Consider the following 72,089-nt stretch of genomic DNA (forward strand, 5'->3'; position numbering starts at 1 on the left):
TGGAACAGAAAAATACATCGTCCGGTTATGCTCAAAAAATGTAATGATCTTTTAGAATTTAATTAATTTTTTAAATTTTTTTTTGTACAAGCAGGAAATTTAGGTTGCGTTCGACGAGCTCGACCGAGAGCGACCGGTTAGTTAATCACGTGACAGCTAATGACCACGTGCTCCAATCAACCAATCAACTGCTTAGAATGGTAACCGCCGTAGTAACCGGTTGATCATAGAACGATTTGGTTAGTAACCCGTTACTTACCGGTCGACCGGTGAGTTTCGTCGAACGCAACCTTATTAAAACAAAATGACGAGAGAGAGAGAGAGAGAGAGTTCGAAAAAAACAAAACTAAAATAAATGAAATTGTGCTTAGTGGTAGAGGAAACACAAACCGAAGGATGTCAAATTTCTTCATTTTGGAACGGATATAGGTCGTTGCATTTCAATTACGGAAGTTATAGAAATCAACGGAATTGTTTCAGTTCTCCAGATGAATTTATCAGATATATTAATAAATATGACTTTGATGATAAATGCTTCATAGAGATTCATTTAACTCTCTCAGCAGTTCCGAAACGTTAAACTGAAACAACCATGCAAAAGAATAAAAACATTATTGACTTGAGAATTAAGTATCAAAACCAGATTAATACTGCATGGGTACTCGTAGGGGAGGGGGGAGAGGGTGTCATCTCCCTTAGGGGAATGAACACCCCTAAATCTTGAACCGCAATGACTAGAATATTTTCAGTTTCACAACTCGTTTAAAGGAATTTTTTGGAAATAATAAATTCATCAGTTATTCTTTACTATAAGATTTTCCAGTTTTGCGAAAACTTTTGAAGTAGCTTTTTTCATTATACCATCTCTTTAAAACACGTATGGTGAACCTGAAGCCTTGAGTTTTGGCTTAATTTCCAGTTTTGGCATAAATGCCTTGGAGAGACTTAATCTGTTCTTGATGCCTTGTGGTAGCAGTTCCCCTGTAAATGCGCTTTTCTAATAATAATAGAGTTGTTGCAGAAAAACAGCATTTCCGTTTCATTACCGGACCGTTTATTCAAATGGTTAATCACTTAGTTATGGTTAATCGAAAAACCTCGTCTAGTAAATCAAAAACTAATAAAATTGCATATTTTGTTAAACGTTTTATGTACAAGATATAAATAAAACACATTCACTAGTTTTTAAGTTTAAAGTTAATGTAATCTACCGTATGAAAGTTTATGATAGTGTAATTTGCAACTTTTAATATAAAGTACGTATGCAGTGGAACATATAAAAACCGATCTCACCCCCATGTAATTTTAATAAACCTTTTCTTTTAGGGTTTAGTAAACAATGAGAGTTAATTTTTGTTAGAAAAGGTAGTTTCAATAGACCTTTAAAAGTTTTAATAACCCTTTTCCCTTAGTGTCCAGTGAAGGTTAATTTTATTAAGTAATGTAATTTTAATAAACCGTTTAAAAGTTTTAATAAACGTTTTTCTTAGCCTTCAGTAAACAATGAGAGTTAATTTTTGTTAAATAAACCTTTGAAAGTTTTAATAAACCTTTGCCCTTAGTTTTAGGGATCAGTAAACAATGAGAATTTACTTTTATTAAAATATGTAGTTTTAATAAATCTTTTTCCTTAGTGTTCAGTACATAATGAGAGTCAATTTTTGTTGAAAAATGTAGTTTTAATAAACCTTTAAAATTTTTAATAAACCTTTTCCCTTGGAATTCAATAAACAATGAGAGTTAACTTTAGTTAAAAAATGTAGTTCTAATAAACATTTGAAATGTTTAATAAACCTTTCCTTTTTGTGTTTAGTAAACATTGAGAGTTAATTTTTGTTGGAAAATGCAATTTCATGTCGCAGCATTACGCACTGTATTGTATGTTATGTACATAAGTAATGTACAACTTCATTTTATTGAATTATACTATTTTCATGGTAATTTTCGGAAATTCGAAGTACTTATGGTTCCAATTAGTTGGGACTTCTTACACTTAACTGTACTTGGATTTATGAAACGTTTTTCAATATTTTATTAAACCTAAAAGGAACGCAAATAAAAGAGGAGAGTACTCAACTCTACTCTCATACTTTTCAAAACTTTATCAATTCAAACTACACATGCATAAAAGGGTGCCCACCTGGGGGGGGGGGGGGTCATGGCAGAGACTGTGCCATTGAAATTTTTAAGGATGACTTGTTTTGAGGGGTAATTTTATCATTTTTTTGGGGGAGGGGGAGCATCTCTGCATGCATAATAACCTGTTTTTTTTTTTTCAAAAACAGAGGTTGAACTTTTTTTAAACTCTATATATTTACCCATTATCTCTATATATTAAAAAAATAACGACAAAGAAACTGCAAAATTCTGTCTGTAGCAGGCTTGTGTTCAGGAGACCCCATAGTACCTAAATGTTTGAAATTTTGAAAAAAAAAAATTACTTAGGGCCCCGGGAGTTTTTTTTTTAATTGAAATTTCAAATTAGTTTTTTTTTTTTTTTTTTTTTTTTGCTAAAATTTCCCATAAATTGCCTATTTGAAGGGGTGAAAATTTTTCCACAACCCTTGACATTCTATGTCATTTGAAAGAACTCTTCTGCAGCATATTAAGCTCGTTTCCATTTTGTCAATTAATTAGAACAGCATATATTAGGGTTTCTGTTTAAGACAAAGTCCTAGGCTAAACGCAATATAAGTCCCAGAAATATACAGCAAAATGTTACTGGAAACTATGAATTTGAATACAACAATTTTTCAAACGTAGAAAGCGGCCGTTTTCCTATGCTCAGAAATCCCTTAGCATCTGTAGCTGTGAAATTTGGTATAAGTTAGTTTGTAACCCTGGAAAGAGGCGCTTCCCCATATTTTTTTCCAATATAGATTTTGGAAACGTTTGACGACCAAAAAAGCGCTGTAGTTTGATTAATTAGGCGAAAAACGTTGAAAATGAGTCGAATGTTTCTCGTTATGATTATTCTCTCAAATGTGCGACATACTCGGATTTGGAAGCAGAAAGTGTACTTCGTGTTTGGATGACAGGAGTCGAAGGATTCCATGGATGCCATATAAAAGACAATATGATTAGCAAAAATAATAAATTTAAGCAAAGATTGCCGAGTTTTATCTCTAGACAAAAGTTAGTAATTTTCACCCTAATATGGACGAACCAAAAATAAGGTTGCACAGCAACCTTTGGGGATTTTAGTGCAGAGAGCAGAGCCCCCTAGTGAATTAAATTATAAAGTTCGATTCTCTGAGCATTCAAGAACAATATGACCCGCAACTGAATTATTGATTAGCACTTTTGTGCATGAGTCCTTTATTTTAAGACTATTTTTTAAGTTTCTTTCTCTGTCTGTTATAATGCCTGCCGATCCCGTTTTTTAATTGTTGTAAAAAACAATGAAAAAGTTAAATTTGTCAATAACATTCACCAATGACTTTCAAGGTTGAACTTTAGCGAGTATAGTGTCGGATTTGTAGCAGTTGGGACTTGACAAGCCATCAGTTTAAAAGTGTTTTTAGAAGCTTCATTTTCCATAGATACTTGTTCATAATTGTTTTTACATTAGAGTACATAAACTTGCAATATTTAGGGCAGATTAGTGTAAAATATAAGTTATTCTCTATATGCAAATGCATTTACATTACGAGTGAATGCCATTTCTTCAAGTTGTTTAAAAATACTATAATAAGAATAGGTAACAAGTAAATCTGTTTTAAATTTAAAAACGTTTCACCTCAAATTTCTAAATGAACCTTTTATTTTAAGGGGGGGGGGGGAGGCTTAAAATAAAATATAAAAAAGGTGTTCAAAATCTAAAAACTGCTTCTATAAGCTTGCAGCCCCCCTTCACCTCAATGAAGTTAAAACTTTATTGAAACTGGTATGAAATAAAATAGCTTTTTTAAAAAAGATATATATGTGTCTTACACAAAAAATCAGCCTTAGCGACCAACCAAATACAAATCCTTTGTGATGCTGGTTTTCCAAAAGATCACCCAAGTCCATGCTCTTCCTCCTTCTCTAGGGACAGTGAAACCGGATTTTCCCCTAGACTAACCAGATGGTTTCTTTTCAAATGTTCTTAAGAGTTTATTTGAAGTCAGCGGGGGGGGGGGGGGGGGGGGGAGGACAATGGTCACCCAGTTTAAAATGATTTTCAAGGTGGTGTCAGATTAGCTTCAACAATGATGCCTCTAGACATTGCCTTAAGAGATTACGCCCTTGGTGCCACATCCATATGTGACCCCTGAAGCTGACCTATGTGGCTCATTGCTATGTTCAGTGTTACGAATCAAAAAATATGCTTAGGGACCATCCAAAACAATCGATCATCTTCACTCAGTTTTAAGAATAAGTTGCAAATTTAGAACTAAATAGTTTGAAAGATGTTACTAAGAAACAAAGGCAAGTTTTGTTTCTTTTTCCTGTTACTTGTGTAAACAATAAAAAATGCTAAATACGAAACCATAATCGTAAAAAGCTTTATTTTGGAAATACTGAAAGGAATAAAATGATTTTATAATTTATGTGAAAAGATACAAGTATGTTGTACAGTTGATGATTTCTGAATCAATAAATTAAGTATTTATACTGTTATAGTAGATTTAACATCTTTGTTCACAACATAAAAGCGATGTTTTTTGCCAAAACATCCCCAGATCACTGCAACATTTTCAATCACAATATTGATAGGGACGGTGCACAGGGCTCCAATCAAGCACATGCAAAACTTCAGCAGTCCAAGGCGGTAGAAGCTGAAGGACTTGATCACTCCAAATATGTACATGTAGATGTTCATGGCTCCAACAAAAGCACAAAGGAAATTTATGATCTGCCAACATGGTATTGGACACAGCCCTGCCAAAATGATATTGGATGTGCTGAGTGGTATAGTTGCCCAAGAATATAAAGCGCATGCGAGGAACACTTTATTCCGGAAAGGTATAGCAGCACTGTGGACCACCAAGAAAATTCCTTGCAGCCATCTCTTTCTCTGTTGAAGGAAATCCCACAATGTGAAAGGGCTCTTTTCCCACATCTCTCCTTCAATGAAATTGAAGGTGTATCCTTCTTTGTAAGCTACCATGCTGAAATAGCAATCTTCCGCAACGGAACCATCGAGACCGTGATCGAACGAGACTTTCCTCTCAGCCCCAGCCTGAGTGACGACGTAAGAGCCTTTCCAACTGAACAGTGGCCTATGGAAGATTTGAAACTGAAATCTCAACTTCCCCATGTCATCAGCCACACGAAAGCTGTCTGCAAGGGTTGTCATCCAATTCACGACCTTCTCGTTAGCATAAGTAATCATTCCTTGACCAAACTGATACTTCCCATCCAGAACGAAGTTGATAATGCCTTTTAAAGAATTTTCGGTGATGATGGTCTCCTCATCAAGATGGACAATCCAATCATAATCACTCAAAACATTCACATCATCCTCTAAACAATACTGTAGAGCTCTGGCCTTGAAAAGGGCTCCAGTTTTTGTTCTGAAAAAAGCCAATGTCATTACATATAAATTATGTTCATAAAATTATAAGACATTAGTAACCATGATTTCATAAAAATAATATGCAAGTAGATATACTTCAGACATTAAATAGGAAATAATGAACAGAAACATATCAAACAATATTAGAGCCAAGAGATCTCTTCAGAATTTTTGTTTTAAACTGTTCACAGTGGGGGAAAAATCATGTATAAAAAAAGAGGCAAATTGATAAAATGCGCTTTTTTAGAAATTGGTTCAAAAAAAAAAAAAAAAAAAAAAAAAAAAAAAAAAAATGTTATATAACTTCCCAAATAGTTTAACAAATTTTACTGAATTTTTTCCACTATAACTTTTAAAGCACAGTATTTAATTTATGAAATAACAATGTTATTTCGTGAAACTATTGCAACTTTTATTTGTGTAAAGTATTTCCTTTCTTTTAAATTTAATATCATTTTTATTTTATGGATTCAAAATCTGCCAAATCCTAAAACCAGCACAACATCCGGTTTCATGCGGATGTCTGGCATTCAAATATACTGCCGTGGGCAAGTAAACAGCAGTATCTGCAGAAATGAGTTTGAGAAAGTTGAAGAAACACGTTTTGGATTAAATACTCACATGCGGGAAATGTTGGAATTCTTTTTCATGCTTTCTTTTCAGCAGAAACCAAATAAGCAAGCTTGTAAAATGAAGATAAAGTACAACAGATAACAAAAATGCAAGAAAATGAAAAACGTGCAGTTACTGCACTTTACCTGCCCACGGCAGTATACATGCGAAGCGGATGCTGAAAATGAAATAAAATGCAGAAACAACAAAAGTTACGATGAGTCACCAAAGCAGAATAGTTGACAATGTTCGCAATGTGAAATCCATTGACCAAAATTGTTCTGCAAATACTTAAAGCATTGTATACACAAGCAATCAATGTGACCTTTTCCACAAACCAAGAGCCCTAAACCAAAATCGTTCCACACAGGAGTTGTTTTTTTTTCAGTTGTCAACTTCACTGTTGCTATGCATTTCTGTGGAACCTAAACAGATTGAGATTCTCCAAAAATATTTTATATGCTTTCTCAAATGCATGCATAAAAAGAGCAAAGATACAAAATTTTATAAAAATCTGAACCTAGGAATCAAACCATGTATTTTTCGTTAATTTTACATGGCATGAAGGAGCCATCAAAATAAAGTTAATAAATAAACAAATTACTAAAATAATAAATAAACTGAGTCCAGTTAGGGTAGCATATAATAAAACACATTAAAACTTTCAAAATAATGGAAATATTTTCAGGATACAATTTTTGGCGATGGATTTGTTTCAATGTTGGCATGTTTCCAAAACATACATTTATGATGGAAATTGCAGCGGCAAAGATTGACTGGGAAAAATAAGGAAAACGGGAACCAAAAAGCACTAGAAAAATTAGAATCATTTTAGATATCGAATATTAAATTTTTGCACAAAATCTGCAGCACTGCTGATTTTCTACAAATATCATTCAACTCAAGATAGAATTTTGCACAAATTCTGCAGATTTCTTTAATCTTAAAGTAAATCTAAAGTTCCTGCAGATGATTTATCAAGTTCAACATTTTTCGAGCTTTCCGCCGAATTATTGTAATGTCCGAGAATTTTAGATTTTCTTCTAATTTAACGAAATCTGAAGAATTTGTGCAAAATTCTATCTTGAGTTGGAAATTATTAGCAAAAATTCAGCAGAAATTTGTAGAATTAATGCAGAAATTTTATCTGAGTTTTCCTCTGACATTTGAACAGAATTGTTCCGCAGCTCAGGCATCTGTTCTGCAACGTACGTCGCAAATTATGTAGTATTCTGCTTTGGGGTGGTGAGTAGATGCATGAAAGATGCCTCTCAGTTAAAACTACATTGAGACTAATTAAAATACGAACACTGACAATGCTTTATGCAACAGTGAACTCGTTGCAGTCTTCAGCACATTATTAATTAACAATAATAAAAAGATATGTCCAAGCTGAAAAGAAAACAAGGTTTAGCTGTAGAATTCACGACACCCCTCAGTTAAATTTTATATGAGTTCTGTTCTGATCAACTCCATTATAGTTAAAGTAGTACAGCAACAAATATCAAAGGAACCTTTCAAAAGGTATCAATCAAATATGAAAGGGACCTTTGTTAAATGCCCTGTAAATATTTGGATTTTTTATTCTCATTGATAAACAGTAGATGCTGCTTAATGTGATAACCTTGAGCTAAGTATAGTTTGGTACCAATAACCGATTGATAACAAACACCAAAAAGAAGCCAGGACACCCAAAATGATTAATTTTTTTCAATTAAAAAGCATTTATTCAGGGTTCATACACTTTTGGTTAAAAAAAGTTCCCTGACTTTTCCAGGTTTTCCAGGTTGTTTTTCAGAAAATTCCAGGTTACTCGCTTCATTAAAAATTTAAGTTTAAATAGTAATATTTTCAAAATAATTAAAATTGTTTAAAGTAGCAATGCAGAAGAACTGAAACTTCTCCCCTTAGATTAAAAAAAAAAAAAAAAAAAAACTTGGATTTTTTTTTTCCTTTGTTTTCTCTGTCAAAATTTTAAGTTGTTTTTTAAACATTTTGTTCAAAACTCTTTTAATTTGTTTACTATTTGTTGAAAACAGAGTACTTTCAACTTATTTTAGCGTTTTTTTTTTTTTTTTTTGATGTCACGCGTAATATTATAGCGTTTTGCTGTAGTCCTGCAGCAACCTTTTAGCATCCACTTATTGTTTACAATACTTTTTATTTTCTTATAAGTAGGTTACACAAAACATATTGAGCAAAATGCAAAGCTAAATTTTAATATAAATATGGTTAACTTGTTGCATCAATTGGCATACCATGTAATGCATAGTAACAAAAATCAAAATCCGCCGATCATAGGCCAATGCCAATAATCTTTTTTTTTTTTTCACATATTAAAGGACGCTTACATTAAAATTTCAAATTTTCTTTTCCAGAAAGTATTAGTTAATTTTCAAAAATTCACAACTTTTTGCACATTTTAATGTTATTTTCAATGTTACTCATTGATATAAACATCCAATTCTGTTTCTGGAAGTTTAAGTCTACTTCCATTGTGCAAACGATCAAATATGGCGACAAAGTGAAAAATTTAAAATAATAAGTAGATTTTTGGATTTGTAGTATAAAAGTAGTAATAAATAATTAATAATCCTTAAAAGGATACAATAAAAGCAAAATAGTCAGTATTTAGCACATAAGAGTATAAATCAATTAAAACAAAAAAATGTCATGAAGATTAAATTTTGCATTTTTCCAGAAAATAATTACAAATTATCCGAAAAAAAGGCACAATTTGTGTTGTTTTCAATAGTTTGCATTGCAATTAACATCCAATGCCGTTTTCGGGAACTTAGGAACTTAAAAAGTCTTGTGTACTTCCATCTTGGGAATGACCAAATATGGCGGCTATGCCCAAAAATAAGAAATAACTTTTTTAATTTGTCGCATGAAGGCAATTAAAAAATAATTAATCTTCATGAAACTACAATTCATTGAAAAGTTTTTATCACATTTGCGTCCGAGGCAGTGAGGATAAGATTAAGTTTTAAGAACAAAATTTTTCATTTCTCAAGAAAATTATTTTAAATAACAATAGAAAATCAATTTGTAGACCATTTTTTGTTATTTTCATCAGTTTTCAATTAAAGAAAACATCCAATTCTGCTTTGTTTTTAGAAACTTAGGCATTTTAGGATCGTATCTACATCTATCTTGTGAATGACCAAAGATGGCGACTACATTTCACACGTAGCTGAAATGATTTTCCGATCAAAAAAAAAAACTATTTTCCCCGATCGACTTTCCCATCTACAGGTTGTGCTTCCGAAGCAGTAAATTGTCTTCTCTCCTTTTGAGTTTGTGCATAATTGCTGTTCACCTGATTTTTTTCCCTTGGGAACTACTGAGAGCCAAAAATGGCGGCTGCTGAAGATTTTTTGGGTCGCCACTTTTTTCATTGCTTTAAAATTGTTACAATTTTTTTTAAATACATCGATAAAAATGAAGATTAGATCTCATAAAACCAAATTCCCTGAGAAAAAATTGGGAAAAGAAAAATTTTGGGGACACATTTGGAAAATTTCCTGACATTTTTGACTATGTCATTTTCCATGATAATTCCAAGTTTTCCCGGAGCGTACGAACCCTGAACCGAATAGAATGTTGTGGCAACCCATCTAAAACTTAAGGCAGTAGAAAGAAATGCGTTCCCCTCACTGACTCCATGGAAGAAAATTTTCGCTCTTTTAGCGCATTTTTCGTTGTGAAAAAAAAAAAAAAAAAACGTTCATTTCTCGATCGCAGTTTTTAAGTGCCAGCGTCGGTTTAGATAAAAATTTACAATTTTTTTCGTGAAATCACAATAAAAACGAAGACTAGATCTCATGTTACTTAATTCCTTGGGGAAAAAAATGGAAAAAAAAAATTTTGGAGGACAAAATTTGAAAACTCCCTGACTTTTCCCTGACATTTTTGACAGTGTTATTTTCCCTGACAATTCCCGGTTTTCCCGGAATTCCCGGAGCGTACGAACCCTGTTATTTTTACAACTGCACTTAAAAATTACAATGACTCAACTAAACTCAGTTTTAAATTATAAATTAGCGGAATGGAACAGCTCTTTTTCTCCATTGATTAAACCATTTGTGCGATGCTACTGAGTTCTTTAGGCTTATTTTAAGAGAAAGATCTTCTGCTTTTTGCCGCATTAACGAACCCTTTAATCGCGCACCCTTTCCCCCGACATTCGTAAACTAGTTTCAAAGCAGATTCAACTCCACCATCTGTACCAACATGGTTACGCTTGTGGTAAAAATTTTCATTTAACTTTGCTTTTAATCTCGTCACGATTTTTTAGTAACTTACAAAGTAATGGCTGAGCTATCTTTAGTTGTTCTACAGCATTTCTTTGACTCATCATGATTAAATTGTCAAAGCATTCTAAAATGTCAGTTTTCCCCTTGGCAGTTATATAATTGTGCTCTTTCCCAGGGCCTGAAATTTTTAGTGTAACTGAAAGAACATGCACACTTGTAAGATAAATAAATACCTTTGTGCTGAACAATAAAGTAAAACAAAACAACGCTCGAAGAAGCACAAATTAGGAAATTACACCAAATTTGCGAATTTGTGCTTCTTCGAACGTTGTTTTGTCTTACTTTAATGCACACTTGTGTAGAAAAACCTGGAGCCGATTCAGACCCAAATCAGGTCCGCTTTGCAGTCCCTTCTAAAAATTCTATGTTGTAAAAGTAGCCATTCTACAAAATTTCATGCCTTAAAATGACCTTTCACAACATTTCACTTGTAAAAACATTTCTTTCTCAATTAATTCAAAAAAAAAAAAAAAAAAAAAAAGAAAAAAAGTTCAGCTTCTAAGTCATTCTCAGTCCCTTAGGCCATAGAGATTTCAGAATAGATTTGTGAGCTAAACATGCTGTATGCAATATGACGGGATTTTTTTCACAAAAAATATATTTCAGAAAAATGCCTAAAAAATATTCTTTTTTTCTTCACAAAAAGAAAAAAAAGTTTCTTTCACAAAATATGCACCTAAAAATAAAAACCCAGCAAGTTATATGAGTACATTCACCAGATACCTGTTGAATACTTAATAAAAATTAATTTTTTAATTCCAGTCTTTTCCATGTGTATTTTTTGAGACTTAAAAAAGCATTTTATAACACTTATAAATTACCTGTAAGTAGATGGTACAACAATCTCCCGAATCCTAGGATGCCTAGGAAGACACAAAGGTTTATCGGTGACAACTTCAAACAAAAAATTCTCCAGGCCAACATCTAGACAGGTGTTCATGTTGCGGTTCACATTATTCTTCACCAGTTCCGGGAAATCGCCTCTCGTGACGACTCTGATGCAGATAAACGGGGCTAAAAGTGGGGACCCTTTCAACTGTACCTTATCAGGAAAAGCATTAAAACAAAGCAAGCCTAAACAATTACAGATGCACTGTGGGAGGGCAAGGAAAGTCAAAAATCTCAATAAATATAACAGAATAGCAGGAATATAACCATATTTCTCAAATGGGTCGATGTATTCAGTATCACAGGACCAGAGACATATGCCACCAGCAAAAATCTCAAACACAAACAGAAGAGTTAAGAATAACATGCAATGCAGGATGTGCTTTGCATTGCTACTAAGTATAATTGTAGTGCTGATGGCATCACCTGGAAAGAAAGAAGGGCCAAGTTAATATAATTTTGACAAGTTAAGCATAATATTTAGGTTCAACTATCAATTTGGGAATCTTAGCAGGAGCTTTTTTGGGGCTGCAAAGCGATGTAAGCAGGGTTTGCCAATATATATATCCGATATTTAATTTTGAAAATATCATGATATTTTCAATATTTATTTTTTCAACTACGGTATGTTCAATTCAACAATTACAGTCGAGCCTCCATATATCGAACTTCCACATATCGAAATTTTCTATATATCGAAATCTCAGCAAATTTCTATGTTCATTACATAGAAAAATTGTTTCTATATATCGAATTTTTTTTCAAGACATTCGTAGATTTTTTTTGCCTCTTTAGACTGTTTGTCTCATGAAAAATAAAGGTTAGGGGAGAAAATTATGTTCACTAAAGGTTGCTACGAAACTCATAAGGAATATGGGGTTGAAGGGTGTGTAGATAGGTCGTTCTAGAATTCTTAAATTCCCTCAAGTTTATTTCAAATATCTTAGTTGTAACCAGTAACATTGTAAAATCAGTTTCAAGTCATCCCTTTTGTCTGTTGATTATTGTTCCTAGTCGTTTTAGCTGCAGTAAAAATCATTCAAGTTGAGTAGATTAATTTTTTACTTTTCTCTCAATTTGTCAAAACAAGAATCCCTTAATGTTGTGGATCAAGTTGAATTGACAAAGAATGAAGATGTATGAAGGAGCAAAAAAGTAATTTCTGTTATTTTTAAATTAATTTTCAATTAATCCGATGCTCGTATAAATTAGAAATTAGGTTTCATACACGAAAATTAGCTTTAATTTTAATGTTTTAGGAGAATTTTAAGATAAAATAAGATTGTTTCTATATATCGAATTTTTTTCCGGCAATTTTCTACTTCGATATATGGAGGTCCGAATGTATATTATCATAGTAACATTGTTCATTTATTAATGAAAATAACCAAAAGTTACTTGCTATATTTTTATGATGCATTAATAGATGTATTAAGACATCATTAATACAGCAAAGTAACATAATATTTCTTTTCATTTTATATTCCTATTTCAAGGCTACAATTGAGTCGTGTCATCAGTGCAAAAAGCTCACTATTTGTACCTGAGGATTATGTTTAGAGACGTTAAAAGTATTTACAACAGTTTAAACCAGGGTCATCCTGTTTTTTCCATCCTGGGGAAAAAAAAAACACTCCATACAAAATATTATTTCATCTACTTGTTTCAACAGCTAAAAAATTCTTGAATAAAAATGTCAAAGCTATTTATAAAACAGCTGAATATTAACATTCAGATTTTAACGCATTTAATATAATAATAATAAAAATGTACATTTGTTTCGGAAGGCAGTTACAAAAATTCATAACTTACAGTAAAATAAGTAAGAAAGTAATCTAAAATTTCCTTTCAACTGCAATAACAGAGCCTCTAATGAGATGCTATCCAAAAGATGCAATAAAGCAAATATTTTTTTGCACATTAAAGGTACATTTCATCTACGTTGTACGCGAAGTAGAGTACAGATTATTTGCCGCACAGAGATTATCATTGTTTTGAAAGCATGAAAATCTCAATGTTTATGACAACAGGAAAGAATTCATTCACTAATCAGAAATGAGTCACAAAAATACGCAAATGAAACTACTCACTCTTACACAAACGTAACAGCATGGCTTAAGTAAGATGAAATAAGAAGTTAGAGATTAGAGGATTTGATTTTTAATTTACTTAAATTCCCAAACATTTTTTGGCAAACTATTGTTTTTCAAAAACATTTCTAGTTTGTTTACCGGAGTGCGACCAGCGCACGCCCCTTATCGAAAAAAATATAGTAAAAGCAAAAGATAAAAATGATTGGAGGAAGAAGAAGTGTAAGTTTGCAATCTTGATCGAGTCTAGTTGAGTTGCTCCCAATAAAATATTGATGTAGAATTTTAAATAACAACAATAATAAAGCCTTTATAAAGTTTTAAATTCATTAACAATCCTCCATTAATTAATTAATTAATTTATTATCAATTATGGAGATTGTTTTTTGTAATCTGTGTTAACTGTCAGAAATGGAACTTATTTGTCCATATTAGTACTACAACTTCTTCTTGTTTTAAATTCGTCAACAACAAAAAAGGTAAAATGGATTATAATCTTTGACTGCTTCTACGAAGCGCTAAACTTTTTCTCAATATAATTCAGTCATGGTAAATGAATCAAAGGCTTAAGGCTTTTATTGTTTCTTTATTAAAATACCCAATGGAATTGTGAGCAAAGATTCTTCATCAAGATGTTTGTAAATTCGAAATCTGATGCTGAGAGCAATAAACTATTAAATCATGCTGCTCTTGAAGCAATAAATTCTGCTGTCTATATGGAAGACTATATGGACTTTGTTGAAAATATCCCAGATGACATCCAGAGGAATATTACCCAGCTGAGACAAATTGATTTAGAGTACCAAGGTAATATTTGCCATACATTGTTTTAAATTAATAAATTATTATTTAGATCTAAATTCATATGAAGTTTTTCGTATTATTTTCTTTTATGAAATCCTTTGTTCGAAGGATGCAATGCAATTTTGTTGAATAGTTTAATTTGTTCAAATTGAAGGTAATGGATTAAATTATCGATTTTGTTTTTAATTCACAGGGAATTATATTCTGTATTAAATTAAATTTTATTTTCATGTTCTGTTTAGGTATTATACGTTAAAACTTTGTAAAGGAGATTTGATATGTACAAGTAATTTATGCTGTATTTGTTTGAACGCTAATTATACACCTTTATATTGCATTATGAAAATCAGTTATATAGAAGTGAGTAGCTTATTTACTGAGTTATATGATGATTTATTTATATAATTTTTCAAAAACTTTTCATTAGACTAGGTTTAACAAAGTTATAAACATCTTGCTATAGGACACTTTTGTGGCAAATACGGTCAGTCAAAATGTGCCCCTAATCTTTTTAAACTATTAAGCTATTATGCAAAATTGAATAAACATTTAACTAGGGCCTTTAACATAGAAAATATTAATGCATTTTCAAAAAATTGCTTCGATTATTATGGCATGATACTAGTTCATTCCAAACAGACTTCTAATTTTGATGGGTCTCTTACCCAGTCCAAAAGTAATTTCTGAAAGATGCAAATAAACAGTTTGATTAAGCAGTTGTTGAAGAATGAAAAAAGTTTCCTATTTATGTGAATTCAAATCATTTGTCTTCTATTGTTTTTTTTCTGATGTCAAAATGTTCTCCATGTAGGGGTACACATGTGGACAATTTTTGCATATTTTAAAATTACATGTTTTTTTAATGTTGTTGCGTCTCCTAATGCTTGAGCATGTACTTTTGAAGAGATTAGGCTTAAAATTATGGTTGGGGTATGGTTGGGGGGGGGGTAAAGAAATTGCAAGTAGAAAGATGGGATTTCAGATTTGGACTTATTGTATTTTTGGGTAAAACAATAAAATGTTGACATCTACTCCAACTTCTGTGGTAAAATGGAGACTCAAATTGCTTGCTTACAATAAGTCCAAATCTGAAATCCCATCTTTCTTCTTGCTGCAATAAAATCAAATTAACACTCAGCAGAATGCTTAAAAAGAGTTTTGGTTTCAATTAATTCTTGGATTCAGTAAGATCTAAGCTTACATCCAGCTTGACGAGCCTTTAGAGGGAATTCTTGCCTTGGAAATAAAACAAAGGCAACCGATAACTTAGCCAGTCAATTTGAGTTCCTTGTAATGGTTAGATTAACGGTTATGATTATTCACAAACATAAGCTGTAAAAGGGTAGTAGTAGACCAACAGTTACCTGTATTCAATGTGGCTAATTTAGGCCCAATAATTAAGTTCAATATGATAATTACATGTACATCCTTGCTGCACTTATTGTAAAAACTTGAGTTACCTGCGTCTTTGAGCTTTTTAAAAAAATAAAATTAAAGCTATAGTTTAGACTTTTAAAAATTGTAAGATATCCTGTCATAATGAAGCTATATTGTGATTGCTGTTAGTATTAAACTCAAAATTGTTTTTCAGTGAAAAAGGTATTTCTTGAAAGAACAAAACATGTGTATGAAATATTTCTTGCAATTTTTGAATCTTATCATTGTTCTCTCACCGTCAAAATGCACCGATTGAATTGTGTTTGGACATATAGGGAAATGACAGTTAAAAATCTATTTTACATTCCTGTGCGGCACAATTGAAATGTTTATCTTTGTGTTAAAAACATAAAATATAAAATGAAGTGCTCAAATGCTTATCTATTTTTCCAAAAATGCAGATGATGAAGAAAAAAAATTTGAAGATTTAACACGACATAATTTTGCAAATAATAAATTCGAACCATTTCTTTTTATCTAATAAAATTAACTGAAAGATTACTATTTATACCAACTACCGCATTATGATTGAAAAGTAATTTTGAAAGCCAATGGGTCTTTTTTAATCATAATAAACACAGGATTACGGAAGATTTTACCTTATGTGCAGAATGGCAAATCAAGATAGGATGGGGCAAGCTTTTGCAAGATGCAGACAAATTTGCAAATATAGGAAAATTCTATTACAACAGAATTCAAGGGACCTGAAATATTGATCGTTGTAACAGGAATTTCATTGTAATGGAATTCAAGTAATGTGCTGGCAATGAAATCAAGACTGAAAATGTATTTCGTTGAAACAGGTATTTGGTTGTATTAGTTTTCGTAGTAAGGAGATTTCACTTGTAGCAATAAAATTTCAGACAGGTAGTTTGGAGTTACAAGGAACCTCATTTTTGATGCAAAGAATGAACTTTAAATATTTTTAACCCGACTGACAGTTAATATTAAAAGTAATGATTTATTGATTTGTCAACCTACTAATGAGTAATATTTCAAGTGTAAAGCAATGTATGCAGTGGACAAGTTCAAAAAGAGTGGGAATAATAATAAAAAATAAAATTTAGTGTAACATTTATTACCATTTAGTGCCAATATTTATTGCATGTTTCTGTTCAGAAAAACCGTTAAGCAATAAAATTCTCCAAAAAATCCTGTAATATACATTTTTCTGTCAAAATGAAGCCACTAATTAATAAATTAGCAATACATTTTATGTTAGAAAAAAATTGCAAAGAATCAGTTGTCACATTTAGTGAAAGAAAAAATAAACCTAATGCAAGAAAATAGAAAAACGTTGGAAAAACAACAAAAAAGCAAAACATGGTCAAAATAAAACAAGAAATGGAAACGTAAAGACAGATAAAAAGTAATTTAGAAAAACATAGCAATAAACACAAAGACAAAAAGCCATAGGAATTCAAAGAAGAGGGTGAAAAAAGACACCAATTAAATGAATGGATGCCAAACTGCAGAAAAATTCAAAATGGCTTTAAGATCGTTAACTAGATTAGAACAATTCTTCAGATTGCTTTTACTGGATATCTTTACATCCAAATGCTTGCAACTTTGAATTGAAAAAGGGATTCCTGGGAACCTTGAAACACGTGTAGTCAGTAAAGTGTTTATTTTTGCTAAACAATGTTGGATATTTCCTGTTATTTCTCAGCACAAAGGTATTGATTTATTTCTCAAAACTTAGTGCATTGAATTCTGTTGAATTTTTTGTGTAAAATTTTGTTGAATGTTTAGTTCAAACTGAAGAAATTTCATTCTAAATTTATTGTTTGCATTTTGTTGACATTTTAGAAATTTTACAAGATTTGGACAACTATAAGAACACTTTAAAAAAAGACCTGGATGATGCTACTCGCAGGAGAACCCTATTTCAGATTCAAAGAGCACTGATAAAGACTCAAGATCTGGGTGATAAAAAGTTGCAAATCGCCCAAGCTATACAAGATATTGTTGACAGCAAGTCTCGCCAACTGGAATCAGACAGGATGAAATTAGGTTAGTGTTTTGTATTTGAGCCATTCCACCGTTAGTTTAAATTTCACCAACATTTTATCATATCTCTTAATATTCTAATTGAACAAGAGTATGCACCTTTTTTAATCTTTGCATTTGATACCAAGATATTCCAGACACAGTTATATTTTGGTTCAATAATTTTGTTATTTAAATTTTAATTTATTTGCATGTGTCACACGTGGGATGTCCAGGGGTGTTTGCAATCTGAAATTTCCTAAAATTCCAGTTTTGAGTTCCGTTTCCGAAAATTTTGGGCTGACAACACCTTCTAAAACTGAAAAATTATTAAAAAAAAAACTTTTAGAATAGTTTTTTCCAATAATTTAAGTGATTTTTGTATGCATATTTGTAGAGTTTTTACGAAAAGGGGGAAGGATCGAACTTTCTCTGTTTCTGAAAATTTCACTCAGAAAATTTTACTTGAGTCCACTATTATCCCTGGAGACATCCAAAGTCAACCTCTTGTAACTTGATGTATGAGTTAGTTAATAATTTTTGCTCTATTAAAATAGCATTGGTAAAATAAGTTGTAGATTGTGAAAGCAAAGGTTCCAATGTAAAGGAAACATATCTCATTTGTTGAAAAATAATAGCTTTAAACCTTTGAAATAAATTATGTATTTTGCCATTCCACGAAAAAGTAGTCACTTTGTCCCACATGTGATGCCTCATATATTTCATTAAAAAGTAATAATTTTTGAAGGAAATGATGCAATCTTTTGCTTAAAGAATCACACATAGGTTTGTAATTTGTTGAGCAAAAAAATTTTGTTCATTACCCCTTACAATTAGTTTATCTTGAAATGTTTTACGTCAAGAAATGGAATGTACAGAATAATTTGGAGTTGAAGATACATGGATGGATAGTTAAATTCAAAAGGTACATGACAAGTATTCCCATTTAGTTTTGAACATACTTCTATTTGCATTTGTGCAAACATCAATTTTAAAAAGTTTTATATATCATTGTTCACTATACATACATAGGAGCTTTGATTATCCAAGGTTTCTGATAACTAGTCAGGAAAAATGGGGCTTATAAGTAAGGGGGCAAAAAGAAAAAAAAAAAGACATTTAAAAGACATAGGACTTTTAGTGGCAGCAAAAAAAGAAAAAAAAGTACAAAATTTTGTTAGGGCTTGTTTTGAGCATATAGAAGCAAATAAATGGAAATTAATGCAAATCTAATAACTTTACTCACGTTTTTCTTAAGATTTTGATGAATTTTGTACACAATAATTTTCTCCATAGAAACACTTAGACATGAATTAGCTTTTCATAATTTACCCCGAAGCACAGTCAAACCTCGTTATTATGAATTTGATGGGGACGCCAAAATATTTCGCGTTAACAAAATTTCGCCTTATTCCCATTTCGCGTTAACCAATTTCGACGTTTCCTGGATTTTGTGTAAGCTGACAAGTTGTTTTGCTCTTGTGTCTCAGAAAATATAGAAACCAAAGTACCTTTGTACACAAATGTGCATCCAAGCATTAAAATTTATAGTTTAAGTTTCAAAAGTATATTTGTAAACAAAACAAATATACTTTTCAATCTGAAGATTGATTCATTACTGAATGTTTTTTTCAAAAAAGATCTGGTTTGGAAACATAAAGAACTAAACTATGTGGCTTTACTTCAAAGAACCAAAATACTGTCAAGTTATGTAGATGATTAAAGGCACTGTTGGCACTAAAAGGTAACTTTTGAAGCAAATTTATTGAAACTTAGTGATGACTCATTCAACCTTTGTCCCATTCAATATCATTCTGCCTGTTTTTAAAAAAATATATCAGACATTTAAGCATCATCATATTCGTTTCACTGCATTTTTACTTTACTTAAATTTATATAATGAAGACAAATAAGAAAAGTTTAGTTTTTTAAGTGTGCACTTATATTTTTTCCTATTACAAGTAAGTGCTTCCATGAGGCTGTGGCATTCATGTAGACGTTTTGCTAATGCTCATTTCCAAATATTACCAAGTTTGAGATTAAATAGTGCTATTCTCTTCGTGTGACGAGGTCATGAAAATTTTCATTGAAGTCATGAAAAAGTCTTGGAAAAGTCATGGAATTTTTTCATCAAAATATGAACCCTGATTATAGGTTACATGTACTGAAACAAAATTTACCAAGTAAATTCAAAAGTAGGGTTGATTGGGGAAGTACACTGGGGTAAGTGGGTCAACCCCCAAAACTGAAATATGCATTTGGTTTTTATACTTTTTTACAATGAACATATCAAGGTTTATCACAATGATTAGTTTTGCATATATTAGGGTTATGTGGAATTTTTTTTTCTAGGTCAGAGAACTTAGTCAAAAAAAAAAAAAAAAAAAAATCTTAAAAAATATTTTTTGGCGAGCTTAAGCAGCATATTTCAAAGAAGTGTTTCCCGGTTAGCATTTATTTTTTTATAATCATTAAACATTCATGTACAGTTTAACTTAAAGTGCGTACTGCAATCAGAATTTTTGAGTAAAATATTATTAAAAACTTTTAGAGGAGAGGCCCCACTTACCCGGTAAAATTTCGCTATAAGAGGTCCCCATACTATGGGGTAAGTGGTTCCCCCCATAACAGTAATTATTTGAAAATCAAAAGCAATTCTGATGAAACATTTGTATTAGTGAAATACAAGACAACTATGATGATTTAGTAGAATAGTTCAGCTACAAAAGCTGGTGATTAGTTATTTGTGAAACTTACCTGAAAGAAAACCATCAAGATTTATATAGGTTGAATGTTGATAATGATTCTTCCTTAGCCAACTTTACACAGACGCAGTCATTTAGTGTTTCCAATTTTTTTTCCACTTATACTTTTGCCAAATTTTCCAAAATTGATCTTAATCAACTGTATTACGTTCATTCAACACACTTTTTCTCAAAAGGGGTCCTACTTACCCCTATCGGCCCTAAATGTATATACAGTAAATTCACTAAGTTGTTTTTTATGCATTTTTCACTTTAACTTTGAAATCAAAGGCCAAAAAAGAAAAAACACAGTTGAAAACATGTTGTTTAAAGGAATGTAACAGTGTCGGACGCAAAAAATTTTTTACGTGAAATTTTTTTTAGGTGCGACACCTAGATTTCAGTAAAAAATATTCACTTGTTACAAAATGAAAATAGGTTACATCAAAGAGATTGAAATTCTTACTTTGTACCCAAAAATACATGCATGTATCTTTAAAATTATTGGCTTAGCATAATTTATTGCACATTTTCGTGTCGGACGTAAAACACTTAATGTACTCCAGAGGAATTCTTTTATAAATCAAAATGAATTACATTTTAAAACATTTTTGCTACATCACCAGCAACACATTGTATCTTTAAATGGTTATTCATCTCAATTCATAATATTAGTATGTATTTTTTGGAAAAAACAGAATTTCTTCGAGAGTCACCAAATATGGTGTGAAAATACTCAAGATGTTGACCTTAGCTTAACCTCCTGTAACTTATTTATAACTGAAGTGATTAAATTTTAGACAGGCATTCCAAAATATACAACTCTTTACCTTTAAAATGACACCTCATTTGTTTAGAAATTTTAATTTTGAAAATTTGATCATCTGGTTGACCTCATCATGGAATTGCCTGTAATTCAAAACAGTCAATGTCTATTCAGACCATTTCTCTACAACTGTGCATTTTCAAACATCTGATTTTTCCGTGATCGCAAGGCTGGATTTTTACTGCAGTGTTGGCAGGCAAAAAAACAATTCATCGCTTTTAGACCTTAAACCTCTACATGGTTCAAACAGGTGTCCAGAATTACATTTTTTTTCACAATAAAATTTTAAGTCTGGTTTAGTCAGCCACTTGGTGAAGACTTCACTGTTCATTCAAGCTTTTTTACTGTAAGCAGTCTACAGCTACAATTTGTGTTTTCTTGACACAACGTGGTTTTTCCAATTTTCCTCCGCAAGGAGAGGAATTTTCTTGCTGTCATCCATGTTGCTTGCATTAGAGTGCAGATCTTTCGTCTTTCGAAAGTAATTTCATGTAAAAGTATGGGGATTTTCTTTTTTTCTTTTCCCTTTTTTCTTCAAGACCATAAAATTTTCTTCGTCTTATGCAGGCTTTCATCTAAATTCTTTTGGTGTTAAGCGATTGATTTAACACTAATTTGTAGCTTTATCTGATGGGAAATGGCATTTATTTTGGGCTAAGCGAGTCTGTGTTGACTGTATTTTGAGGTGTCACAAACACTTGGTAATAATTTTAAAACAAAAATGGCTTGTTTAAGTAAATCAATTTATTTTCCTATATCTAAACAATGAATACATAAAGTAAAAGTTATTGCTTGTGCTAAATGCTTCATAAACAGATATACGATGTAAAACAAATAATTATGTTCTGAAAATTTTGACTTTTCTGCTTTTTTTAAATTTAATTTCTAGTTTTGGTTCTTAAATTAGAAAATAAAATAAATAAATTAACCATGAAAAGTGGTCCCAAATCGCCGCGACTGCTGATACCTGAGCCAATAACGGAGTCTAATTTTTTGTGTGTATGAGCCTTTAAAATGAACCCCTCCCCTTTTTTTTTTTCAAAAAAACTTGGATAAAAGTTTCTAAAAACGTTCCTCAAATTCCATGACGTCTAGATTGATAAAATTGATTGAGAAGAAGAGGGAAATCAATGATATTAGTGTGTTTTAGGGGGAAATATCCATTGCACTTGTAGTTTTGTCCAGTTTTTACAATGAGATTTAAAAAATTAATTGTAGCTAAACCTTGAAACTTTCTATTTTTAAATGTTCTGCATTCCACAATGATTTCTTGCAATTAAAAAAAAAAACACAAAATCTTACATGCACTTAGCAGAATTACTTTTAAAAAATAAATGTTTCCTGTGAAATTTTCTGTTTTCCTTACAATTCTGACTTTTTGACCATCAATATATTAAATGATGAACAGCTGATGGGGTTGATTCTGTTATCTGGGGTTGTTTTTGTTTCATGAAGCTTCTTTTCTCTTGTTGTTATCACTGTTTTCTATATAAACATGGAATCATGTCTTTTCAATAATAAGTTTTCGTTTTTTTTCCAATAAAATATTTGATTTTTTTCTGTTTTGCAGACCTAGGTCGCGAAAATGAAACTCAGAATGAAAACAGCAAAAGCGAACAGCCAGAACGCCCCAGTAAAAGGTCTCGTCGCCACAGACATGTGGAGACTTCTCTGCGAGATGACTCCGTCCACGAACGTCACGAAAAAGAAATAGTTGTTCCCAGCACAAGTAAGACAAAGAAAAAGAAGAAGAGAAAAGCAAAAGTTGAGAAAGAACAAGATGCTCCTCCCATCGAGCCCCCCATTGATCCCGACGAGCCTACTTATTGTTTGTGCGATCAGGTGTCTTATGGTGAAATGATTGGCTGTGACAATGAAGACTGCGAGAGAGAATGGTTTCATTTTTCATGTGTCGGGTTGACAACCAAACCCAAGGGGAAATGGTACTGTCCGACCTGTCGTGGAGACAGAAGTAATCAAATGAGACCGAAAGCGGTGTAATAAATAGTACATGACTGTTTGGAAAACAGCTTCAAAATACACATCATGACTTATAGCCGGTAAAAATGACTTTTTGTACAGACAGTTGGATGCCGATTATCCAGACTGGTAAAGCAGTACTGAGAGTCAGATTTGGTTAGTGGAAAATCCTGAAAATTGGAAGACTTGAAAAAATGGCCATGACAATGCTTTTTAAGTTACTATCCTTCGCTCATTTTTTAGGCTTCAGGTTGACCATTATAATTGTGCATATTAAGAATTTCGTGTAAAGAGTTATTTTGTGAATGTGACACTTTTTTTAAATGAAGGATGCATAGTAATTATTACTTGTAAGAAATGCACTGTGCTGTCCATATTTGAAGAGAATGGTCAAAGTGGTTAAAAATGTGGTCCTTGGTCAATCCAGTTGATTGGACATCCCATCCAGATAATGGCATTCTACTATGTTTGTAATATAATGCTGCTGCGACCTATAGCCCAAGTATTTTATTTTGATTTTCTTCTAATTGTAGGTTTACACATTTCTAAGAAGTAGTTTTTTGAGGAAATATTTTTAGTTTTTAACAACCCTTAATTTTTTCCAAATTATTCAAAAACTGCAAATTTTCATTTAGCAAAAAAAAAAAAAAAAAAAAAAAAAAAAAAATTAATATGTAAATGATTTTTTTTGCTAAACACTTGCAAAACCCTCAAATAACTGAAGATCAGTGCATGTTTAGTTCACAGTTAAGAAGAAAATGATGGTTAGCAATATGATGGTTAGCAATATTTGGAAAATATGCTATAGTGAAATCTGGAATTTTTAAACTATTACAACATTTTTGATAAAATCAGGGTTATTAAGATAAAATTGCAACAAAGGCTTGCAAATGTTTTGGGCGAGGAAACCTTTTGTATTGCAGAAAATTTTTTTAACTTTTGTTGCTAAGCAGAGGCCTGCAAATAATTGCTGTTTGTTAGCCATTGCTTACCATCAAAACTGAAAAATTTTATTTATTGGTATCCTTGTAATTTCAAATCATGTGTATAATGTTTTTTTTTTTCAAATTTATGCTTGAATTGCATTGATTTTATCATTTATGTTTTCTTTACAATGGTAAATAATTCACTTCATGCTAACTGTGTGCATGCATGTGTTTTCTGTTAAAGAGTGGGAAGTTTTTTAATGATATTTTTTTTGGAAAAATTATTGAATCACAATAATGTTACTTCATTATTATTTATTATATTTTACCATTCATTTATTTATTTTTACTCTTTTTTTTTCATATCAAGAAATGAGAGACTCTATTGTAACAATTGTTTTTAGTTTATGAAGTACACTTATAGATGATAAATTTCTTTGTATGTGTAATCTTTCCCTAAAAGCTAATTTCTTAATTTAAGAGTTAAGTGTTTTTAAAATTTTAAATAATTTACACGTAAACCATTGTTATTTAGAATTAGTTCATACATTCTTCAGAAAAAAACTTTAGCAAAGTTCTAAAATGTCAAAGGCTAGTAAATACATTTGCATATCTTTCTAACTGCTTTTATGAGTTTCATCTCCAGTTGAAAACTAAATTCAAAATTCAGGCGTTAATCTTTAAACAAAAAAATACACTGAAGCTATTTTTTTTTTTTTTTTTTTTTTTTTGAGGTAAAAAATAAAACAAAAATGGAATTCTTCTTTGCATTGAGAGCACACTAGTTTAATTTTTCAAATGGTACAAGCCCCCATTTCGCAATAATACATTTATTAGGATGACATAATGCTCATTAAGACAATTAAAACTCCTAGCAGCAGGACCACGCCCACTCAATGTTAAACTCCAAAGATTTTCGGGCTTGTGGCCGCGGCCAGGAATGTTCAAATATTGATTTAAACATGATAACTAAGATTTATTGTAAGATTAAGTTAAACATCGCCATACTTCCTACCTCTCTTGTATTGTTCATCTTTTTTTTTCTTTTCCTTATTTGAGTGAAAGAGAAAAATCTTTGCTATAGTTTTGTAATTTAAATAGTATTTTCACATTTTACAAAAAATTGTAGCCAAAACCCTGCTCTGCTTGCATTTTCCTTTCAACAAATATTCCGTCTTTGCCCCTTGTTTCAAAAATTGGTACTCTTTTGTTCACTGAAGGAATAAATAAAACAAATATTTTTAAACCTTAATATTGTGTTTTGCTCAAAGCGAACACACATCCATATTACTGGTGGGGAAAGGGATTGATAAAAATAATTAGAAAACAGTATTGAAACTTTCTTTTTTTCAATACTCCCATTATTAGCTTTAGAATTATTGGTAGCATAAAAATCTTCAAGGAACAACAAGGAAAATCTTTGTTTTGAGGGATGAATAATTATTTCAGTAATCTATGTTGCCAACAAGCAGTATGTAAATAGTGAAAGTATCAAAATCTGGAAAGGGGCGCCATGTGAGTAATGGTTGGGTTACAATGGTGAACATCATCATGTGTTGGGGATGAGTATATTCACAATGGTGGTTATTTGATTACTATTCTGCAAGAGTTTCACATTTGGTTCCAACTTACCGATGTGATCCTGTTAGGTTAATAAAACTTTTCACATTGTTAAGACCATTATTCAGAGTTTTGCTTACATTCCTATTGCATAATCTCTAAGCAGGTGCATGTTTAATTTCTAAACACTTTGGGGATTCCTGGATGGGTGCTGTCATGTGTGTCGTATTTTTCAGTATTGTAACGATACAAGATTGACCTGGTGTTTTATTTTTCAATGCCGTACCTTTGGCTCTAAAGCCTGATACCCAAACACAATTTTTTTCTATCTGGAACAGGACCATGTTGGCCAAATTGGAACCGAAGGCAAAATTCTTGTTTAGTAGTAATTGAATCGTTTGGAAAACATCTGTATCACCGTATTAAATTATTCAATGATGATTACAACATTTTTTATTGAAAGAAATATACCTAAATATATATCCCTTTTATTTTAAAACATTGTAATCCTAATTTTAAAAAAATAATATGAAGGTAAAAGTGCTTTTTAGAATGTGTCCTTTGACTGGTTTTTGAAATAAACAGTTCAATTTAAGCACCACCACTGTGAATGTTCTCCTTCACAACACTGCACTATGTCAATGCTACTACTGTAAATGGCATGTATACTGCTATCCATCAACACCTATTCCACCACCGTATCCCTGCCACAACTCACACATCCCACTGTCCAAATATGGGAAGTTGATATGCCGCACCCTGTAAAAAAGAGTAATGATGAATATAAATACTCTTAGATTGTTACATTTTTCAATCTGCTCTATCATAAGGATAAATTTGTGTGTGATGGAAAGTTGGAGCAATTATCCATTGTACTACAGAATTTTAAATTTTTTTTTACTAGGGCTGATCAAATGAAAAGGTATGAAACAACACGGTGGGTACAAATGTAGACTTTATTCAAAATATACACCATAGGCCTGAGCACAACAATCATACTGATGAACAAGCCACAGGATTCCTTGTTCCCAGAATTATTGTGGCTGTGACGAGACCCAGTCCTTCACAGTGTCTTTGAGTACGTCGTCCGAGATGAAGTGCTTCCCTTTCAGCCGTTTTTTCAGTAAACCAAACACATGATGGAAATCCCAGGGAGACATATCTGGGCTATAGGGCGGATGGTTATGAAGCTCCCACTTGAACTTGGTCAGTGCCGCCTGGGTTTCCCTGTAGACGTGTGAGCGCGGGTCATTGAGCAGCAGAACGACTCTTCGTGAGCTGTCCTGATCCTTTGTTTCTGGTGAACTTGCGTAGGCTCTGGAGTAACTCACAGATTTAATGTCCCTCCTGTCTCAAGGAATTCACCAAGTAGCTCACCTCGTACGTCAAAAGACGATCAACTGGACGGCACTCTTTGTAAGAGCCTCTGACCTCACCTGCTCCAATCCAGTCAGAGCCTCCAATGGCATCCCGAGATGTCTCGCTACATTCTCCCATGGCGGAATATGCAAATATTTAACTGTTTCATTTTTACATCGTTCAGTACCTTTTCATTTGATCACCCCTTGTATTTCATTACAATTTCTGTATTTCTAAGAAACCTCATAAATTAGTAATTGTTTCTGACAATGTGTTTAAGATCCTGCTTTTCTGGTGCAATGCTAATCTTGTGACAACATTAAAGAGATTCTCATGTCTTTTTTAGTTTTAGGGGTATCTCTGATTTTGATCTGAAAATTAGAACTCTTAGCAGATGAAAGAAAACACCCAGTGAGTCAGTTTCATTTTCACATAATGGTTGAAGTTTATTTTGTATTTCATGAATTTAACAAGAACTCTCATAGTTCATTCTTATTTCATCAATTAAATGGGATAAATTATGTTTTAGAAAAATTGTCTACTAGCCACTGATTGCTTAGTCAGGGGTGCCCACATAGAGGGGAGGGGTATGGCACAGACTGCACCATTGAAATTTATAGAGAGGTTGTTTTAAGGGGGTATTTTTTCTATTTGGGGGGGGGGTGAGCCCTTGCTCTTAGCGGGAGTGGGCACCCCTGGCTTAGTGAAACTTTTAATGTTCGCATCTCTTTTGGTTTTAAGCTGTGCTATTGTTGGGTGCAGGTGAATGCGATTCTCCAAAATATTTGGCTTTTATTGTAAACGTAATACAAATGTAATTATTGGTTTCAGACATCTTTTCTTTTGGTGAGTCTCCTCTAATCCCAAGTAGAATTCCCCCAAACATTTTTTATTTTCAACTCTTGCACTTGTTGCTTTTTGTGTTCAGTGACACAAATCAAAATGTTTTCTTCAAACTACATGTTTCTTATAAAACAAATTTGAATGAAAACTTAGTTACTATTTTAATTTAATATTTTATCTGAAGCTGCACATACATTCATGTAAACAAGTCTGTACCTGGCAGTGAGGGATCTTTGATTTTTCTGGGTTGGGGCAAATCTTGAAACTAGCCTCTTAATTTTTTATATTGAGTTTCGATGAAAGAAATAGCGGGAATTCCCCCCCCCCTGTAATTTACCAACTGAGGCAGGAGCTCCCGGCTAGCTCCCTCCTAGATCCGGCACTGCTACCTAGTGGATGAGGACTGAGAGCATTTTCTGTATTAAAAGAATCATTAGGGTGCATTTATTATATTGTATTTCATTTATTTTTTTCCCTTGATGTTTTCATTTGTTGTTGTTGAATAGTTTGAAACATTTGCCTTGTGTATTTTTCATTTCATTCATTTTGTGGGGATGATCAATGAAGTCCCTTTTGTTTTAAAAATAATTTTGAAAGGAGTATGTCAGTGAGATGGAAAAGGTAATCCGAACTTGGTGTATAATGCTTTTTGGGAAACAAAAGAAAAAAATTATAATATTCAGAAAAGATGCAATAAATAACAGCTATCACAAATTATACATGAGAATTTTTGTAGATATCATCACCTCAGAGCAACCCTTAAGGCATCTAGTCCCTGAAACAACAGTAAGATATCCTACTGTTTTTCTGAAATGACGTATGTAATGAAAAACACAATATATCATAGTGCAGTTTGTATCAATTTTCTCAGTCTTACCTAATTTGATTTCTTTAATATATACAATTACCTTCTTTTAAGCTTAAATTTTTATGTTTTCCTTTTAGTTGTAAAATATGATGTCTTTGAAACTTTTTGTATTTGTATTTAACAATAATAAAAATAAATAAAATTTTAATTTTGCTATTTAAAAATCAGATTGCCTAAGATATAGTTTCCTACTTCATTTTGTTACTATTGTTTACCTTGATCACCACATATGGTCAATATTAGCAGTTTACTTATTAAGCAGTTAGCAGGGGTAGGAGTTGTCCTGAAAATCCTAAAATTTCAAATTTTGTCTTAAAATTCCTAAGGGGCCGTGGTAGCCTGATCGGTAGAGTGTTGGATTCGAGGCCGGAGGGTCCTGAGTTCGAACCTTGATGGTCGAAGACCCACCATCGTCATTAAAGGGGACTGGGCGACGTTAAATATGCTCGTGGTCTCAATGTCCTCCAAGTGAAACGAAACCTCTGGTGGTGTTAGCACCAGATAGCTATTAGCTCCTGGTCTAGTTCTAAATTCTCATTAACTGTTCGATCCGGTGATGGTGCTGCCATCTATTGGTATAAAAAATACTGGAGGCAAAGCACTTAGTATGCAGTCCTCGACATAAATACAGTTGTAGTCAGTTATGACTCGGAATCGAAATCAAAAATTCCTAAAATTTTGAGTTTTTGTCCTACAATTCCTAGAATTGTCACTATTTTATTCTATACTTGCGCAGAAAAAGAAAATTCAACCTAAAAATGAATCTTTTCATTTCTATATTTTAAATATGTCTATATTTTATCATAAAATAACCTTGCTAGACCCTAAGAAATTTTCTCTGAAAAGAGAAAAACCTATACTGCTGTTGCCTTTTTTTTTGGGGGGGGGGGGAGAGAAATATACACATACATACAAAAATATACTTTTGTATTATAAAAGTATAGTTCTGTAATAAAATGTTTATTTGTGTACTTATTATAAAGTCAAATTCATTAAAATATTTTCCTTTAAATTGCCTGTTTACATTAACCCAGATTCAAATCATAAAATAAAATATTTCTACTTCATTATGTTATGTGTGACGAATGAAAAAATGAATGCATTCTGTTGTAGTTTTCAAGATTGAATTGAAAATGTTTGATCACCCACAACAAAAATCAAGCTTGTAAGTTACATTTAAGTTATCAAAACTTGATTTAGGACAACAATTTATTTTTTAGGACAACAATTGACCTTTGTTGTCCTAAAATTTTACCAAAATTGTGTCCTAAAATTTTTGAAATCACCTTTCCACCCCTGAGTTAGTTTCTTAAAGAATTCATATATTCTGGAGCTATTGTGGTTAAATCAAAGAGGCCTATAGGTGGTATTGATTCTGATACCCTATTTTTTTTTTTTTTTTTTTTAAATCAGTGTTATAAGTTTGTATTTTATTGATGCTAACATAAATTGAGGCAATGAGAAGCAAAGGGACATTTTCAAGTTTTGAGCAAAACGCATTTAAAATTCTGGTCCTAGATGGTGCTTTCATTATGAGTTTTTCTTAATCATACTGCATAGCAACACCTACCGCTACCAGTGCTACTAGCAGGGTAAAGTGGTGTAAAACCGGGACCCTGAGGTTAGCAAGCTTCCAGAAATTGCAGTTTTTAGCATAAAGGAACAAAATTTTGCTAAAGTTTGCGCTACTTATTTATTAATGCAACCACAGTTTCAAAACCATAAGTCTAGTTTTTTTTTTTTAATTAATTCTCCATATTCGGATTTAGGTCGAAAGTTTTGGGGGTGCAACAATAACGGGGATCTGGAGGGGGGTATTCCCGGAATAACAAGGCATTGGCGAAATCAGAAAGTAATTTTAGGGCGGGGCGCATTTTTTAAGTCCAAAAAACGCGATGTAAAACATATTTAGTAATTAGGACTCGACCGATGGATCGGCCTGGCCGATGCATCGACGCCGATTGTTCAACAATTCAGCCATCGGCATCGGCGGCCGATGCTAACTTGCAGGAAACATCGGCCCATCGGCCTTAAAAACATCGAAAAGCCGATGGAATTGGCCGATGTTTTCGAAAAAAAAAAAAAAAAAAAAAAAGACCTTTGCCGTTTTACTTTTTGATGCAAAGTAAAGAGAGTTATTGTTTTCATATAAAATTGTTTACTTAAACTTCAGTATGAATTTCTATTTTAATCACACCTGAAAGAGTTTTTAATACTGCATTCAGGTATCAAACAAGTTAACTATTGCGTTGTTTCTTGCGGCTAGATGTACGTATGTATCTCTCATAAGTCATAACTCAAAAATGGTAAGCTGTAGAAGGTTAAAATTTCGCATGTGGGGTGTGCGTACGTTCCAGTTGTGCACTTCCCTTTTTGTTTTCGATCGGGTGTTCTAAAAAGCCTATTTATTCATTTTTGTGACTATTAATTACTTATTTCAATACAAAACTAATATAGCGTCTCAGACTGACGATCATTTGGCGATACACTGTATAACAAAAAAATCGACGCACCAAGAAGGAGTGATCCGACTGAGACGAAAATTGGTGGATAGGAAGACAATGCACAGAATAGTAAATGATTAAATTCTTAGAACAATTGAATAATTTATGTCAGAGTTATAGTAACAAGTTCAATAAGGTATTCTCTAGCCTTCCCGCCTCTAGCCTAGATACAAGCTGAAGCACGACGTGAGAAACACCGATAAAGCTCCCGGAGGTTGTCCTGCGGTATTTCCGGCCCAAATTCGCTCCAATTGTCGGACAAGGTTATCAACATTCCTTGCCAGATCCAATCGCCCTCCGATCATATCCCAGATATGCTCGATGGAAGAGAGAGATCTGACGATCTGGCAGGCTATGGAAGAGTTTGTGAAGCTTGCAGATAGTTCATATAAACACATGCCGTATGTTATCCGGCATTGTCCTGCTGATAAGGTCTTAGGATGTCGCCCACGTACCACTATGCAGTAAGTGTACCTCTAATTACGACCAAAGAGGTCCAGTTATCAACGGAAATGGCACCCCAGAGCATAATGCCTTGTTGAGGGCCAGTGTGGCGTGTAAAAGTGAAACCAGGATCTCTCCTCTGCCCTGAGTGTCTCCAAACACGTCTTCGATGATCGTCATGACACAGTTGGAAGCAGGATTTGTCGCTAAAGACTATACATCCCCAGTCGGCACCATTCTAACCTGATCGAGCCATGCACAACTGTAATCTGGCCCGGCAGTGTGTAGGCGTCGGTGGCAGGTGGCGTAACGATCGGCGCGAGTGTAGATTTCGTTGTCCCAACCGTCTGTAAATGATCATGATGGACACTAGTTTTTAGGTTGAACGTCTGATAGTTCTTCGAATCGCCGCGCCGCATTGCTTCGACTCAAATGACGAGCGATTCTCCGATTTGACCAACCGGCCTCTTTCAATCCAATGGTATGACCTCGTTTAAACTCTGACAGTTGCTCGTAATGAGCACGAGCCATGCGGCGAGGCATTTTTAAGTTGTTGAAAGGTAGTCTGAATCGCAATCAAACCGAAAGTTTTAACAACTGTTGGAAAACTGATCTTTATATACATCTGCTGGATGCGCAGTTTCGATGCGCTGGAGATCAAACTATTCATTCATTGGACACCAAATTTTAATCATTTGCACATCTGGTCAAAACAATCATGCATACAAAATTTCAAAGCAATCGGATGATTGCTTCTTGATGCGTCGATTTTTTTGTTATAGAGTGTATATTGCCGAACTGGAGACCATGGAGACACATATGAGATGATGAAATCGGTTTTTGTGTCATTTTGTTAGATTCACGTTGAACCGACGGTAATTTTTAGAACTCTTGCATGCTCCCCCCCCCCCCTTTCCCTCCCTGTATTTCTGAAATTAAATTCTAGTTGCACATCCGAGTTGTTTCAAACTAACACCATTCATGAAATTAGAGATTTCTTTTGTCAAACTTAATCTATTGTTTAGGAAGAATTTAGAGCATTAATATAAAAAAGTTATTAAAGACGTTTTGAATGGTGACATAATTCGGAAATCAAAGAGACTTTTGAATTTCTTTTTCGGAAGTGCTGAAGTCGACTCAGAAACTCTTCCGAGACGTTGGTGGTAGCGGTACTGTACTAAACAAATGAGGCCGAAGTTGGGAACGAAGTTTAATGTTGTAAGTTACTCCAAAATCAGCAGGTCACCCCCCCCCCCCCCCCCCGCTTCTTCCTCGTCGTTTCAAGCATTGCTTAAATATTTAACGATTATTTATTTTGCTCAAGAAATGTCATTTTGCGTATTTCTCATTCTTGTTTCATCTTTATTTCGTAATGCGCCATCTTTTTTGCATTATTTATAGCAATCGATTTTTTTTCTATTATAAGTAATTATTATCATGCATTTTTATAAAAGCAATGAACGAGTTATTTTCGTTTTCATCATATTTTTAATAATATGTTATAGAAAAGTTTCAAGGATTTTCTATTAAGCAATTTTTTTTAAATTTCAGCGAATTATTGTTAAAGTGAAAAAATTAATTTGAACTTGGCTGTAGTGCTTCATAAAAGATTTTAAACAATCAATTAGTTCAATATTATGTGTGCAAGCATCAGATCAAGTAGTATATGTATTCAGTTATTATTAACTTGGAGTAAATATCAAGTTTTTTTTTTACTGTAGCTGCGTTTTAAGAACCTCACTTTTTTCATGGCTATTTCTTTTTTCAGAAAAAATTAAGTCAGTGTTATAGCTTTTATGAAAAATGCAAATTTTTCTATTCATAAATTTTAAATAAGTATAAAAATATTCCTATTATGATTAAATATTGTAATTTATCTGTTACCTTTTTTGTTTAATTTCATGACTAAAAAATGTCTACGTGCAATCTTTCCACTTTAATTGCGTAATTTGTTGTCGGTTTCATTTTTATTCTTAAATTTTCTTTCAATAACTAAACAGCATAATTTAAAGTTTTTTAACTATGTATAGTGTACATAATCCATAAATTATTACAATATTGCTTAAATCTTAGTTATATGTTCAATTAAAAAAAAGAGTCAGTAGGTTATTTTAAATAGTGTCTTTGTTTTTCTTCCTTTTTTTTGGCTGTCGTTCTTTCTCTATCTATCATCATACAAGAATCAAAAAAGAGAAGCATAACTACATCCTATATAGATTGTACGTAGTTCAATCCAAAATTTCGGGGGCAAGCTGTATAAAACCCAGAATAGTTCACATTACCGAAGCACATCCACCTTCAAAGAATCACCTTGAGGAACTATGTACTTCTGCCAGTGTTCATATAACTTTTGGAAACACTCCTGGAAGCGGTGGCCATGCAAATGTTTTTTTTTTTTTTGCTGGGAACAGGTAAGAGTCACACGGAGCTAAGTCCGACGAAACGTTACGTTCTTTGTTTGTCATATCAGAGCATTGATCAATCAAACCGTGCATCCTCAACATTAAAGTCGTCTTCTTCCTGACGATGAAGTTAAAGCAGCAGCGCAAGTGGCCTTACAGGAGGTTGCAAAAAATGACTGCCAGGAGTGCTTTTAAAATCCATACGACCGTTGGCATAGTCGTTCAAGGTGATTATTTTGTAGATAGATGTGCTTCGGTACTGTGAACTATTCAGGGTAAGATTTTATACTGCTTGTCCCCGAACTTTTAGATCACACTACGTACGTATGAGTTTTCAACTTACTATTTCATAACGTTTCTGAATGACGTAAGTTTACGCGTATGAAGACATCACAAGAGAACTTGCGATAATTAACTGAGGAGGTGTTCAAAATGGATATTTTGGTCATCTATATGTTCTTTGGTACATATGCGCTTACAGATGTGCCGAAAAAACTTGTTAAGTTTAAATTGGGTGATTGTAAAATAGAAATTAGGTCGAAATTTGATTTTTTATTTTTTGATTACAAGTCCTTATTCGTAGAAAGTAAAGTGAAATGAATAAATGATCCTTTAAATCCCTGACAATCTTATCAATTTATTTCCGTCAGATTTTTTTTTTTTTTTGCCATCGGCCATCGGCAATCGGCTATTTGGAGGAAAACAATCGGCAATCGGCCATCGGCCAAAAAATGCCATCGGTCGAGCCTTATTAGTAATATTAGGGGATTGTCAATTCTTAACATTTCAAACTGCAGAAAGTCTTCAACGAAAGTCGATGTTGTTAGAAACAATGGGTGAATCCAGCTTCTAGTTTGGAACGGCATTCACGCCCCAGAAAAAATTGCAATAGTAGTTTTGAAAACGCAGTTTTACAGTTCTTGCTGATATTTTAGGGGCAAGAAAGGTACGTGGGGCTCCAAGGCTATTTTTAGAAATTTAAGTCTTATAAATGTGATTATAGTCCATATTTATAGTTTGGGTTAGGAATGATACTTATGGACTGTCTCCAATCGATTTTTTGAAAAACAGATAGAATACGTCCCCCCCCCCCAAACTACCTCTTTAATTTTTCCTAATTGGAGTTCCAAAATGGAGGCAAGGCACTTAGTATGCAGTCCTTGAGATAAATACAGTTGTAGTCAGTTGTGACTCAGAATCGGAATCGGAAGTTCCAAAAACGCTATGGTGGACAAGTTTTGATGCTGTTACCGGACGGGGTGTTCTGGAGCTCTCCCCTGGAAAATTTTCGAAATTGAAGTTCTAAAAATGAAGTTCTTATGTAATACTCCATGGTATTAAAAAAAGGATTCTCCCACTAAATATTACGAAATAGTAATTTTCAAAACCAAAATATTAACAATCTTGATAATATTAGAGAAAAGGGGTCGGAGGCCGTTGTTTGAATATTTTCCAAAATTACAGTCTTAAACACTTGAGTGTAAGACCATATTTGGTAACGTTAGGGACACTGCAGTTTTTCAAAACTGAAGCTCCAAAAAGGCAATTTTAAATGATTTTCAATGTTTTTATGTGATTAGAGGATCTTTCTTGGAAATTTTGCGAAAGTGAAGCCCAATAAACGAAATTTGAGATGCTCTGTAATAACTTTGGCTGGAGAGAGGCTTCGGAGAAGAAAATTTTTGAGGACTATTAAGAAAAATGAAAACGAAATAGAAAAAATGAAAACGAAATTAAAAAAAAAGAAAAAAAAGGGAGGAGATATGAAAGAAATTGGATTGTGCGAGGAGGGGAGGGGGGGGGCACGGCACACAATTTGTGTAAAGATTTTTTTCCAACATTCTTTTTTTTCCAACATTCTTTTTTTTTCTTCTTAAAGTAACTGCGCTTTCCCAAAATGAGATCTTTTCTTCCATTCAATAATAAAGAATATTTTAAAAAAAACATCAACTCAGCATTTTGTGGGGAGGGTCACCAGTCTCGTGCCCCCTCCCCCTGGATGCAGCATGGCAGGCAGGGCCTGATTACTGAATAAACCAACTAGGCTGTGACCTAGGCTATAATTACTTCAATATAATACTAATTCAAATGGCTATAAATACTTCAGTCTATGGCTAAAATTGTTTCAGCAAATAGCTAAAGTTATGAAGCTTAAATACAGGGGAGCCCCAAAATGTATTTGGCCTAGGGCCCCTCGATGTCTTACTCGGGCCCTGACTGCAGCAAAATGTCCGGGAGTCCTCCTTCAAAAATTTTTGAAAATTTACCTTAAAAATGTTGGTTTTTAGTTGATTTCGGAGTAGATTTCATTGATAAAGTTTGTTGCAACAGTCATGGGTTTTTTTTGGACTTTATTAGCCATAGTTGTTTCAAAATAGAAGAATTGGTATTGATGTACAAATTAATACCCAATTACAGAACAGGCAATTATTCTATACAATAACACAGCACTAAAGAATAAATGGTTTGAGAAATTTCTTTATTTGCATGAAATTATTTATTAGGGTTTTTTTTTTTTTTTTTCAAATGGATAAAATTACTTTAATTCTTAATATGAAAGCACAGTTATGTTTTCCTTGCACTAGCGAAGTGTGGTGATACACTGGGTTCAAGTAAATTTGTTTGTATAGCAGCTATGAATTTCTTTTCCCCAACTGCGTTTCTGGGTGAAATATACTAAATTATTATTATTTTTTTTTTTTGAAAACCCAACCGAAAATTTTGGGGGTGCGGTGCACCCCCTCGCACCCCCGTAAATCCGCCTATGTAATTCTCTTGTAAAAAAAGTCATTTTACCAGGTTTTGCCAAACTGGTGGGGTAAAACCGGGTAGACATGTTATTGCTATAGAAAAATAATTTTTTTTTTAAATTTCCACAAAATTCAAGTTTTATTTAGTGACATATGTTAACTATTGTCATAACATACTAGAATACGTATAAAAGGACACATATTGATGAGTTGTCAGTAAATTTAATTGTTTTTACCTTTAATTTTTTACTGTGATATAAGGCCTATTAGCACCAGTCGCAAGTAAAATAGTTATCTTCCTCTACAGCTCCAGAGCAGCTTTCATGGGCCCAACGACGATATTGGATGCATTGGATCTATCCCTCTCCACCCTTGGAGTCCGAGTAAACCTCATTGCAGTAAATGCAGGCAGTATTGTCATCCTCTTCACTGGACTCATCCCTCATTTGCTCCTTTGTTTTTTTTTTTTTTTTTGGACGCTTTATTTTCTGTCTGTTTCTTTTTGGCATCTTTATAATGTTGTCTTTTCTTTGATTCATTTATCTTTACTTCAGGTTTTTTTTTCTTCCGTCCATCTTTGGTCTTCTTTCCATCATTTTTCTTTTTCTTTTCTTCTAATGTTGCCTAAAGATGAAGCTTGTATGGGGATCCCGTCAAAAGGACAGTTTTTCCTTTTATCTTCTCCTCCTTTGGCTGCGTCTTTCTTTCAGTGTATGGGGATAGTACCTGGTTTTGCCCCCGGTTCAGGGGCGCCGACTTGCAAAAATTATTGGGGGGGGCCGGACATCACCGGGGGTTTAGGGGGTTATGCAATCCCTTGGAGATCCCCCCACCCGAAATAAAGGTCAGATTTTTTTACCTTGAAAATGCCATATTTTCTTGTGTGTATAATTTTAACAAACAAACAGCATGTGACATGGCGTTTTCGAAGTAAAACAATCTAAAAATTGTTTTACAAATTTTCTGGTTCAACTAAATCATGTCACTTGTCTTAGTAAGAGTTTTTGTGTTCTATTTTATGGGGGCCGTGCAGTGCGGCGCTAGGCATTGATATAAGGTAGGACATTTGACTTGAATGGAAGGGCACTCCCAGAGACGCCGACTTAAAAAAAATGGAGGGAGGGAGAAACCGGGGGAGGGGGTCATACTGCGGGAAAATTTCTAAATTTGAAATGAAAAATAGTGAGTTTTAAAGTTTTTTTAAGTATTTTAAAGTCCTATAATCAACATTAGAACCCCGAAAACTCGACGAGCCTGACACATATTTTTTGGCTTTGAATAAAAGAAATAAATATATACAAACACTCACAGTATTTTCGTAAAAAGGTAATTTAATTTACGCATGTCTTTTAAGACCAGTTGTTTCTTCATTAGTGATATCGGCTAACGTATTCGAGTATAAACACAATCTCTCAATGTCTAGTCCCTTTTTGAAAAACTCAGTTGATTTTTCAAAATTTGTTTCACCTCTGTTTAAAAAAAGCAAGCACTGTTGTTCAATACAATGACCTGTCTGAGTCCAGTTTATGTAAACCGCACAATAATGCAAGATTGTACCATTTAACAAACCTCAATATAAAGTGCATTGTAGTACTCCTTTGGGATTTTGGGATGAGTTTAGAAAGCATAATATAATTAATAATTTTCTTGATTTATTGGGGGGCTCTGCCCCCTCAGAAATATTTTTGAGGGGGCTCGGGCCCCCTCAGGCCCCATGGAGTCGGCGCCACTGCCCCGGTTAGTACGTGGTTTTGCCCCGCACGTACAGCTTTCATAAAAAATGCCGTCATATGAATATACAGACCGCTACAGACAATTACTTAGAATGATAATGAAGGTAATTAAATGCTGTACAAAGAGAGCTACATTCCTTTACTGTTGCAGAAACAGGAACGTAGTATAATTGGTCTAGTTTTGTTCAAAAGTTTTAAGCAAAAACCACTCAAACATAATTTTCTTCATAGGAACAAAAGAAGCGAGTCTTTTGCATTCTAATTTAAGGGCCACTGCTTCTTCATCAAGGTGGAAGGTAGTTCCTCTCTTGTCCACGCGATTGCAGCGCTTACAGGGGCTAGAAGGGGGTACCCAGTTTGCTCCCGACTTCCCGGTTTTACCCCACTTTCCCCTACTGTCTCTTGCCTCAAAACAGAGGAAAGGTTCACCTACCATTTGTACTGGTTATCGTCAAAGTTTTGATACCTACATCCCTTTGATTCTTGCTGCCTCATTTAGGTGCACATTTTCAAAGGAAATGACTTACATGTTTTTCAAGGAATTAGGAACCTGCAAGCAATACCAAACTGCTGAGTTGCAGCATCCAGAAACCAGTTTTGTTCCTATTTTGACTCATCAGTCTGGAATAGCCATCATCTTTCTGCCAGCGAATAAATACCTCATATTGGACCTGAGTATATCTTCACAATGGTATTTAAAAATATTTTAACACCCTAAGGAGCTGCCCGCTACCTAGAAAAGTGAAAAAAAAAATAGCTAGGGTATAAAGACTGAAAATGTGGTCACTGTATGCTGTAACTGAGCTCTACTGTATTGGCATGCCATTCTGCCTTGACTCTGGATTTGAAGCAGTTATTTGTAGCTGAAAATGAAAAATCTCTTTGCCAGTGCAGTAAAAATATGGACAGCTAGTTGTTTTCCTTGCTAACCATGTTTTTGCATTGTAGAAGAAGGAAACGAGTGCGTGTAATTTTCTCATATGGTTGCCTTATTTACATTGGAATAATAATGTTTACACTGAATGCAAAAATAGGTATTTACCATTCATAACAAGCTGCCCAAATGTCAACATCAAGCAAGGCGGAGTTTCATTAACGTTTGTTTGATGAAATCAGAAACTACACTTGTAAAGTCATGTTTCAAAGTTAGCAGATTACTTAAGTTCAAGATTGATGTTGCAATTTTACTTGGTTCAAGAAGATTTTAATCGCATGCTAGGAATAATCAGATAAAAATATGTGTTTCAGTTAGAAAAATGAAAATCACGCTCTCCCTCTAATGGAAAAAAAAATAAATAAAGAGTTCATTTTATTGAGAACCAATAGGGAAATCCCGCTCCCATCTGAAGAAAAAGAACTTAGTGGAAATATGCATAACAAATCTAATTCAGAAAATTAGCATTTGTAAGGAGGTGGCTCAACATGAAAACATTCTTCATCTACTCTTCAATTGCATCTATAACAATTTTCTATAACAGTATGGCAAGGATTCTGAACATGCTAATGTGAAAGCTACAAAAATGTAGTGAAAAATACCCATCTATGACATGAACTCTTGAGATGTCATATTTCAAGGAGTTTCTATTAGTCATCGGCAAAACAGTTCAATTTAGTCAGCGAATCGGAGTGACTGACATACTTTTCTAGTTCTAGTTCTTAATTCTTTTTAATATTTCGCTAGCTCTTTTGCGGACAGAAACCACATTAAATGCTTCTGACACTATTCTTTTCACTTTTTACCCCAGGGTCTCTCGTTCCTACCACCGTTTGAGGTTTAACCAGTTGGATGAGACCCTGAAGACAGCTCTGATTTTTTTTATCCAGACCCGGATCCGAGCAATCCCTGGTCCAGCACCTCCCAGAGGCATTGTTTCACTTGGAGGACACTGTAACCACGAGCATACACTACTGGCCATTAAAATTGTTACACCAAGAAGGCGACATGGTACAGACATGAAATTTAAACGACAGGAAGAAGATGATGGGATATGCAAATGATTAGCTTTTCAGTGCATTAAAAAACCGCAGGCGCCCGCAGCGACACCTACAATGTGTTTAAATGGGGAAATTATACAGCCATTTTCTCACGTGCGAATTCAGTTTGAACGTTGTTGCGTGGTGGAAAATTGTTGTGATGCCTCGTTGTAAGAAGGAAAAATGCGTACTAGCACGTTTCTGCCTTTGATAGAGGTCGAAATGTAGCCTACCGGGATTGCGGTTTATCCTACCGCAGTCTTGCTGCTCGCCGTCAGTCGAGATCCAATGACAGTTAGCAGAATATGGATTTGATGGGTTCAGGATGATGGTAATACAGATCGCCGTGCTGGTTCTCAACGGCCAGTAATCACTAGCAGCCGAGAGGACAGGCATGTTATCCGCATGGCCTTAATGGATCGTACAGTCACGTCACGAGCCTTGAGTCAAGAAATCGGGTCATTTGCGAGACAACAAGTGTCTGCACGAACAGTTCGGCGACGTTTACAGCAGCATGGACTGTCAGCTCGGAGACCATGGCTGCGGCTACCATTGACGCTGCATCACATACAGGAACGCCTTTGATGGTGAGATCAGCGTCGAACCTGGGTGTACCAATGGCGAGACGTCATTTTTTCTGATGAATATAGGTTCTGTTTACAACATCATGATGATCGCATTCGTGTTTGGCGACATCGTGATCAACGCGCACTGGCAGTGTGCATTCGCCATCGTCATACTGGCCCATCCCCTGGCGTGATGGTATGGGGTGCCATTGGATACACATCTCAGTCACCTCCTGTTTCGCATTGACGGAAATATGAACAGTCGGCGTTACATTTCTGATGTGTCACGACCCGTGGCACTACCCTTTATTCGAGCCTTGCAAAACTTTATGTTTCAGCAGGATAATGCACGAACGCATCTGGCCGGGATTGTGCAGAGTTTCCTTGATACGGAAAATGTTCGACTGATACCCTGGCCAGCACGTTCTCCAGATCTCTCACCAATGGAAAACGTCTGGTCAATGATCGCTGAACAACTGGATCGTCAGCTAGCGCCAGCCACTACGGTCGATGAACTGTGGCATCGTTTTGAAGCTGCATGGGTGTATGTACCTTGTACATGCCATCCAATCTCTGTATGACTCAATGCCCAGGCGTATAAGCGCTGTTATTGCTGCCAGAGGTGGCAATTCTGAGTACTAAATTCTCGGGATCTATTCACCCAAATTTCTTGAAAATTTAATCTTTTGTTATTTCTAACATTATATTTTTGTTCAATAAATATCATTTTGTTATCTGCATTTGTTCCTGGTGTAGCAATTTTAGTGGCCAGTAGTGTATTTAATGTCCCCTCAGTCACCATTAATGAAAACGGTGGATTTTCGACCAGCTAGGATCGAGCCTGGAACCCTCCGGTCACAAGTACGATGCCTTACCGATCAGGCCATCATGGCCCTGACACTATTCTTACTGATTCTTAAGTAAAATGATCCTTGGAGTCCAAATCGGACTGCATTGACTCCTACAAGTCCCACTTTTTTTGAACTGCCCCCCCCCCCATTTTTCGGATGTTGCCAGTTTCATGGCTATTATTTTTAGTTGGAGAGGAAAGTAGAAATCATTAACATTCTTCTGATCGGCTAGAGAAGTGAAAAGTTCAAAATCGTGAACATTTGTGGCAAATTTAGAGACTCAACGGGTATTCCCCCCTCAAATATTTAAAAAATCATCAACGACGATATTTTTCTTCTAGGAGTTTCTTTTACAATTTGTTCACTTATTTTTCGGTATATAACCAAAGTAATGGACTCATTCTAATGAGCCACATGGCCGAAGGAAAATTTTTTCCCGTAGCAAAATATGTTTTTAAAAAATCTTGGAAATATCGCATGTTGCATACAAGTCAAACCGCAGATTTAGTTTTTTAAGCAGCCAGTGATCTTAGCACCAATCTTTAGTTTTTGTCTTGTTTTAGTTTCCTGGTTATCCTTTTTACAAAATCAAGACCAGCGAAGCAATTTCTGATCGTTTCAACAGAAACCTGATCCGTGATTCGAAAACTCATAACTTTAAACGATCACATAAAGCGATAATTTTAACGTATAAATGAATAGAGAAAATCGGGACCGAGTGATTTTGAAAAACAATATGATATGCGATTGATAATATAAATCGCGATTACATTAAGCGGAGACTGATCAGAGTAACTATCAGAACAAAATCATACTACTTTTTTTTAAATCACGCTCCTTGTGAAACAGTTTTGTTTAACTTGGAAACACATAAGTATGCAATAAAAATCCAAAACAACGGAAAAACTGAACAAATAACAGTAAAAAATTTCGGCTGTTATGTTAACTGAGTTGATGAAGAGTCGGACAGTGCGTTAAATCAGATCACGTTTCTTGAGGCGCATTCTATAAATTTCTCCTTTTTAAACTTGTGTCTAATATACTGATAAACTTACATAATCCTTTCCCACACAGCTTAACGATTATGTTCGTTTTAGAACACTGCATTCTCAGAAATGCAGGTTCAAATCTTTTCAAATTTTCATCGCATTTTACGAAATTGCTTCGGGGAGAATGCGCTGAGCAAGCCTTGTTTGCCAAAATTGGCGGGAATTTCACGAAATTTCAGCATTCGTTTATGACCAAGGGAGTCAAGAATCGCCATAAACGACGAAATTTGTCTAACAATTGAGAAGTCCTTCAAAGTAAGCGATGCGTTTCGTTCTTTAATGTTGTTTTTTGAACTTTACTTTTAGCATAAAGATAAATATTTTATTCTTGTATGCTGTAGGATTAACTGGTAGGTGTGTCTCGACCCGTCGTTTTGAAATTTTTTAAAGGGGGGGGGGAGAGAAGAGAGCAAAAGGTTTATTCTCGAGGAAATTTTAGCGGAAAACAAAGAAACCACTCCAACTTTTATGTAAAATCAAATTTTTAAAAACCGGGGGGGGGGGGCAATTGAGATACCGTAATTGACGGACCCGGCTCGTGTCCAGGATATGATAAGTCAAGGCAATAAATAAACATTCCTATTGAAAGGAATTAAGATGTAATACTTCAATAGTTACGTTAGCTCAAATTATTGCTCATTTTGCTAAACTATTTGCTTCACCAAAGGTTCAAGAAACCTATATTCTATTTAGACTAATTATTCCTAATGTTTGTACCACTTTTTATTACTGCTTCTAACCAAATATTTAATTCATTGGGTTTTCTTCACAAGTAAATCAAAATGTACTTCTTGTTTAAAATTATGCTGAATTTATTTTAAAACAACATGGTTTCAAAGTTGCATTACGTTTCTACCCACTCCATTTTAGTTTATTTATTGTTTACTGATTTTCTTGTTGAAAGCTGTAAGATTATCTTCATGACATCCCCCATTTCTCGATTTCAATTTACCCACATACAGACCCTTCATTTGGGCAATCAAGGAGGGAGCGGGGGAATGACCCTTCGTATTTTCAAAACATAATTTAAATATGCATTTTTGCTTGTATTTTGATTTTTATTTCCTAGAAAATACATTGAATGCATACCCTTCACCTCCCCCCCCCCCCGCAGAAAACTTTGAAAATACAGACATGCTAACATAATTCTTCATGCTCCAGATTGTTCACAGCAAAAGTACCTTTTTTTAGGATAAATTTTGTTTTATATGTGCCAACGATTACCAATGTTTTGAGTGCTTTTCGAATGGATTTTTACTTGTTTTGTTTTAAGGTGAAATTGTTTCCAAAACTACAATTTTCATTTAATGTTCCATATGTTGAAGTTTCATTCTAATGAACATGAACCAGTCAAGTGTCAATCACATCGATCATTAATTCACTCTTCATCGATCATGAATTCTATGAACTCTTTTATTCAGTCCCTATCTTAGCATTTCAGTTTATACAGAAACTTTTTGACGCCAGGAGGGGGGGGGGGGATCCATGTTCTGATGTTTTTGAAATTCTTTTCCCAAAAAACCCGGGTCTTTTCTATTCTTCAATTTCTATTTTTGCAGTGTATGATACTACTTTAATAAGTGATGTAGAAGATAAATAATAAAAAATGTGATGCATATCCAAACTGGTTGCAAATTGAAAAATAATATAAACATAGATGTTACGAAGACATCAAGAATGCTGAATTCTTTTGTAATTACTGAAATAACTAATTTTGTAAGTACAAATCTGTGCTGTAAGTTTCGCATTAACTTTTGTTTAAATTTAGTCACTCATACCCCATAAGCGTAATGAAAATGAAACGGCCGACTACTGGGCTCAAACCTGGCCGAACACTGGATATCTATGGCTGACTACTGCAGCATTTTCTCGTATAAACAATAGGTTAGTTTTTAAAATAGAAATGTTTTTATTTCTGAAACAATTTAGTGAATCATTATCAGAAAGGAATAGTCTTAAGTCTTACAATGTTTTTGTTGTTGTGTTAATTGCTGAAATTTATAGGTTTACAAGAAACAGCAATCGCTCTCTTAAATGATCAACTACTGGAGCCTTTACCCTAATAGCATTTTTTCACCGATATTTTTAAATTATCCATGTCAAAAATACTGAATGCAGTGGACGCCGGTTAAATGAATCAGTGGTTAGTTAAATCAGCCGCTTTAATGAATCAAATTGCCAAAAGCAGAATATAATCCAGCTTTATTGAATCAGCCGCTGTATAGAATCCAAACTGTTCAGAACAAACGTGATTCATATAAGCGGCGGCCACTGTATTAAAAATGTGTGCTCGCGAAAACGATATAATAAAAACTGATAAAATGTTTCTGAAATTTTCAGTAGATCTGATCAATTTGTAATTTGCTTTAAAACATTCGTTTGTAAATCTAATTTTAGTTTTTTTTTTAATTTTAATTTTAAAAGTAATCGTTAAATCTTGTTCTCGGCAACACAACTTAGTAACTTAGTACATATCTTCAAAAATGCTAAATTGCTCAATCCATTTGCACTGTTGTGACATTTTTACGCACAAATTTGCATTTTTTTCTCGGAATTTTAATCTTTGGTTTCTAATTGTGAAATATTCGGGAGCTATTATGTATCATAACATCATAACATAAAGTATCAACTTTCCAAAAAAAAAAAAAAAAAAAAAAATTTGAATTTTGACCTCTTGAATTCAAATTATGTTTTTCGCAATCACGAGTGTGTGTATGTATGTATAGGCGTGTGTGTTTATGTGTGTGGGGGGGGGGATTTGTGTGTAGGGGAGTATGTGTATGGGTGTAGGCATGTGTGTTTGTGTCTGTGTGCAGGTTGAGTGTGTGGGTAGTTGTGTGTTTGAGTGTTTATGTGTGTGTGTGGGGGGGGGGGGGAATGTGTATGTGTGTGTAGGCATATGTGTTTGTGTCTGTGTGCAGGCATGAGTGTGTGGGTAGTTGTGTGTGTGTGTGTGTGTACGTGCGTGTATGTATGCGTGTAAGTGTTGGACATTGACGCAACCTGGAGACGGTTTTCGCTATAGGAGCAGCATCGTGAGGAGCCGGTCGACGGTGGTGCTGCAGAGGGTGCTGGTGGGAAAATAAAATGATAGCACATCAAAACAGTCAAATGAAAGCATTAAGCAATCGTGATTGCTCAAAAAAAGAAAAAATGTGCGGTATAACCCCGATTTAACGATTGTAAAAGGACTGCAAAAAGTTATCGCTACATCGACGAGCATAGGCATTCAATGCAGTCAAACCGGGACCAGTGAAATGTATCATTAAGTTGAGGAAAACGTTAAATCGAAGTTATACTGTACTTGAAAAATAAAGATTATCACACCCACAACAAGTGCAACAACCCGGAACGTTCTGCTCCTTTTCTGAAACGCCAAATTCATCATAACCATTCTTATCAGAAGCAATATTAATGCAATTCATGCTTTGTATTGCCAGACCCTTCAGCGTTTCTTCTACTACTGTGTCTCTAACGTATGATTTCAGTCGGTAACGAGAGGACAATCGTAAATTGTAGCAAAGCTTCATAGTAATAGATTTTAAAACAATAATGCGCCTTACACAAACTTCGACAATAAAGCTAATTTAAGTCAAATGTGCACCTTCTTCCATTTGACTTTGTATTATTTTTTCATCAGTGGAAGGGGTTTACCTCTAAAACTATCCCCTTGAACACAGTCTTGCGACATTTAAAACAAAAGAAAGCGAAGAAAACTAAGATATCGCTCTGAAAAGTATCATATCAGTTCAAAATATTCATTTTTTTTTTTTTTTTGCCGTAGCCGCTAACGCTTGTATTTCAAGCAAATAAAAATATAAGGCTAGGGAGGCAGTTTAGGAGGCCGAAATTTTAGTATTTTTTGTGATTTTTTTTAACATAAAAGAAATAATCAGAATTTCTTAAAACTTGGAGGATATTTTACTCATTTTTTTAAGCACACCTGGGCAATTAATTCCACAGGAAAGGGGAAAAAATGGCAGAATTTTAAAATAATCTTTTTCTCACAAATTTGGTATCAATGGAAAGATGTGTATGGAAATCTGAAGTGTATGGAAACAACAAAAATATGCAGCAAAAGCAAAATTTATTAGAGTTCTGAGGCTTCAAATCAGGTTTTTATTACCATGTTCAACTTTTCAACCATGTTCATACCATGAGTAACTTTTTTTATACACTTAAGAATGGCTGTTAGATATTTACATTGTCGCATTTTTCAAATATTCTCTCTAAAATACGCTTCTTAGAACTCTCAAGAAGAGTTATATACAAAAAAATTGCACTTTAACTGCAAAACTTAATTTTTAGGGATTTTTTCATATAAGGCATTTTTGTAATTCTACGTCCGACACCAAATTGGCTGAAAGTTTATATTATGTAAAACTGAGTGGAGATTTTTACAAAATATTTTGTCTTCAAATAAAGATTTTATATGCAATTAAAAATAATCTTTTAAATTAAATTTCAAAAAACTAGTTATGTTTAAATAAATGGTCAGAAAAATTTCTACGTCCGACACCAATATTTTCCTAAGTGAAACTAGGTTTATAAGTATACAAAAATTCCTGGTTATGTAAATAATGCACACATGCTATGCATGCCTAATTATGTATTTATATTTATGTTTTACATAACATAAATGTAAAGAACATATACACAATATTTTGACTGGGGAAAACATCTGAAGATAAGAAATGAGTCTCATATGTTTATCAATAGCGATTAACGTAGTGATGTATAAAACTATGAATATTTAAGAAGCATTAGGGGTCTTAGTTAAAAAATAACACTCCTCCCTTTCCCAGTTTTTACTTAAAAAACTCTCAGGTATTTTTGGTGAACTCACAAAAACCCCTGTTTGTGCCTCAAAATGCTCAGTTTCGTTTTCAACAATTTGTAACCAACATCCAAATTTCTTATTATTTGTTAATAAGTTAGATTTTTCTTCATTAAAATTCTATAAATTAATCTTCATTTCTTTTCATTCTAGAGATTGAGTTTTTTGTTGTTCACATAGAGATTGCAAAAAAAAAAAAAAAAAAAGAAAGAAAAGAAAAAGAAAACCCGTGACAAAATGCGTCTAATCTCTCTTGTTTTCGTTACAGTAGTTTCCTTATTTTATGAGTGAAGACTTAAAATATAAATTTCCTGGAATGGTATGCAGATATTGATACATTAGGGGTGTCCATCTCCCCAAAAGCAATGGGATCCCCCCTGCCGCCCCCCTCCCCCCAAATTCCTCGAGAACACCCAGAAAAGTAATATTTTGTCAGAAAAACAAAGAAATGTCTTAAAAAAACATTCCCTGTAAACAAGTTCTATGACATAACTTGCGCCATGACCCCCCCTCCCAACATTCTTTTTGCTAAAATTTGGAGCTTCAAATTATTTCAATTTTAACAAAATTATTTGATTTTTCACACAAAAATGCAGCCCTGGGAAAAATTCTGCACAGACCCCTGTTATGCATATTTTCCCCCTTTTTTATGCTTTAAAATACCATTATATATAATTCTATAAACAAATTAAGAGTTAAACAGCTTTTTAAGATGTTTATTTCATGTCGGACGTTGTCTGCTTTCCACATTCTACGTCCGACACCAAGGGGAAAAAATTTCTGCTATTTATCCGTAAAATAATTTGGTGAAAAAGGAAAAATTATTCATATTTCAACTTTGCTTTTAAACATTCAAGTAGTCAAAAAATCTGAAAATTTCAGAAATTCTATAAGTTTTTATATTGTTCCTACATATATAAGTATTGAGAAAAAAAATTGGCTCAGTTCATCCATTTTAACTCTGAAAAATATGAACATTTATTGGTAAATTTCGTGCAAATTCTACGTCCGACACCGTGGAATTGCCCACCTTGTAATTTTTTCAAGCCATTTTCACCAGAAATAGTAGAGTTATAAGTCGGCTTGCCAGACGTCCCGGTTTTCAAGCAAATTCCTAGTGTGCCGGCCGGTTTACTTTAGGTTCCGGAAAAAGATAAATTTGATTAGATGACCAAAAAAGTCTAAAAATAATAAACTGTGGAGGATTAATTTAAATAATTACTTTGTAATTTGAAACGTAGACTTGTAAAATTAATATCGAATCAGCTTGTAAGGATTTTTATAACTAAAACCAAAAACAATATTCTAAAAAACGTCCTAGCGAATAAAAAATACATGTAAATATAGTTCAAGTTTTTAGTCTTCATTCAAAGTATTTCTTCTCACTAAAGTTATAGTAACATGTAAGAAATAAAATGTTTAAATTAATCTGCTTGTGTCATTTATTATTACCCTTAGTTTAAGCTCAAAATTGGTATTTATTCATAGCATTGAGAGTGAACTACCCTCTACAACACGCTAAAACCCAGCCAGGGGTGTGTTCTCTTTAAAGGTGTTTGTTATCCGAAATTTCTAAAAATTTTGTGTTGACAACATATCCTAAAACTAAAAAAATATTAAAAGAAAAAAAAACTTTTAAAATGTTTATTTTTAATAATTTTTGCTTGCATATTTCAAAAGTTTTTACGGAAAGGGAGGGGGGAGTTGTGTCGAGTCTTCAGAAATTTTTACTTTTTACTTGAGTCCACTATCATCTCTGGTTCCTTTTGGGTTGATTTCCGGGTTGGGTCCGGTTTCCAGACATTTCAGAAATATGTCAAGCAAGGGCGCCCATATAGGGAGGCAAGGGGGGGGGCTCGCCCCCCCTTGAAATTAGAACTTCCTTGCTTTTAATACTTTTTTCTTTGCAAAAATGTAAAAACATTTCTTCTCCAGCCATTAATGAATAAATTAGTAAAGATGTCAAATTTTAATGACTTTAATCTGTCCTGAAATCAGTTTCCATGGGGAAAATATCCAGCTAAACCACGGGGAAAATATTTGAGCCCCCCCCCCCCCCTTCCAACTTTGCATATGGGCGCCCATGCTGGCAAGCCTAGTTATAAGCTGCTGTCTATGAGCGATTGCCATTAGAGCTTGTTGCTGGTGGGCATTACCGAAGCCACAATTTTTATCTGTAATCATTACAATTTTTCTTTTTCGTAAACAACGTATTTCCTAAGAATATAAACCTAATTGTGATCAAAAAAGTTGAAAATTCCATGTTTTTGAGGTGTTTGATTACAATGTCATGTTTTTCTAACATTTTATTTACAAATTTCTTGCATTATCAAATATTTATTAATAATATAATATCATCCCAGGGTTAAATTCATAGAGTACAATTGAATAAAGAATATTCACACAAATTTTCAGAACGATTGGTGTGCTCATAGCATCGGAACTAATCATAATTTTTCACTGAAATTTTGGCACCATATTCTTGAATAGTTTTACTAGTATTTTATGACATTGAAAAAAAAATAATAAATTTTTTGACCCGTCTAAATTGGTTTCCCTTTAAAAATTTCATCATGGAAATACCACAGCACTCAAATAATTTTGGAAAAGAAAAACTGGTGGAGAGTTTCTCAGAACATATTATCTGTAATTTAATCAAATAAAAAAGATACGACATTGCCAAAAAAAGGGGGGGGGGATAGATCCAGTACAGGTGCCTTGTACGCGTTACGTACGTGTACTCTTTACATTCCCTGAAATCCGTGATGCTGTACTACAGGTGTGTTGGTGGGGGATATTTTTAGGGTTAGCGAATGTTACTGAACTAGAAAATCGCCCGTCAGGGTATGACGGATGATAATTGCTTCTACATTTGAACGAAGCAACTGCCTGTTCGGTTATATTTTGATAGTTGAAATTCGAACCCCAACTCCAGTGGATTAATCCTAAACTCCAGTACGTAGCCTTCATAGTTGACCATTTTTTCATTCCTAAAATGACGGTTTTACCAGTAAAACAATTAAGTTACCCGATCCTGTTCACCCTCGTCAAAATGAAGCATTTCCCTGTATGCCGAGCATTACCAAAAAATATTGCGAAATTATCATGTCTTGGCGCGGGTTTCACTGTTGAAGAGGTCAGGAGCGTTATTCGATCAGCGAATTGGCTACTATATGTATGATGATGTTATTTAAATTTTGATCTTTTTTTTAAATTTTAATTTCGCTTTTGGATTTTGCATAATGCTTAGTAATATATTTGTCTTAAATGCAATAAAAGCAGTACCATATATATTTTCTTTACATTTACATTTCTCTCCTAGTTTTTGTTACCACATTAATGAAATATAATTTTTTATCGAGTGCAAGTTGCCCCAACAATTTTTGCAAGTGATGGAGGTAGTTGATAGTCAAAAATATAGGATAATGAAAAAATAACTTATCATAGTGACTTTCCACGCATTGAAAACAAGTGATAAACGAAGCACAAATTTATAATCAAAAGTTTTTAATAATTTATTAATAACTATGTACATGTCGACAGAGTGTTCTGAGTTCTATTTACATTCATAATCAGTGAGCTCGGTAAAAACTGTACAGTTAACATATGGTTCTTTTTTTTACCAAAAAACCATTTAGAGTTTCAGCAATCAATGGATGTCATATACATTATGTTCAACCTTATAAGTAATAGTTTTTAAATCACGGACTTTTTAAATGAGATTGAGTAGTAATAAAACACTATTTACTACTAATTAGTATCACTGAGAATTTATATTGCGAAAATTGTGAGTTTTTGATATACATGTGTGTGTGTGTGCGTTTTTATATTCACTTTGATATAGTTTAAACAAAATAAAATATTCGTATTTCGCTTTCGTTAAGATTTAAAAAAAAAATTCTTACTTAGTTATTAGATTTTTTTTTCTACAGTTAGGTTTTGATCTCTGTAATCTGTTCACTGAAAAGATAGACCGAAAATAAACAAATGGGTTGCTAGAGGGTTTGCCACTTTTGAGGATGACTCTCTGGCATAAAAAAAGTAAACCAATATTCGCCGTTTGCTTGGCACCGATTTGCTATTGTTCACTCTAAACATGTGATTCGACGACGCCAAATGGCGTGTTTTTTTTTCCTTTGCATCTAGTCCATCTTTCTCGTGAACGCAGTCTTGTCTTTGACTTTTTATTTAGTTATTATAGTCATTAGGGGTTTTACATTTATAGTTAGGATTTTATCTTTAGTCTTTTGTATTTTTCATTCAGGTCAATGAAATTCAGGTCAATGTATTTTTCATTCATGCGAAGTCAATAAGTTAAGTTCTCCTTTACATTTTGTGGTTTATGCATAGGCATGCAGATTTTACCCTTCGCCTTTAGAACTTTTATTTCATAGAGTGGCACGATTTTGAAATATATTTTGCTTTTATGATGCAGAATTTTGAAATTTTTTTTTTTTTTTTTTAATTTACTAAATTAAACGAATGAGACTGGTCATCTTTTGAGAATGGAAAATGATAGAGCTGCGTTGAAGGTTTTCAATGCAGTCCCTTTTGACTAAGGGGTAGACCAAAAAATTGATGGGTCTACCGTGTGTATACTGATTTTGATATCATTAAAAGCAAAAACTGGTGGTCAACGACAAAGAGAAGAACAGCCTAAAGAAGGCAAAGGCCCATAACGGGCTGCCGAGCCAATTATGATGATGATGATGTAGGATAGTCAGTCCCGCCATTCCGAATTTTTCCTGAGGACAGTGTTTAATTCTCAATAACAAATACTATATCGTTAAACAGCATTAACTATGCCCACTTTGCTGCAAATATATTAATTTTTCCGAACCAAAAGGAAGCAATTTTCCCTCCTGACCCCCCTAAACTACGGGACTGATGATAGTATTTTGAGTATATGATCCATTACTCATTTATAAACGCAAGCCGGGACAGGGCTATAGCAAATACACTTACTTTTTCTTAAGTTATTACACTTGTATAATAATTTCTTCCTGTTTATGATATATCAATTTATAACAGTTAATTACAGCATGAACTAAAACTTGGTCAATCTTTTTTTTTTTCGCATTTAATTTTAAAGATATTTTATGCATTTGATTCACCTTCCTATAATTTGATGACCGGAAGCGACTGATTTCCTCTAGCAGTGTCTCCTTCAAACAATAATAACTAAGAATGTAAAAAATTCAAAAAACCTTTTTCTAATCCCTTTTCCTGTACAAAAGTTATGGGTAACAAAACAGTTGCGTATAGCTTTTAAACAAAAATTTCTGCCTTAAGTACATTATTCTCCTCATTTATTGCATACAAGAGATTTTATATATATATATATATATATATATATATATATATATATATATATATATATATATATATATATATATATATATATATATATATATATATATATTATTATTATTATTATTATTATTATTATTACGCGAATTCATGTTGCTATTTGTTTTTTACATCTTAGACTGTTGTGCCGTATATTCAATTATAACTTCTGCACGAGCAAAATTTTAAAACATCGCGAAACTTTGTTCGTTTACTCTTTATTTCAATTGTGTTTCATAAGTCCTGCATTGATACTGTAATACATTTTGTTCTAAGCATAATCTGTAGAATCTTTTTCAAGCAAAAGTATTAACGAAATTAAAAAAAAAAAAAAAATCGACAGTAAAACGAAAACCATCAAACCAAGTCATCAAGAAATGTGAAAATTGTTTTCAAATTTTCAAAATATGAGCGTTTGTTCTCAACTTTTTAGACGCAAACGGATTCTTAGACCTCTTCTGACTCAGTCACACTAGGTTGGAAATTAATAAGAACAACTACAACAGCAGAAATATTTAGACACTGATATATGAAAATGTTGTTTTTTTAATATAGTTTTTCAATTCCGCCAGTTATTGTAGGCTTTCTTTTGCAAATTGACTAAACCTGTAATACATGAAACTTCTAAGTTACAATTTTTTATTCTTTTACAGACCTATTCATAAAAAACGAATCCATTGATCGCTGAAACACTTTTACAGCAGTTTCGAAGTATAAAAAATTTCAACCTTTGATCTCTCGCCAGGAAAAAACGGGGAAAACAGATAAATAAAAAGTGTACAATATCACTTGTATACAAATGAAAACTTCATCCAAAGCGGTCTAGGAAGCATCCCAACTTCTTGGGTATTGTCCTTGGTGATTGGTTATCACTGCAACCAATCACAATGCAGGATTCTCCTTGTTAGACCAAAGTTCACTCATAGTCTTTATTCTAAAATTTGTTATTCTAAGCCATGTCATATCTTGAGCACAATGTAAAATCTGGTCAACTAAGTGAAGAAGCATGAGAATCCAGACTTTTTTTTTCATTTATGTCTTGTTCATAGCACCGTGCATTAACTCTAAAAGCCCCGTATTTTATGTACAAATGCGAGTTAGTTTTGGGGCACTCAATTTCTGTGGTTTTGTTTCCAGGCAGCTAGAGTTCGAAGACGATGGATGGTGGACATAGAGGACTTACTCATCATGAAATGTAGCTCACCATTGGCGACTAAAAAGTTCCAAATACGACTAAGTGGTTTGGTCTACGTATCAAATTACATTTAAGACACTCTGCTAAAGTTGGCGATAATTGATACAGTTGTTTTAAGTATTTTTATATGCATCTTAAAACATTCACTACAATGTTGGTTTTTACTAGTCAGGATATCACTCAAAGCTCTTACACATACTGACTGGCACTTCACCTTTTTGTTTCTTTCAAATATCAATCACCGAAACGTCAGTTTTTTAATCACTTTTAATAATTTTTAAGATAAATACATATTTAATAAAAATATTCTTGGCTCGAGGAATGCCTTAGGAAGAGTTTTTTTTTCTACTGACTAAGTAATGACTTTGATCTAATTTAATTGATTTAAAGTATGTGTTTCCCAAATGCAGTCTGTTTTGGTTAGAAAATAAAAAAAGGATATCTTTGTAAAACATTAATATTTTTTTTATCAATGTTTCTGATAACTTTTCTTTTAAAGAAATTTTTATTGATGCATTTAATTTAAATGAATCTTTCATTTACAGTCATAATGCAACGAATAGAAAACAAACTCTTTGAGTGTTGAACAAGTGTCGATAATATGGAGCATGCGGACAACCGGTGTACAAATCTCGACAGTGAGTTGTACTCAAGGGCAACGCTATAGGAAAAAAATACTTTCTGAAGAAAAAGGAAGGTTTGGAATATACATAACAGCAAGGTATCAAGAATTAGATTCGGGTAGGGTTTGCTAGACGAAACAAAAATTCATTCCAACGCTTCCAATTTATGGGATGACACGAACCTAAACACCCGTTACATATTGAAATTTCACTCACGCCAGGGTTATCAGACAAAACTCAATGCACCAGGGTGTCTACGCTGCAGACTTTCTAAGTGACTAAGAACAACGTTTCATAACTTGGTCGCCTCTGCGCCAGATATATCTGACAAAATTCAATGCGCCAGGGTGAAGTTCTTCGCTGAAGACTGAGTCTCTAAGCGATTGGTTGCAATGTTTCGTAATTTGGTAGCCTCTACGTCAGATATATCTGACAAAATTCAATGCGCCAGGGTCAAGTTCGCTGTTGACTGAGTTTTTAACGGCTTTTATTCAACAACCGATTCGAACTTCCGTCAAATACATATGAACCGCCGATCGAAGCCGCCTTCAATCAAAAAGAAAGTTTCATCACTCGGTGTCTTGGATGTCTGTGTTTACCAGGAGTTCAGGTCGGCTGGTGAACAAGACCGTAGAACCTTAGTCGCTAAGTTCCATAATACAGGTATGGGGGGGGGGGGTCTTGGTTCTAATTAGTATGAATAACGGATCAGCCGTGTTCTATGAATTTATTTTAGGGCTAGCAAAAGATTCTAGGTTAGGCAAGGTCTGGCCTGTTTACAGGCCTGCTGTCAGAAAAGAGTTTAATGAATTTATTTTATGCTTACATAGCTATTAAGACATTTCTTTAACGATTTTTGTACTGTTGCTTTATTAAGGTAATTGGATGAAAGGTAAATCTAGCAATGTATCAACAGATTAGTGTATCAGAAACAAGTGGATGTCCTCTTCAGAAAAGTTTTGCTTTTCTTTTTTATTTTATTTAAAAAAATGGCAATTGGTGAATCAGTACGTTCAAGAGCTTTAAGCGTAACAGACAGTGCATGATTTCACAAATGATGCTTCTATATCACCTGAGTTCAAAAAAGTAAAGTTTATAGGTTTCCAAATAGTACCTGTTTTAGTGTTGACTTATTTATTTATTTATTTATTTATTTTCAATTTTTTTGAAAGTAACAAAGGGAAAGACGCCATTACTCTTATTTCTCACATGATATAGTGGAAAATTTTGAACTGTTATATCCTATAATGATATATTATTAAACTTATGTGAAACCTTCTAAAATCATGCAGATTTTCGAAAGACTAAAGACTAATCAGAAGTATGTATTTAATAAGTTCACCATTATATCTTTAATGGTATTTTAGTGAAATGGCACATATTAAAATTCGAATTCTTCTTCAACTGGTGTTGCATTCTAAAAAACAAGCTATAAACGTTTTCAACAAAAAGGCAGTTTTCGATGTGACATTGATTGTTACAATGTTTCTCAAAATCAGCTAATGTTAGGTTTATCCAGTTAAATGTTATAAATCTAAGTCATCAACAAAATGTGACGTTTTAAAATAATTGAAAAGTTCTTCAAAACACGCTAATCAATTTTTGGGGATTTTCAATACAATGATCAAGAATCTTTAACACATATTAATATTAGTAATATTTTGCCATACAAGTTAACCGTAGCAGAGGCTGAATCGCATCAATAAATGTAATATTTACATGGAAATGTTTGCATCATACACATTCGCCAATATTTTTTAAAAATCCTTCTCCGGATGTTGCATGTACTTATGCTGCAAAATTTTGTAAAATATTGTGTGAAGGTAAATCTATATATTTTGTGTCAAAAAAAATCTGGATAGTTAAAAAGCGCTATAGTTCACGGTCGAACAATTTTTTTGTGTTTTATGAACCTTTGATAAATTCGCAATTGATTTTAGATAGAAATTTTTCCTCGTGATATCGGATCAAATGTGACGTCATGCTTGTTTGATCGTATCCAGTAATTGTTCTTTTCATAAAAGAAAACCTGATTTTTTTTAAAAATTGCGATGCATTTTTTCGTTAAAATTGCTACTTAAATATACCTTTTTCTTCATTTATAAAATCATGTTCTTTATATGAAAAATACATTTGTGTACCGTATGTACTCGTGTATAACGACCCTCTTAAGAGGAATGTGAAATGTAAAAATCGTATCACTCTTTCCGAACTTTTATTCTTTCAAATTCTGATAAATCATTGCTGATAATCATGGAATCTGAAGACATATTTGATGCTGACGGAGGAATAATATTAAATTTTCCATTAACTGGACCTTAGGAATATTCAATTTCTATGCAATATTCCTTATTTTGATAAGTTTCAGTGTTCAACTTTTCATTTTCATACGAAAGCAATAAGGTTTTGGAATTCAAAAACTCTGTGTTTTAATATTTGCTCTTTTTAAAGAAAGTACTGACGATTTAGTAAATAATCATTTTCCACTAATGCGTGAATATGTCTACACCTTCTATATTTTGCTAAAAACTTCGAGTTATACACGAGTATGTACAGTATTTAAATGTAAATAATATTTCATTGATAAATTTGATTTACATTTTAAAATAAAAATCATGTAATGCATTTTAATAATAAAATAAGGAAAAAAACCTTTTTAAATATATTAATAAACGTTCCTTTTGATTATTTTAACTATTGTTAAAATAATCTACTTACACTTAGAACGCTTAGAGATGAGCGCATGAACGGTTTGCTGCAATAGCATAAATTCAGGCTAAAAAGGGATTTTAACGAAACTGGAAAGCAAACCTGTAATCAGGGCCTTGGATTTAACCAAGGTAGATCGATCCATGATCTGTTATGTATTAGGAAGAGAGGACTATTATATTGGTGAAATCTAGAGCAGAGGGTGGCAACAACTTTGAAAGATTATTTTTTACCTTAAAAATTTACCAAGATGGTGATTGCTTATCATATCATGAATAATCTAATTTAAACAATTGTTCGATTTAAATTTGTTCTACTTGGTGATTCTCGCTTTTACTTATTGCAGTAGCTTACCTAGCATGGGTGATACCCGGGGCGGTAATGTGAGGCGTCACCCTCCCTCCTCTCCTCACACAAACGAAAAAAAAAGAGGTTTTTATTATACTATGTAAGCATGAAATTCATTCAATTTTCAGTCTAAGTACTGACAATACGACCCTAATCCTGAGTATAGTATTAACTCCATGATGTGGGGTGGAAGAAAGAGGGATTCCGTGGGGTTTCCCCCCGAAAAAATTTCAAATTCGTAGTCTTAAAAATGCCTTTCAGCTTCATATTTTTCAGAAACTTGCGATTACACTTTGAGTGTTACCCCCCCCCCCCCAGACGGGTGAAGCACGTGGATTACCACCCCCGCCCCCCCCCGTAGTGACGCCACTCCTTATTGCTATTGCAAAACAGTAAATAATGCAGTGTAAGAAAAAAAAATCAAACTTTGCATTTTTTGAGAATACATATTGTGTCTTTTCTATACTACTCATCGTCTGCCGTTTAGATTTTTCGTAGTATACTAGTGGTACCCGCACGGCTTTGCCCGTAGTAAAAAAATTAAAAGGTCATTTGGTTCGCCTGTATATTTACAAATAATGGATGATGCATTTCTCGTCAATTTGCTATGGCTATTTGCTCGCCCATGTTACAGTTCCACGTTGTGATAATTCGGTAATTTACTCTTCCACGTTACGTAAATTTTCTGGGTCTAATGTTCTTAAAATTTGAATATAAAAAGAAAAAAATCGAAATTTTGAAAAACCGCTTCAAGGTGCACACCCCCATGTAACAAACTAATTTTGTGTCAAATTTCATGAAAATCGGCCGAACGGTTTAGGCGCTGTGCGTGTCACAGAGATCCAGACATCCAGACAGATATCCCGATATCCAGACAGAGAAACTTAGAGCTTTATGAGGATGTGGAAGAGGAGGGAGGGCATTATTTCTCTGTTGCAGCATGTACCATTCGAGGCTCTTCTTTAACCAACAGGATTACACAAATATATTGCATTCTTATTAACACATTTTCAAACATTACAAATACATGAATAAGACAATTTAACATATTTAACAGTGGCTGCAGTTGGGGCTTATAAGTGTGTGTGTGGATGGGGGGCAAAAAAAAAAAGACAACTAAAAGCCATGAGACTTTTGACGGCAGCAAAATAATGAAAAAAAAAAGGAAGAAAGAAAAAAATTAAACTTTTGTTAGGGCTGGTTTTGAGAGTATTGAAGCACATAAGTAGGAATTGATGCAAAGATTTTGATTAATTTTGTACGCAATAACTTTCTTCAAAGAAACACTTAGACAAGAATGAGACTTACATTATTTACCCCGAAGTATTTTGAGGTGTCATTTTCAGTTTTGGCTCTTAAATTGGTAAAAATAAATAAATAAATTATGAAAAGTTGAGAGGGGGAGGGAGGCGTTTGCCCCTCGAATCGCCGCCACTGATTTTTAACTTAAGAAACAGTGCAGATTTAAATGATTGATTAGCGTAAATTTATGAGCAGAAATAAGTTGAATGATAAATAAATGTTATATTTTTGCAAAACAGAACGTTTTAGGCAACTGATTTACAGTTTTACAGAGGAATAGAAACGACGCGTCTTTGAAAAGTGGGTATTTATTCATACTGTTTGACATAGAGCTTTTTTGAATTTTGTAATTTTTGTAATTGTAATTTTTGTTAATTGTTGTAATTTTCACATTAAATTTGAGAAGGGATTCTTAAATGCATGAAATTTGAGTTTTATACTAAAAAATGAAAAACTTTTTCTAAGGCTTTGATTAACGTTTTTAACGCAATTCTGGAAAACATTCTTTAACATTTAACCTTTTTATTGCTGAATTTGGGAATAGATTCCCAAAACAAATTACAATAGTTTTATCTCTATAAATTACATATATTTTTAATACCAATGAAACATGAACGCTCAGAACTTTCGTTAATGTTAAATGTCCATAATATTCAAAGGTATTTCTTGATAGTTTTAAAATTACTATCAACTTCGAGTCAAATCGAACGGAAACTTGGCTATGTCAGTTTTTGGTGAGATTTCATAAGTTACAACATTTTATGTTGCTAGTTATCCAATTGATAACTTTTTGGTTACCAGATTTGAATGTTAAGCTCAAAAACATAGGCGAGATTCCAAATATTGCTAAATTCCTAGTAACTAAAAGTCTTTCCACGATAAAGAAAAAATACTGTTTTCTTAAAATACAATTATATAGTACTTATATATTCTTACATTGTTGGTATTACATTATTTTCTAAGATCCTGATAGAGTTAAAAATTAGTTTGATAAAAATACTTCCAATCAATAATTTAAAAATCTCAGTGTTCAGTAAATTCATATAAATATTTCTTCTTGAAGCACAAAGGAGATTTTTAGAAAAAATAGTCAGTTTAATATTGGAGAAATTGAAAAGAAATGGTTAAACTCTGAAGCTCTAAATAATTACATAGATCTCATTAAATAAACATATTTATATATAGGCTTTATTATGCCAGTATTGGCTTGATCGTCAGCAAAGAATAAATAGTTTTAAATTCATACAAAGTTTCTTTCGAGATTAACATTTCTGTTATTTACTTTTTTTTCTTCAATCTAGCATAATAATCGTTATTATTGTATTAAAACTCTGTTTTGTTAATATTTCTTTGTAAAGATTATTTTAAAATGCCGTGTGAGAAGGTTGAGCTGTAAGCATCCTTCTACGCATTGCAGAGTGTCTCAGAACTGGAGGCAGCACTGTTAGCTGGCACTGGGAATTCATGAGCCTTGTTAGGTCCTGTGCTAAAAATAAAAATACAGAAATTATAAATTATTTCACAATTTGACTGTCATAATATAGGATGTTTAAAAAAGAACGGTGGTGTTTCAAACGTGCATGTTTTTAGTATATAGTAAAAATTGTACAAAAACAATTTTTTTTACTGAAATCTATCTCAAGATATTATGTGTGCTCTCTCCGTGACGCCTGAAAGATACCAACTCTGTATTCACACTCCTGCCGTACATGTTATATCATGTACGCAGAAGCAGTTCGCAGTGATCCATTTTTTCAGTTCGTTAAGAATATTAGGCGAAGGGGAATAAACACAGTACGCTTTGCATGTCCTCAAAGGAAAAAATCACATGGTGTCAGGTCTGGTGACCTAAGAGGAGCAATCATAAAGGGCTAAATAATCTTTTTCTTGATCGCCATTTCGGTTAAATGAATAATAAATAACAAGCCTGCGTTCGGAAACAGTTCACCGGTTACACCACGTGGTTGTTCAAGTTGCGGCTGTTACGTCACTGGTAGTTTTCTGGCGAGTACGGTAGAACAGCTGTGTTTCAAAGCGTTTGTAATGACAGCACGATTAATTCTAGTTCAGCTGCAGACGATACTCCAACCAAAGAGAGTGTAAAACTTGAAACAAGACCGGATTGGCCAAAATATACCATGTGATCTCGTTAACCACGTCGGTACTGTAGTAAGAGCGGTTGTTACCAGGTCGACTGCCAGAGAATGATCGCAAGCATTTCTGAAAGCTGTCTGGTCGCAACAAAGAACAGCTGCTTCACGTTTCTGAACGCTAGCAGCCAATCCCTGTTTACGAACGTACCCCAACTGAGACACATATGATAATACTTATTGAGACATCTAGCGGTATCCAACTGAAACTGCACTACTCGCCCTTTCAATCAAATTCTACCAAAGAGTTAGCTGTAGGCCCAAAATCTTCAAAGCGGTAGCTGCGGAATCTGTGGAAAAATGACTGACTCCGACTGTGGGAATTTTAGAGCTATCAGCTCCGACTCTTTTACCCCAAAATCAGTCAGACTCCGACTCTGACTCCACAAGCACTTATCAGAGTGGTAGACTGTGGGGGTAAATGACCGACTTCCACTCCGACTCTTGAAGTTTTAAACCTTCAACTCCCGACTCCGACTTCTCTATTTCAAAATCAGTCCGACTACGATTCCACAGCCCTGTGTGAAATCCTACCATTCTTTTGAGTATTCAACAACAGAATGTAATTTTCCTATTCAAGATAGTATTGTTAAGATTCAGATTGCGTCATAAAAATAGAGTGTCTTATGAACGTAAAATTAACATTTACACGAAAGTAGAAAGAATCATGTTCGATACTCTTGACTATTTTAAAAAACAATTTCAATAATTACCACCATTATTCATCGTTTAAAAAAATAATACTCCATTAGATTGTGTTAAATCAATTATCAACAGTTTGTACGTAAGTAATTTATGAAGGGCTTAAAAATATTTTGCTTTTGATCAAGAAGAAGAATATAAAGTGTCCGAGCTTCAAATCAAATGAATGAATTTAAAATTGTTGCTTCAATTGATTGCAAAAATGGTGGTTTTAAATACTCTTATTTTGTTGAAGGAAATGTGTCCACTAGAATTGTTGTGTGTGTGCGTGTATGTTCCTTATAAAAATCCAGTTTACGTTGGATTTTGACAAATTTGGCAGAGGTCTTTTGAAGCTCAAGAATTCACATAGATTTTTTTTCGCCCCTAATGGGAAGGGAAACCCCTTTCAGGGGAAGGGGGGGGGGTTCACCAGAAAATTCGGGAAATGGAATGTTTACGCCCATTAATAAAAATGACTGAATCTTTGGAATAAGAAAAATCCTTAGAGGTCTAAATTTAAATTTTAACTCATAAAATTGCTCTTTTCTACACGTTGATGGTGAAATTTTACACTATTTTTTTTTTAAATCTAAGCCTGGTCGTTGAACATGTGTCACTTGACGCAACTTTTATTTTCGAGGCAGACCATGCAACGCAGCTAGTAAATAATGAAATTCAAACGGTAGATGGCAGGACGGATTTGTCCAATCCGGTTTTTTGTTTTTCTTGTTCATTGTTTTCAATCGCTCGACAGGTGAGAAATCAATTTGTTTTCAATGCAACCAAGGGTGAGTTTGGTAGGTTTTCTTTTAGCACATTGCTAATGATAAACAGCATGATAACCTCAACTATTCTGGGAGAAGCAATTTAGTCCTGAATATACGTAAGTAATTTTAAATTTTAATTTCTTTGTTGTAAAAATGTGTTACTTTTCTTCGTTATTAGAAATGGGTTTTGCAGATATTGTTATTTTATTCTGTCTATTGATGCAATATAACTGCATACATTATGTGTGCATTAACGTGTTGACGGTCGAATCGCGAGATAATTCGTGGCTGATAGAATCGACTACGAATTAACTCGTAGTAGTTAGATTTGGCGTTTTCGTGTAAATTCGAGGGCATATTAGTCCTGGCCCCACAATGTAGTCCCGTAAAATTTTTTTAGGTCCAGAGATTTTCTCTTTAGAATCTTGATCTGTAGGTGTTCTAATGTGAGAATATCTTGGGTAGACATGTTGAATCCTGCGCGAAATAATTTTACAGGCCATCAAAGATAGCGACCATTTTGGTTCACTTGCTCATTACGTTTTTCGCAACGGGCGTACCTACAAATTTATTGTTAGTTTTGAACTGCAGTTTTTGGAGTTAAGGAAGTCAATTAATGTATTAATTATGTCATAAAATCCGGTCTAGCTGTTTCTTCAATTTTACGTGGAGGTATCTCCGACATTTGTTGTTGAATATTCTAGTTACTAAAAAGGGTACAAAAATTAATAAATAATCCAAAATGCTCATTTTAAACTCCTGTTTATCACATGCATGTTTCTTCAACAACACAATAAACGAAAAATACAAGATTAGTTACTTTTAAAAAAAGGTTACGATCTGTTTTTGCATTGCATGTTATTGCACTACGACGAACGTCTATATCATTTGCCGCAGCCACTCTTTTTGAGCAATTTTTGTCAGCCCAGTCTATGTGTGGAAAAATTTGTAGATCTGCATCTTCTCTTGAGTTATTCTAATTAAGCTCTTCAATGATGTGTCTCAAATCTCCTATGAAAAGTATTGCAGATTGCTTCTTCATTAACTGTTAAACCACTAGCAATAGCTGAAAATGTAGCATTTTTGACATTTCTTCTATTTCCTTGCGTGCTAGTTACTGTAAATTTTCCTTATTTGATACTGAAGACCAGAATTTTTCTACCTGCATAGGTACTAGTGTTTTTCTGTCAATTACAGCAATGTTTGTTCTGCCCTTAGTTGATTCTCTTCTCATCTTTTCGAATTATTTCACAACATGCTGCAAATAACTATCGAACACAAAATGAAGTTCATGAAAAGAGCATACAGGAATGAATCCGTGCAGAACATTGATGATAACTTCGCCAAAAGTTTTCTTTATTTGGCGGACTTGTGACATGAAATATATAACGAGGGCAGTTTTTATTGGGGATACTTTGCTAAATAAAAAATGTTCTGGGAACGGATATTTTTGCAATCTAGCTTGGTAGGTGAATCACCACCGCCAGGGGCGTGCACGGGGGGGGGAGGAAATAAGAGAAACCTGTTTGCCCGGGCCCGAGCCTGAAGGGGGCCTATTATTTTTAAAACTAGGGATGAAATATATGCTTAAACAATATGGAAAGGCGGCCTAAACATTTGTGGGCATTTGTGACGGGCCCCAAATTTTCTGTACACGCCCCTGACCATCACATAATGTGTTCGTTGGAAACAAGTCATGAGCTAAAATATTTTTAATGCATTCTCCCCTTTCTTTCGCTATTTCCATGTCTCTGTACCCTTGTTAAAGCTGATTCTTCCCCATTAGCTTAGAAGTGATATTTTATGAAGAACTGTGTGCCTCAAAGCATGGTAGGTTGACTTTGGAAAGTAAATCAGACAATTTTTGAAACAAAATGTATCCAGTCTAAACTGGCGGTACTGTTCTGATCAATGATTCATGATGCTGAGAAGGCGAATCTTGACACTACCATTCACAAGTTGTTTAGTGAGAAAGCTGTAAAGTTGCTCTGTTTCAGAAATATCATAGGGATTTACATGTTGATGGATAAAATCAACAAGTCTTTTGACATTTTCATCAAAATACTGGCTACGATTGCTATAAAAATAAGGATGCGGGACACTCTCACAGTGATCCATTAAATGAGAACTAGTAAGACCACGAAACACATTGCATATCATTAAAATTTCATGATTCTCTAAATGCCACTCGGCAACATACTTTTTCTCGTCTGCTCTGCAATTTCTCCGGCACTTTTCTGTGACCGTTGAATCGTTTGTTCCAATTTCATCTCTGGCTTCACAGCATTGAATTTTAACAACAAATTTACCTTGAATGAATTTTTCTTACAGGTAGGGACACTCATTTTCTAGCGCCCTTATCCTCTCTACGTACCATGTTTCATATAGTAGATAAATGATGCAATCAAATACACGAAAGACTGGAAACAGTAATTCCACAGTTTGAACGTATAATTTGTAATTTTCTTCGCGATCAGCAATAATCAAGTGTTTTACAAGTGATACCAGTGAACGAAACACTTCCCAACACTTGCACAGTTCTGATTTGTCACTACATCCTTTAACAAAAACTCAATCTCTATTTTCAAGCTTTCAATATTTGTGCGTAGCGATTGAATCATTATTTGACTTTTTTCCTCATCCATTGAGCCAAGAGCATCCTGAACCGTCTTTACTCGCTTAGCAGAACTTCTCTTGTAGTCTAAAATCAACATCTTATAATGATTTTCTCAAGATTATCAATGATTTTCTGCAGTCTTCACAGCCTCTTGTGAGCTAAAAGCAGCAGCAAGTACTTTTGGAGATAAATGACTAAAAAAAAAAACCAACAAAGGGTCATTCTTTCTTTTGGAAGCACAGAAAAGAATCCTTTCATTATACGTTGTTACGAGAAATAGTTTTGTTTCATTTATAAAAACCAATGCATTTTCATCTACATTGAGCATTAAGCATCAACTCTTTTATTTCTGAAAGAATAAATCCATGCCCAGCATTTAACAGAGGCTTTAATATTTCATTTGCCTTTTTAAACAGTTCAAATTTTGAAGATAGATGTTGCGCAGACTGTGTATTGGTTTCTCGCTCATACTTTCGAACATAAGAACTTATACAGTTTGGATGTGCATATGAATTCGCAGCAGAAACATTCATATCGCTGTTAAGATCTGCTACTCTGTCAAAAACTTAGTCTTGATTTGGACCTCCTTCAGTACTTTCTGATTTTTCTAAAATATTGTTTTCACTTTCAAAATAACTTGTCTGTGCATTTTTTTCTACCATTTTTTTAGCGTTTTAGTTCTCGTGTATTTCTTATAGCACTAGTTGCTGCAATGACACACTATATTTTCTTGCCGCGTTTTTCAATATTGCGTCTTTACGTATTTCAGCAGCTTCCCGAACTCGTTTTTGGTCGAAGAACGTAATTTTTCTTTTGATTCCTTTTGACAAACTACATATTCGTTTGTTAAAACTGTCTTCACGATGTCTTCAACTGCCTACCAAAACTTTCTGAACTCAGTTTAGAAATATCAGCCATTGCTAAAATAGTTATTGTCACAGAAAAACATGAAACAAAAAGTTTTTGGAACTGTGGAACATTTTTACTCGAAAACAATTACTTTGATAGCAGACGATAAATAACCTTGAACAGCGTGGACCGAGGGGGGGGGGGAATCCCTATAGCCACTGGTTTTAACATGAATGAAAATTTTAATACAGTAGCTTATGCATATGAAAGGGCTGTTTTGATCAAAAAATCCCCTTCATAAGGTATTTTTTATCAAAAAATCCCCTTCATAAGGTACTTTTGATCAAAAAATCTCCTTCAGAAGGTATTTTCAATCAAAGAATCCCCTTCAGAAGGTATTTTTGATCGAAAAAATCCATTCAGAAGGTTTTTTTTATCAAAAAACCCCCCTTTAGAAGGTATTTTTGACAAAAAAAAAAAAAAAAAACCCCTGCAGAAGATATTGCTGGCTACGCTGGTGACCTTGAAAAATATTGTTTTACATAAAAGGTTTTACACTTTAAAATCGTTTGGTTTTATTAAGAGTTATTAATTTTTGTACACTTTTAAGTAACTAGAATGTTAAACAAAAAAACGTTAGAGATACCTCACGTAAAAATTGTAGAAAAAGCGGGAGCGGTTTTTATGACATAACTATTACATTAATTGACTTTCTAAGGCCCAAAAATTTCAGTTCAAAACTAAAAATAAATTTATAGGTACGCACGTTGCGAAAAACGTAATGAGCAAGTGAACCAAAATGGCCGCTATCTTTGATGGCCTGTAAAATTATTTCGCGCAGGATTCAACATGTCTACCCAAGATATTCTCACATTAGAACACCTACAGATCAAGATTCTAAAGAGAAAATCTCTGGACCTAAAAATTTTTACGGGCATACATTGTGGGGCCTGGAATATATGTAGAAATAAATACATTTGGCTTTTCGGAAGGGAAAAAGTAAATCAAAGCTAGCTTTTAGTATACTGGGCTTAGCCAAGTTCATATGCAACAAATTTTTTGTAGTTTGACAGTCGACGTGTGAAAGGAAATTCTTTTTGTTGAGGTTCGCTCTGGCGTGTAGTTTCGAATTTGTTTGTATTCCAGACATTTCGAACAGTGCATTTTTAATTTCATTCAGTTATGGCTGTTTAGGGATATTAAATTAATGATATTTTTAAGACCAACTCAACGGATAGAACACGATAAAAGACATTACGTGGTGACTTTTAATGATAGCAGCATGAAATCACGTGCCATAAAACGATTCGTGATTGGAGTGCAGAATATCCACCGAACATTCCAATTACACTACACTTTGAAAATGAAATGTTGAACACAAAATTAAACTCTAACATATTATTGACATTATCAATAATTATGCAGAAAATCAACTACAAATAAACTTTGAAGAATGTTCTCGCAATTGAATTGATGCTGTAGTCAAAGTTTCTACAGCCACGCCTTTTGAGGGACGGTTGTGAAGCGGAAGCAATATTTTGAAACGGTGAGGGGGAGGGGTGTAATCCAGTTGTAATTAGGGTGTTTCTCTGAATCTCCCTCAAATGTAAGATTTATTTCATTGATTCCTTCAGAACTACTTGCACTGTGAGCGAAATTCTCGCACGAAGAAAAAAAAAATATTGTTTTGTTTTGCTCCATCAAATATTTTATTTACTTCAGCAAGAATGAAATATTTACAACCGACAAAAATTTAAAATAATTTTTAAGGGAAACAGGTGGTGTGAGAAAAAATCTCACGCTGCGTTGAAATGAATAGTTTCAAGAGACTAATTGATTTTCGTTGGGAACTAGGATAAATTGAATTGACAGGCATAATTCGGTCCAGAGACTATTGCTGGTCATCCACTTCGTATTTGCAATTTTATAAGTCATTTGTATCAGTTACAATTAAAAAATTCTCCAATCATACCGTAGTAGTTAATCTGTGACTATCTTAATCAATATTGCTTATAACTTTCCGTTTTTGAAAAATGTGAACTCACGAATTTTGGTGGAGAAAAAAACTTATCACTATTTTTGCCATCTCTATTCAAAATTATCCCTGATAGAAAAAAAAAAACGAAATTGCCAATTTTGATCGAGAAAATCACTTGTCACGGTTTTGATCATCATTTTAATAATTTCCCTGAAAAAATGTGAAATGCCGATTTTTCACGATTTTGATCATCAATAAAAGCAATTTTCCCTGAATTTAAGAAATGCGAAATGCCAATTTTGATGAAAAATATCGCCTATCACGATTTTAAGCACCAATTATAACAATTTTGATGGAGAAAATCGTCTGTCACGATTTTGGTAATCATTAATAGCAATTGTCCCTGAATTTAAGAAATGTCAAGTGCACATTTTGATGGAGAATATCACCTATCACGATTTTAATCATCATTGAAAACAATTTCCCGAGAATTTAAGTGTGAAATGTCGATTTTGATGGAAAAAAAAATATCCTGTCAAGATTTTAGCCATCATTAATAACAATTTTTCTTGAATTAAAAAGAAAATGAAGTTGCCAAATTTTAGTGGCCCGTTGCAACTTTAATCATCAGTAATCACAATTCCCCCTGATTTAGAGCAATCATTTGCATCGCCAACAGGCTAATATTTGGTGAGGGAATTACCTTTTCTTGCAATCGCCTCTCAGAGCGAGGCCGTCGGAACTGGTGGCCAGTTCCCGTGGGGCCGTTGTCATAGCCTGTCCTCCAAGTGATTGGCCGTCACCTCCACCAGTTTCTTCTTCTGCTGATACTGGCTGTACTGACAATGCGGCAAATGATGCAAATAACCTGCAAGGAAAACATAGATATGTTTACAAACTGTGCAACATGTCGAATTAATTATTAAGACATGTTAAAGGTGACTCAATCCATGGTGTGACATTTTTACGCATAAATTTACACTTTGCTCCCAGTATTTTAAACTTTGGCTTTTAATTGTGATATATTCAAATATAAGAAGCCATTACGCATCATAATATGAAGTATCAAACATTTTGTACTTGAAAACTAATGATTTGTACGTTAGGGAGGGCGAAAAAAATCGAAATTCTGCAGAGCACTTAGCCTTAGTGCGGAAAATTTGTGACACCCTAACAGTAAGTGTGCAAAATTTCTTGACTCTGAGTTAATGTCTTCTGCTCTGGCAAGACGCTTGGATTTTCGAGATTTTTATAAAAACATCAAATAAAGAGAAAATTTACAAAATATTTTAAATTCCCCTGAACTTTAAAGCTTTAGTGCGGTAAACTCCCTAACACAAACCACTGCGTAAAATTTCAAGCCTGTGAGTTAATTTTTTCTGCTCTGTCAAGAAGCCTGAAATTTGAGAATTTTACATAAAATTCCTTAAATTCGAGCGACACATTACAAAGTAGCTACATGCCTAATACCCTGCAATACTTCAAATTTTTAATCACATCAACGGCATAAAACCACCCCTTAAACCAGGTCCTTCTTTTAAGGGGTTAGGGTGAAATGGGTCAATGTCCCCTCCCCCTACTTTGAAAAAGTGACGTTTTTACATATAAGTGGGCACGGTTTTGTAGTTTTTGAAATTTCATTACAAACCGTACATATTAAAATCTTTTTGAGTTCACACCCTTTATCTCCCCTCCTCTGGAAAAAATCGAAATAAAGGGCTTGTCATGAACTGAAATAGTCTTTATTTTGTTGTTTATACGGGAAAAATGACAAGGAAGTCAGGTGGCTTAAATATTTGTTAGAAGTAGTCTGTTGTATCTAATGCATATTTCAAAATATTTTTAATTCACTAGATTAAAAGCCGGAATCATTCGCCAATTGGAGCAAAAACTTCGCAGACCCCTCCAATTGGCTATTTTCCTTTTACATCTTAACGAACTCTCATTGCGGCATCTTTTCTAGTAATGTTGATGGTTCAATCTTACTCCAGAAAAATTTAAAAAAGGCTGTGTGACTCAGAAAAGCGTCTCATAGTTGGTTTTAAGCCATTAGATTGCAAGTTGACCCGACAATATTAAGTCAACAATATTTATTACTAATATCACATGCCGTAAAATAAGGCGTATAAAGAGGGGTACGCTCTCTTACTAGCCGCGATTGGGTGCGCTGTATGTGTCTCGCTGTCTGAAAACAACTAATAGAATATTAAGATCGTACACTTCAACTATAAAACCACCAAATGAGTTTCAAATTTTTGTCAAGTTTATAAATATATATACTCCATCCTGGTTTAGAATTAAAGCCAACCATTCTATTAGAGACGGAGCAAAGTTGCGTGGGAGTTCCTTCATGCATCAAGATACTTACCAAAAATGTATCAGTGTAATTAATTCCATCAATTACTCGAAAAGGTATATTTTGTAGTTTTAATAACGCATAGTTTATAAGCTTTATTAGTAAAATAATCCTCAATGAATAGAAATCTATATCCTAAATGCAGTTCAAGTTTTTCCATATTTCCCAAAGAGTTTTTGTAATCGTATAAAAACATTCGTTTTTAATCGAACTTGTTCTTACATGCAATTAGATTATATAATTGAAGACCTTGTAAATTTGGAATGTCTGCCCACTTCAACAGCCATACGATAAAAAAAAGTTTTTTTTCCCCATTGAAATTTAGACCTCTTTCCAGAGCAGAGGAAATTAAACCCGAGATCAGAATTTTTACATAATAATTTGTGTTAAGAGTTTTACAAAATTAAAAGCAGGCCCGCTATTTCAAATTTTTCCAGGGGGAGGGGGGGGGTAAAGGGCATGAACTCAATGAAACTTTGTCGGAAAACCACGAAACCACGCTCACGTAAAAGCGTTAGTTTTTTTAGTGGGGGAGGGGGGCATTGACCCCCTTCACCTTAACCCCTTAAAGGAAGGATCTGGTTCAATGGGTGGTCTTATGCCGTTGATGTAATGAAAAATTTCAAGTATTGCAGCTTATTAGGTATGTAGGTACTTTGTCATGTGTCACGCGTACTTAAGGAATTTTATGTAAAATTCTCAAAATTCAGGCTTTTTGCCAGAGCAGAAAAAAATAACTCACAGACTTGAAATTTTACGCAGTAGTTTGTGTAAGGAAGTTAAAAAATTACCCCACTAAGGCTTACTTTAAATTCAGCTGAATTTAAAATGTTTTGTAAATTTTCTCTTTATTTGATGTTTTTCTAAAAATTCAAAAATTCAAGCCTCTTGCCAGAGCAGAAAACATTAACTCAGAGTCTTGAAATTTTGCACAGTAATCAGTGTTAGGGAGTCACAAATTTTCGGCACAAAAGGCTAAGTACTCTGCAAAAATTCGATTTTTTCGGCTCCCCCTATGTACGTGTTACGTGTGCAACATGTACAAATGGCACCTCTGCTTTAGGAATCCTTTTTTAACCTTCTATAGCCCAAAGTGATTGCGATCACATCAAATTTCATCATCAGAAGCGTTATTCCTTGGTTGAACAATGCGGACTTGAGCAGTGCAAATATGGCAGCTTTACATTTAGGCTGTTGGCACTGTTACAAGTTTAACACTAGAATCACGACGGTCTTGGTACACCTAGAAAGACGGCAGAGGTCATTTTGACCCTCTGACAAGAAATGTGTATGATGCCCTACATAAT

At 33.7% G+C, this 72,089-nt stretch overlaps 3 protein-coding genes across 3 annotated transcripts in view; 1 reads left to right on the forward strand and 2 right to left on the reverse strand.

The window, feature by feature from the left end:
* Positions 1-4,478: 4,478 nt before the first annotated feature.
* LOC129229502 (beta-1,4-mannosyltransferase egh-like) lies at positions 4,479-13,605 on the reverse strand. Its single transcript, XM_054863820.1, has 3 exons — positions 13,410-13,605; positions 11,253-11,745; positions 4,479-5,498 (listed from the first exon to the last, which is right to left on the reverse strand). The coding sequence occupies exons 1-3, from the start codon at positions 13,429-13,431 to the stop codon at positions 4,592-4,594; spliced, it is 1,422 nt and encodes a 473-aa protein (XP_054719795.1). The 5' UTR covers positions 13,432-13,605; the 3' UTR covers positions 4,479-4,591.
* Positions 13,606-13,887: 282 nt separating this feature from the next.
* LOC129229396 (inhibitor of growth protein 1-like) lies at positions 13,888-23,835 on the forward strand. The gene is made up of 3 exons (XM_054863695.1): positions 13,888-14,216; positions 17,460-17,663; positions 22,780-23,835. The coding sequence occupies exons 1-3, from the start codon at positions 14,042-14,044 to the stop codon at positions 23,208-23,210; spliced, it is 810 nt and encodes a 269-aa protein (XP_054719670.1). The 5' UTR covers positions 13,888-14,041; the 3' UTR covers positions 23,211-23,835.
* Positions 23,836-60,719: 36,884 nt separating this feature from the next.
* LOC129230665 (glucose transporter type 1-like) overlaps positions 60,720-72,089 on the reverse strand; it is a 290,489-nt gene continuing 279,119 nt past the window's right edge. Inside the window, exons 15-16 of the mRNA XM_054865080.1 lie at positions 69,130-69,294; positions 60,720-60,867 (exon numbers count right to left, since the gene is read on the reverse strand). Of these exons, the coding sequence (XP_054721055.1) occupies positions 69,197-69,294 (98 nt within the window). The 3' untranslated portion in view covers positions 60,720-60,867; positions 69,130-69,196. The remainder of the gene's footprint in view (positions 60,868-69,129; positions 69,295-72,089) is intronic.

Source organism: Uloborus diversus, chromosome 9, assembly GCF_026930045.1.
Source record: "Uloborus diversus isolate 005 chromosome 9, Udiv.v.3.1, whole genome shotgun sequence".
Lineage (NCBI taxonomy): Eukaryota > Metazoa > Arthropoda > Arachnida > Araneae > Uloboridae > Uloborus > Uloborus diversus.

Excerpts from the sequence above, each read along its gene's own strand:
- LOC129229396 (XM_054863695.1), top strand. The coding sequence starts at position 14,042 with ATGTTTGTAAATTCGAAATCTGATGCTGAGAGCAATAAACTATTAAAT. Across the intron at positions 14,217-17,459 it reads AATTGATTTAGAGTACCAAG|AAATTTTACAAGATTTGGAC; the intron begins GTAATATTTGCC and ends TTGACATTTTAG. Across the intron at positions 17,664-22,779 it reads ATCAGACAGGATGAAATTAG|ACCTAGGTCGCGAAAATGAA; the intron begins GTTAGTGTTTTG and ends TCTGTTTTGCAG.
- LOC129229502 (XM_054863820.1), bottom strand. The coding sequence starts at position 13,431 with ATGCTGTTACGTTTGTGTAAGA. Across the intron at positions 11,746-13,409 it reads GCTGTTACGTTTGTGTAAGA|GTGATGCCATCAGCACTACA; the intron begins GTGAGTAGTTTC and ends CTTTCTTTCCAG. Across the intron at positions 5,499-11,252 it reads GTTGTACCATCTACTTACAG|AACAAAAACTGGAGCCCTTT; the intron begins GTAATTTATAAG and ends GGCTTTTTTCAG.